This window comes from Ochotona curzoniae, unplaced genomic scaffold (genome assembly GCF_017591425.1).
Source record: "Ochotona curzoniae isolate NIBS_2020 unplaced genomic scaffold, NIBS_Ocur_1.0 scaffold_3208, whole genome shotgun sequence".
NCBI classification, from domain to species: Eukaryota; Metazoa; Chordata; class Mammalia; order Lagomorpha; family Ochotonidae; genus Ochotona; species Ochotona curzoniae.
Window position 1 is genome coordinate 32177772 of NW_024467106.1, and position 65608 is coordinate 32243379.

A 65608-nucleotide genomic window follows, 5' to 3' on the forward strand; every position below is an offset into this window, starting at 1 on the left:
ATAGACAGTTCCAGTAAAGTCAGAAAGAGAATACACTTACCCAACCCAGACGGCAAGTGGGATAGAGGAGAATGGGGATTCTAAACCTTCTTTTAAAAAAAAAAAAAAAGGATTTATCTGGGATATGGTATTTTTTAAAGGTTTATGTTATTTTTATTTTTATCACAAAGTCAAATATACAGAGAGGAGGAGAGATAGAGAGGAAGATCTTCCATCCAATAATTCATTGACCGGTGCTGGGCCGATTCGAAGCCAGGAGCCAGGAACTTCCTCCAGATCTCCCACATGGGTGCAGGATCCCAAAGCATCCTCAACTGCTTTCCCAGGCCACAAGCAGGGAGCTGGATGGGAAGTGGAGCTGCCGGGATTAGAACTGGCGCCTATATGGTATTCCAGTGTATTCAAGGGGAGGACTTTAGCCACTAGGCCATGCCACTGGGCCCAATTCTGGACCTTCTTATGAATCAGAATAGCAGCCCAAGCTGACAGATGACATTTGAGGCAGAAGGCAAACATCAGAAAAACCAGAAATAATGCCAGGCTTTAGGCCTGGGCAACCAGGGGGAATGACATTCCCTCTGCTGGATGACTGGGGTGGAGATGAGCTGGAAGGGAGGAGGTATTGGGAATCCAGGGTTTGATTTGGTGATAATGTGCCTGGGAAAGCCAAAAGGAAATCCACAAAAAGCAGTTGGTACTGCAGCTGGCAACCCAAAAGTATATCCGTCCATCATGCCTGGCACTTCCCTCTGCTCCGTCGTCTCCAGCTGGCTGCCCTGTAACGGGATTTCTACCCCTTTAATGTCTCTATTTCTTGTGCCGCTCTTGACTGCACTGCTGCTGCCGGCCCTGGCTGCAGCTGCCTGCCCTGCTCAGGGCCAAGGCCAGTGTAGCAGCTGAGCTAGCCATCCCTACAGCTCCATTCTTGGAATCTTTCTCCAGGTAGATCAGAACAGAAATTACTTCCCTGGCCTGTCACCCCCAAACCCCCTACATACACACAGTCTTCCTTCATCACTACCCCTGTCCCCTGGGCTCACCTACATTGGAAGTCATCACAGACCCTTTGGGCTGGGACACGGAGTAGCATCCCATTATCAGAACGCTGGTTCAAGATGAAGCTCCTGGCTTCAGCCTGGCCCAAGGCTGAATGCGGTGGCCATATGGAGAGCGAACCATGGCTAGAAGATCTCTGTCTCTCTCTCTTCCTCATCCTGTCACTTCACCTTTGAAATAAATAAATCTTGTAAAAAAAAAAAAATCACAAACCTTTGCATTTCTCCTAAACCTTTATGCTCATTGCTCATTCTCCCTTCTTTCCCACTGTCGCAATTGTCTACAAAAGTCCCCCTTCATGCAGCCACTCTTGCCTCCCTCTGTCAGCCCAGAACACCCTTTCTCCAGCCTCACAGGTCATCTATTGCTTTGGACCAAGGCACTGCTGATCCCTGAGCTTCTTCCAGTCAAGCTTAGCCCGGGCCCAGGAATCCTGGGGCCCTAACTACAGGAAGCAAAGGAGAGAGATTCAAGCCCCTGTGGGTGGGAGGCCAGGAAGTGGGGGCACACTGTTGCTCAACATACTGCTCCCTCCTGAAGTCCGAAAGTTCTGTGTGAATACCTCAGGAAGTTCTGTGTGACGTTCCACCCACGCTCAGAAACTGCGGAACCAAGCTCTGCCCCTCTGGCTGGGAAGGGACCCTCTGGACGTGGACAGAGTTTAGGGAAGGACACAAAGTGAAACAGACCCCTTCCCAGGATCAGGGACTTTTAGAGGCTGAGTCATTTGGTTTCTTGCTCATTTCCAGCCCGTTTCTGGAACAAGTCAATCCTGTCTCTCATGCCAGAGCTCCCTCGGCCCCCACCCTCATCCTTCTGCAGGCCGGGAGTCCCACATCAATTTTGCCTGGATGCCAGATGCCCTCTGCAGGCCCCAGGAAATGGAGAACCCGGACCAAGAGGCCCAGGTCCTCTTTTCCTCGGGCACTGGACGCCCCCTGCAGGTTCTGCGAGGTTAAGAGCCACAGAAGATGGCTCCAAAAAGCTGCCAGATAATCAAAGCCATGCGCAATTTCCAATACTTCCACTCAAATATATGTGTCCCAGTCCACACACACACATAATCAATCACACCGTCCATCAGTCACATACAGCAAGAACACAACACAGACCTTTAAGCATATAATCACAATACAGATACAGACTCATGTAACATGTAGCATCACATGCAGTTATAAACATCCACACATGCCAAGAACAAATCGCTTCTCCTAGAGAGGGTTTTTAGAAAAAATAGGTTAAGGGCCCGGCGGCGTGGTCTAACAGCTAAAGTCCTCGCTTGAACACGCCAGGATCTCATATGGGTGCCGGTTCTAATCCTGGCAGCTCTACTTCCCAACTAGCTCCCTGCTTGCGGCCTGGGAAAGCAATTGAGGACGGCCCAAAGCTTTGGGACCCTGCACCTATGTGGGAGACCCGGAAGAAGTTCCTGGATCCTGGCTTTGGATCGGCATAGCATCGGCCATTGCGCTCACTTGGGGAATGAATCATCAGACAGAAGATCTTCCTCTCTGTCTCTCCTCCTCTCTGTATATCTGACTTTCCAACAAATAAATAAATCTTAAAAAAAAAAGAAAGAAAAGAAATGGGGCACCCCCACCACAGAATAAACGTTAAAGCCATTGGGAGGTTTAAAGAAAAAAAAGAAAAAGAAAAAATAGGTTAAGAAGGCACTTGTGTATCAGGGTACATACTGAGTTCATCAGAGAGGGTGGCTTGGGAAGGGGTTAAAATGCTGGTTTAGAGGTCCATGTCCAGAGCTGACACTGTGGAGCATAAGATTAAGCTGCCCCGTGCAACATCAGCATCTTATATGAGCACTGGTTCAAGACCCAGCTGCTCTACTTCCAATCCAGCTCTGTGAATGCACCTGGGGAAACAGCAGAAGATCCAAGTATCGGGCCTCTGCTATACACGAAGAGATTTGGATGGAGGTCTAGGCTCCTAGCTTCTGCCCAATCCAGATATATCACTTGTGGCGCTTGGGGAGTAAATAAACAAATAAAAATGCCTTCTCTCTCTCTCTCTCTCTCTCTCTCTCTTTCCTCTCTCTCACTCTCTGATTTTGAAATAAATAAAATAGACACTTGGGCCTGGCACGATGTCGTAGCAGTTAAGGTCCTTGTCTTGAACGCACCAGGATCCCATATGGCCGCCAGTTCTAATCCCGGCAGTTCCACTTCCCATCCAGCTCCCTGCCTGTGGCCTGGGAAAGCAGTCGAGGATGGCCCAGAGCACTGGGACACTGCACCCGTGTGGGAGACCCGGAAAGAAGTTCCTGGATCCTGGATGCTGGCTCCTGGCTTCGGATTGGCACAGCACCAGCCGTTGTGGTCACTTGGGTAGTGAATCATCAGACTGAAGATCTTCTTCTCTGTCTTTCCTCCTCTCTGTACATCTGCCTGTCCAATGAAAATAAATAAATCTTTTTTTAAAAAATGAAATAGATACTAAAAAAATACTCAGGTCCCATAATGGTGTACTTGGGTTTGATGTCTTCCTCCAATTCATGCAGATCGTGGAAGACATGGTTCAAATGACTGAGTTCCTATTACCCATATAGGAGGGTTGGGATTCAGATCAAATTCTCAGTTCCTGGCTTTGGCTTTGGCTTTGGCCCAGTCCTGGCTATCATAGGCACTTGGGGAATGATCTAGTGGATAAGAACTCGCTTTCAAATTGATTAATTAATTTAAAAATGAGGATGGCCATGAGCAGGCATTTAGTGGTTAAAACATCCACATCTCGTATCAGAGTACCTGGGTTTAATATCCGTGGAAGGCTCCTAATTCCAGCTTTCTGACAAAGCAGATTCTAGGAGGCAGCAATGATGGCTCAAGTAGTCAGTCCCTGCCACCACTGGAGACCCAGATTGAGTTCCAGGCTTCTGACTTCATCAGGCATTTAGGAGTTATCGCATTGAGGAGTGAATCAGCGAACAGAAGATCTTTCTGTATCTCCTTCTCTGTGTGTATCTGCCTGTCCAATAAAAATAAATAAATCTTTACAAAGAAAAAGAAATCTTCTCCTATTGTCTCTTAGGTCAAGTCTCTGGAAATTCTTCAGCTAGCTTTTGGGCAACCTAGTATTTCCCCTCTCAAAAGTTAACTGGAATATGTTTGGAATGTGACATCTGGAGATAAGGGAGAACTGGCTGGAGAGACCAGTTCTCTCCCAATATTCCCCTAGAAACAGGATGTCTTTGGATGACATCACATCACCCTGGAGCATAAAGCCAGAACACACTACCTTCGGGAGTGCGTCAGCTGCTGTATAAGCAGAGAGGGACAGACAAGATTTTATCTGTCCTTGGCAAACTTCCTGAGCTGGGGAAACCGTTCTCACTGAATCCTAGGCATCTGCTGCCCTGACGTGTGGCCCTGCTTTGTAACAGTTCTGCTTCCTGTAACTTGGGGCTTGGGGCGGGGAGATGTACTGTCCCTCTGGACTTAGGACAAATTGGTAACCCATGTGCGGCACACACATGACACTCCAAAGGTGTCCTTCCTCGCTAGTTTCCCTGTCTGAGAGCTGACTAATCCTCTCCTCAGAAATCCCACTCAGGTTCCAGAAGGGATGTTCTAAGCCAGGGGTTCCCCTCCAGCTACTCTTCGGATCCAGTCTTGGGCAACAGCAAACAGAAAATGGATCCAAGCAGTAAGACGGACAATACTGGCTGGGCCAGGAGTACAAGGTTCCAGAGTCCAGGGGTGTGATAGAGGGGTAGATCTTCCCTTTGTGGGTTTGATTGTTGTTTTTCTTTTTAAGATAATCTTACATTTTTATTTTGTTATATTAATTTTTATTTGAAAAGCATAATTTTTACAGAGAGAGGAAAGAGCAAAGTGGGTCTTCCATCTACCGGTTCACTCCCCCAAATGGTGGCAATGGCCAGAATTAAGCTGATCCAAAGCTGGGAGCCCAGACCTCTGGTTTCCCACTTGGGTTCAGGGTCCATAGTCTTGAGCCATCCTCTGTTGATTTCCTAAGACTTCAGCAAAGAGTTGGATCAGAAGTGGAGTGGCTAAGATACAAACCAGCACCCACAAGAGATGTTGGCACTAGCGAGTAGAGGATTAGCCTATATGCCACCATGCCAACACCTTCCCTCTAGCTTTGTCCAGGAAAAAAGTAGGTCTCAAGTGGTGGATGTGTAGACACTGTGATAGGCCTAAGGATATCTAGATAATCTGGGAGGAGACCATCTCCAGCCTTACCCTGCTCCTGTGATTGTCTGCAGAGAATCTGGGGTGTTGATGTTGTTTCACCTTTCCCACTGCTACCCTATCCCTAGTGTCTTAAGACCACAGAGATTTGGGGATGGAGAGAAACCTAGAAGGAGGAGACGACTCCTTACTGTGATCTCCAATCCGGCGTCCAATCCAAACTCTGCTCTTCAGCCTTGAGATCAATGGCTCACAAGGCTCACAAGGGTGGTTGCCTTGTGAACCATCCCCATGAATACACTGCAGTCCCCTCTCCTTAGCCCCACTGCTGGTGGCTGAGATTCTCACAGGTGAGGTTCAACAGTGAGAAGTGGGTGCAGGCAGTCTGCTGAGGAGAGTTACTAAGTGTAAAAAAAAAGATGGCATTGTGTAAGCGGTAGGTTACTATGAAGTACCAGCTGGGAATCCCAAGTGCTCCACCTCTGATCCAGTTCCCTGCTAATACACCTAGGAAAAAAGTGAGAACATGGACCCAAGTACTTGGACCCCTGCCATCCATATTGCAATAGCCAGACAGAACCCCTGACTTGGCTTCAGCCTGACCCAGCCCTGGCCATTGCAGCCATTTGGGGAGTGAGCCAATAAATGCAAGGTCTCTGTCTCTGTCTTACAAACAAATAAATAAACCATACACACACACATAAACTGCATTCATTAAGAAACTGAAGAATACATATAGAGAGGGAGGCAGAAGGAATATCTTTCTGTCTCTTTTCTCCATAAATCTGATCTGCCTTTCCAATTAAAAAAAAAAAATTTAAAGGTATAGCCCCCAGAACAACTAACTATAAGTTGAGAAAGTTTGGATAACGTGAAGTGAATCATAAACTTCAGTAAAATGCCATGCTTACATTCTTAAAAAATTTTTATTTATTTATTTGACAGAGTTACAGAGACAGAGACCTTCTGTTTGCCGGTTTGCTCAGTTGGACCAGGCAAACCAGCAAACAGAAGGTCTCCCACATGGGTAGCAAGGGCCCAAATACTTGGACCATCTTTTGTTGCCTTCCCAGCCCCATTAGCAGGAAACTGGATTTGAAATGGAGCATCCTGGACTCAAACTGGTGCTCTCACACATGATACCGGTGTCTCAGGTGATACTTAATCTGCTAAACAACAATGCTGCCACTCTTAACAATTTTTAATAAACACTATGTCTCATAAACAGCCAAATGAAGAGACCTGTAATAAGTTTGGAAAAGTCTCAAATTCAGAACTTCTGTTCTCTCTCCCTCGCTGGGGAGCCAGATTATGTCACCTTCTCAGCTCATCAATGTGTTTATCAACCAGGAGTTTCTATGAGCTTTGATCTCTAAGGTTTTTATTGAAATTTCATTATCTAGCCATGACTAAATTGTTGACCACATTTGAATATAATCTCCAGCCCCTCTAAGTCCTAACCTTCTAAATACATGGGTGGCATTTAGGTAACCAGCTCCCATCCTGAGTCATATCTCTCAGACTAAACCAAGATTAGATCCAAGGAACTCGACAACATTCCCATTAGTGATGCTCCATGACCTATAATGGTGCTGTATTTGGATAAATCCATCGTAAACTGAAAATACTTAACCTATCAAACATTATGGCTTATCTGCAAGTACACTGTAGAGCATCAATTGTTCATCCTCATGAGACTACCAGACTGATAGCTGGGAAAACATACTTCTAACTTGAAGTATGGTTTCCACTGAACCTGTGATTTTTTTTAAAGATTGTTTGATTGACTGGCTTGAAAGGCAAGTTACAGAGAGACCTTCCATCTGCTGGTTCACTCCCTAAATGGCCACAAAAGCCAGGGCTAAACAAGGTTGAAGCCAGGAGCCTGAACTTCATCTAGGTCTCCCACATGGGTGGCAAAAACACATTTAAGTCATCTTCCACTTCCTGCCCAGGTGTATTAACAGGGAACTGGATTGGAAGTAGAATAGCAAAGGCTTAAATCAGTGCTCATATGGAATGTTACAACTTAGGTGGTAGCTTAACCTACTGTGCCACATGTATTGCTTTCACATCATCATAAAGTCAACTTTGAGTCATTGTGAATGAGATGCCCTCAAAGGTCAGGAACCACCTATACTTGGAAATTTCCAAACATTTAAAAAGGCTTTTTCAGAAACCAACAACAACAAAAAGTTGAATTCTTTATTATACACCAGAAGGGATGGAAAATACCCAAATGTCTATTATATATCAGAAGGGAGGAAATTGTTAACACACAGAAAATGGGAGACAGGCACAGAGTCATACACACACATTCACAGGACTCCCACCACCACTGCCAAATTTTACAAGGACCACCACCCCCACAGAAAAGCTCCAACTCACTCTTCCCCATTCACCTCACACAGGCTCCCTCTTTCACACACACATCTCATGCAGGTCTCCTGAACACCCACATACACCTGCTGTTCCCAGGAATTCTGCCCCTTTGTTCATCTCTGTCTGACCTCTGTGCTACCCCTTTCCCCACCTGTCCCCTTTTTAGTGCACTGATTCAGTTGCTGAGAGAGGTAGATAAAAGCAGTTTAATGGTAAGGAAACCAGCACATAGGTCTCAGGAAGTAACTGGGAAGTGAACACTCGAGTGTGAATGTGTACCTGACACTGTCCATGTGCCCAGCGGCTGTGCCCCTGTAGAGACTGTAAGCCCCTGTGTGCTGTCAGTGCACCTGCAGATTGTGTGCATCCCCAGGCAGTCTGTGCACGTGTGCCTGGGTACCGTTCACAGCCCCAAGTCCTGTGTGAATGTCCTGAGTATCTGGGTGTGCAGATGAGCCTGGGCCCCAGGTATTCCTCTAGGACAGTGCTTGACTGGGCCAGAGCCTTTGGCTGCTCTAATTTTTTCTTTCCTTTTTTTTTTTTTTTAAGATTTATTTATTTTTATTGGGAAGTCAGGTTTATAGAGAGGAGAGACAGAGAAAGATATTCCATCCACTGCTTCACTCCTCAAGTGGCTGCAATGGCTGGAGCTGAGACCATCTGAAGCTAGGAGCCAGAAACTTCTTCAGGTCTCTGATGCAGGTGCAGGATCCCAAGACTTTGGCCCATCCTTGACTGCTTTCCTAGGCCAGAAGCAGGCAGCTGGAAGGGAAATAGAGCATCTAGGACATGAACCAGCACCCATATGGATTTCAGCACATGCAAGGTGAGGGTTTAGCCATTAGGCTATTGCACTGGGCCCCTGGTTGCTCTGTCTACAGTCTGGCCTGGCTTTCCAGGGGAAGACGGTGTGTGTGTGTGACAGAACAACACTACAGCTAAGGCCTTGGACACAAACAGCCTGAATCCCACTCAAGGCTGTGGCCTTTCCTCCCATCCCCATCATCTGGTCCCCCAGCTCTGAGAGACGTCAACTACTCTGAGGATTATTGCTTTCCTGAGGAAATGTCTGGTGCCTTTTGCTATCTCCTCCTCAGACAGTTGCAGGGCTTTTTTTTTTTTTTAAGATTTATTTATTGGAAAGTCAGAAATACAGAGAGGAGGAGAGACAGAGAGGAAGATCTTCTGTCCAATGATTCACTCCCCAAGTAAGCGCAATGGCCGATGCTATGCCGATCCGAAGCCAGGATCCAGGAACTTCTTCCAGATCTCCCACATGGGTGCAGGGTCCCAAAGCTTTGGGCCGTCCTCAACTGCTTTCCCAGGCCACAAGCAGGGAGCTGAATGGGAAGTGGAGCTGCCAGGATTAGAACCGGCACCCATATGGGATCCTGGCGCGTTCAAGCGAGGACTTTAGCTGTTAGGCCATGCTATCGGGCCCAGTTGCAGGGCTCTTAATCCTCCAGGTGGGCGGTGGGGAATGTCTAGGTTCCTCCCTTCCCCAATCACTTCCCCCGCCATCCAGGCTTATAACCCTCATGCTTGCCCAGCCATAACAAGTTACCACACATTACCTTTTTTTTTTTTTTTTTACGATCTATTTTATTCTTATTAGAAAGAGAGATTCACAGAGAGAAGGAGAGACAAGGATCTCTCATCTATTGGTTCACTCCCCAAGTGGCCACAACGGCCAGAGCTTAGCCAAACCACAGCCAGGAGCCAGGACCTTCTTCCAGGTCTCCCACGTGGATGCAGAATCCCAAGGCTTTGGATCATCCTCAACTGTTTTCCCAGGCCACAAAGTAGGGAGCTAGATAGGAAGTGTAGCAGCCAGTACACAAACTAGCACCCATATGGGATGCTGGTGCTTGTGAGGGGATTAGCCAATTGAGCCATCGCACTGTCTTCCGCCACACACACACATATAACTTCCCACTTGGCCTGCGAGGGAGTTGGGTTCTAGAGCTCCCTTCTCTCCAACTCCAGATTCACCCCCACAAAAGCCTAAAGACCCTGTGCGCCCCCTAGACTAGCCCTTAAAAAAACTGCAAAAATCCAAAGTCTGAAGAGGATCTCCACCAAGGCAGGCCTGCCTGGGCCTTTCCAACCCTGCTTCTAACCCTCAGTTCAGACCAATAATCCAATCCAGGGTCCGGCCTTTCTGTCCTCCCCCAGGGCAAGCACCAGAGCTGAGCCAGAGGGAGCCATGTGTGAGTGAAGGATGTGAATCACCCAGCCCTCAGGCACTGAGGACCAGCAGGGAGGAGCAGGTTCCCAGTTCCTCTGTGCCTAGAGCCATCCAGGACAGTTCCTGAAGTGTCCACGTGAGTGTGAGCCAGAGAATGAGTGTGGTGATGGCACGGCTGGTCCTTACCAAGAATGCAATGCTTCCAACACCACCACTTGGCACTTACAGATCTGTCAGCTGCCTGTCGGTGGCTCAAGCAGAGGAAGACTGACAAGAGAGGGAGAAAGAGTGGGCTGGGGGAGAAGGGAGGGACAGCTATCCCTCACATTCCAACATGAGGAAACTCAGCTCATTCATTTCTGGTTACTCCTCAGCAGTCAGCCCAGCTACATGGGTTTTTTCCTCCCATCCCAGACCAACTCGGGCTCAGCACTGAGCCTTGCCTGGGATGGCAGATCTGGGCAGCCATTTCCCACCTCCCACCCCAGTCCATGTCTCCTTGTTAACACTCCTGCAGCTCCTTCCTCTACCCCAAGCAGCCTGCAGACATTCGACTATGCGGTGGTTCTCTGCTGACAAACACCATCTCTGACCCACATACTGAGTTCTCCAGGGGTGGGCACTATGCCTGCCTGTTGCTACACACTCATGCCCAGCTCAGTACCCTGGCTAGCAGACACGTAAACACTTGTTGACTACACGTAGAAAATTACAGAAAGACGGAGGTCAGCTCCAAACTGGAATGGTTATGGCCCTCTGGCCACTCAGTGACTTGGCCAAGGTCTCTCGGCCAACTTCCACAGCCTGGCCTGCTCCATGACTGGGTTCTCTCTGGAATTCTGTGCCGCCTCAGGCCAAGCCTCTGCAAGGGGAGTGAGGCAGGCAAGAACAGCAGCTGGCAGGGCACAGAAGGCAGGAAGGGGCAGGCAAGGATGGGGACTGGGAAAACGCCCCTGGACAAGCCGCCAGGGCTGCAGCCGCGGCCTCGCGCCGGGGAGCTCCAAGGCTGACCCCAGGCCAATGCCCCACGCTGGACCGAGCCCGCCGCTGCCCCTTGGGCGCCGACAGGACAGGTTTGCTCCGCCCCTTCCGGTGATAAGCACATCCCATCCCTAGTGCGCGCCGGGGTCCCTGTGACGCACTGGTAACGGTCCGTTTCCGGGGTGGAGCCAGGGAGGGTGGGAGTTTAGGCTACTCCGACCCCCTCAGCCCCCCTCCAGGTGACCCCAGCCCCTGAAAATCCTCACCCGGGGCCCCAGATTTCCCAGACCCATGACTGCCAAACTTGTCGCCCGGACCTACTAAAATCCCTCAGGGCCCGGAGACGAACAACCTCCTAACTCCTTAACTTCCAATGCTTCCCCCTTATACCCCGTCGAATGTTCCATCTTCCCCTTGTCCGACTGTGGTAACTGAGCAGGCTTCCCGGGGTGGGGCTCCTGCCTCAGGTTACCTGAGAGCTAGTCAGAACTCGTCCTGAAAATGACGGAAAAGGGGGCCTGGGGTTGTGGGGGTGCTCCTTGATCCAATGATGCCGCTCCCCAGGAGACGTTCGGAGCCCAGGACATGTCGGGATTGAGGAGATACGAGGTGGCGCTGGAGGCGGAAGAGGAGTGAGTGGAGGCGGGGCTCTGCGGAGGAGGCAGCAAGAGGCTGCGGGGGAGGGGGCGGGGCGGGGAGAGGGGCGGGGCCTAGCTACCAGGGGCGGGACCTTGCCTGAGGGGTGGGACCGAGCCGCCGGGGGAGGGGCCTTGCCCGAGGGGCGTGACCGAGCCGCTGGGGGCGGGGCCGAGCCGCCGGGGGAGGGACCTTGCCTGAGGGGCGTGATCAAGCCGCCGAGGGCGGGGCCGAGCCTTGCCCGAGGGGCGGGGCCTTCGGGGTCAGCCCCGCCCGTCCGGCCCTGCTTGGTCCTTTCTCTGCAGGATCTACTGGGGCTGTTTCTACTTTTTCCCTTGGCTGCGAATGTGGCGGAGAGAACGAAGGTGAGAGGAGTCCGGGGGGCTGCGGACCCCTCCGCAGGTGTGGCCCAGGCTCAAGTCTCAAAGGAAGGATCGTTGGGGTTGGAGAGGGGGAGGGCGGGAGGCTGGAATCTGGGAGCCCTCGCCTGCCTCATGCCCGCTGTCGGGGTCGCCTCCACAGCTCTGCTCACCCCCGGGAACAGAAACTGGAGCCTCTACGGGGCCTGATGAGTTGTCTGTCGAGTGGCCTGGGTCCTGCTCCCTCGCGTTCCGGTCGTGGCCTCCATTGCCGCACCCCTGCCGCCGCTCCCCAACCAGCAGGTGCATTAAAGATTTAAAGCGAAGCCCACCGTGCTGCCCTCCTGACTCTGCCGTTGGGGCTGTCCGTGTTCCTTATTCCCGAGGCCTCCCTCGCCGATAGGTCTCCTTCCATGGCAGAGCTCAGGGCCCCTGGTGAGGGTCAGGCCTGTTGTTACTGTCAGCTCCTCCTCACCAAAAAAAAACCAACCAACCAACCAAACAAGTGAAACAAAACAACCACCGTCTGTTGCTGCGACATGCCCGTGTGGAAAGAGCCAAGGCAGCCCTAGTCCAGTCTTCCTCTCAGCCTTATCCCCCCCAACGACTGTAACCACTCAGGTGTCTTCCTGGCCAGGACTTGGCCATGTGTCTGAAGAAGCTATTGAGAAATGGACCTAAAACATTTCAAACCAGAACTGTAGGAAAGTAGGTTTGGGGATGGGGAGGAGCTGGAGATTCCTAGAAGCTGCCTCCCTCAGCCAGCCACCAGGGGAGATCGCTGCTTCAGTTAATTCTCCAACTCCTGTCTCCTCCTGTTTGATCTTCAGTTTAGAGATCCTTGGCATACATCCACTTGGAGGTTCTTCCTGCTTCTAGTTCCCAGTCTGTCCTCTGCGGTTAATTAGGAACTAACCCTGCCACCAGAGGACTAAGAGAGAAAATGCCCAGTTTCTGACCAGGCCCAGTCCTAACTTTTTTGCTGTCCCCTGCATGCCTCTACCCCACCCCCAACCCCACGCCTTCCTGCAGCAGGCTGGTCTGGGAAGAGACTCAGCCCTTATTTTTTGGAGAAGCCAAAGGAAAGAGACACACACGTGGAAGAATTGATTTCTCACCAAGTGTGTGGGAGGCACCTGGCTTGGCCTGATGGAAGTCTACGGGGACAACCTGGGGGATTGCCTCCAGATTTCCTTGCTTCTCTACCCAGGCTATGGGGCATAAGTCAATATTTGAGAGTGAGAGAAGGAGGCCCAAAGGCCTCTGGTAATAGAAGTTCAATATGAATGACCTCAAGCAAAGCTGCTAGTGGAGTTCTGTATCCCGTGACATCTTTTATTATAATTTATTGTAATTTTTCTGAATAAATATGTATTGCGTGGGAAAAAAAATAAGATGAGTGACTTTCCTGGTTGTGATCACCTTCAAAAATGTGCCTCAACTCTTGAGCCATTATCTAAAAATCCTTCCATTGGGAAGCTCCAGTCCAGCCCCCAGGGCCCCTGACCTCACCAGATCATTGTCAGGGGACAGATTCCAAAAGGAGAGGCCATCAGGCCAGGAACAAGAAGTCCAGGTCTTGAGCCCAGAGGGGGACTAGTCCTTCTCCTGGGAGCCCAAGTCCCATGTGATTTTTTAAATCAACCCCATAATAGGAAGGACTACCCAGAGAAGGGGTGAGTCCTATCCCAAAAGAAGACCTGCCCCCTCAAAGGCAGAAGGCACCCTACAACAGCCACAGGAGGGCTGCATCACTAGGTGATGGCTCAGTTAATGTCTCAGGGCACAGCAGGCCATAAGGGTTGAAATCCCCAGGCCAAGAGTAGAACATTCTTCAAGGATCCAGGGGTAGTAAACTCAATTTTAAGCCCCCACCCTAAGCATGTCCCAGCTTCCTAGCAAGGACTAGATTCTGGAGGGTAGTATTTTTACATGGGCCGGGAGGGGAGTGGGAAGAAGGGAGTGGGGCTGTGAAAGATAACATGCAAAAGGCATAGGAGATTGGAGACTTGAGTGTTACTCAACTCTGGTGGAGAGCAGGGATGTTCCTCCAGGCCCACCATGGAGAACAGGCTGGAATTGGAGAACAAAATAGAGGTCACTGAATTCTGCAGTCTGAAACTTCAACAAGCCAGGAGCTGAGTCTAGAAACTCCAGGTAGCTGCTGACAAAAACCCCATTCACAGAACAGGACTAGGCAACAATAGATATCTTGGACTTTTTACCTGTTTTATTCTTTTCTTTTTTGGAAAGGCATAATGAACAAGAAGGAAGATCCTCCATGGACTGGTTCACTCCCCAAAGTGAAACCAGGAGCCAAAACTCCACCCAGGTCTCGCAGGTGTAATCACTTGGGCCATTCTCTACTACCCTCCCAGGCACATATCAGCAGGAAGGTAGATTGGAAATGGTGCAGCCAGGACTCAAGCTGGTGCTCCAATATGGGATGCTAGGGACACAAATGGCAGCTCAACCCTCTGCACACAGCAGCGGCCTCATTCACCAGTTTGGACAGCAACAACCTGACACCTAAGAACTTTGATCTTCCCATCCACCTCACCTTCGCACCTCCACCCCAGCCCAGTCTCATCTTCCTTGGGAAAGAAGCCCCCTCAGCATCCCCAAAGCTTCCTCAACATTCCCAAAAAGGGATTCCTTACGATGGTACCGTGGGTTAAGTCATGACTTGGAATGTCCACATTCCCATATCAGAGCGCCTGTTTGAGTCCTGACCACTCCTCGCTTCCAATTCAGTTGCTTGTTAGTGCAGCCTGGGAAGCAGCAGGTGATTAGCCCAAGCACCTGGGTCCATGCCACCCATGCGGGAGACAAATGAAAATCGCAGGCTCCTGGGATCAACTTGGCAAGCCTGCAGCTGCTGTGGGTATTTGTAGAGTGAATAGAGGCTTAAAATAGCTTTAATTTATATCTTTATATATATATTTGAAAGGCACAGTGATATTTTGTATATTATATGCAGTATATTGTATAGCAGGGAAGTGACTTCTGGGAAGTGTATGGTTTCCCAGAATATGACTACCATTAGCTAAAACCTTTCCTGAGCCAGAAAGTCCTGCCTTAGGAACCAATTTCCACTGGTGCTTCTGATAAGGCAGGCCAGGACAGGAAATGGGGAGGGGAAAACGAAGGCAAGTTGGTACTGGCCTGCTCCCTTGTCCCACCCCACTCACAGCTGCCCCCTCAGTCTGTACACTGGTAGGGTTGTGTGTTTGGATGACGATGAAAACACAGCTGGATGGGAGTGAGACTTTGTAATCAGAGTAGTAGGATTTTGTCTGGTCCTCTGATTATGGGCGTGCCTTGGTGAGGCTGAGTGATCAAGGTGTGACTGTGATTGTTTGGCTGTAGACACAAGTGTGAATGTCTATGGCTGGGTGCCACAGTGGCTCCTGGGCTGCCCTTAGTCCCCGCACCATCGGTGCCCCGTACCCTGTACCACCTTGTTCCCCAGCTTCTCTGTTCAGGGATTTGGCACCCATGAGCAATGGCAGTCATGGAAGAGGAAGGGGGTCTGTCACAACAGGCTAAGAATGAGGAGCCAGGAGTGTCACAGGATAAGCAGTACATCTCCACCTGCGTGTGACTCACCTGGCGCCTCAGGTAAAAGACACCTATATAAAAAGTGCGGGAGCAGGAGGGAGTGTGAAGTATCAAGGCTGAGCAGCATGAAGGGGTGTCCACCTAACAGCAGGCTCCTCCTGCTGCTCCTGCTCCTGAGCCTGGACCCTGGAGCAGGTGAGTGCTTGGGGTATGGGAAGTCTGGGGATATGGGTGAACACCATGAGGGGAAAGGGGCACAGGAAGACCAGCTCCTGTTGGGTGACAGCAAAGTTATAGGCCTAGCTTTTTCTGAACGTGTGCTCTGGTGTGCCCCAGCACTAATACTGCCGCCCAGCTCTACCTGCTGTACTCAGCTCTACCGACAGCCACTCTCAAACAAGCTACTGAGGAAGGTCATCCGGGTGGAACTGCAAGAGGTCGATGGGGACTGTCACCTGCAGGCATTCGTGTGAGCTCTAACCCCACCCAGATACTTCTGACCTCATCGCAATCCCAACCCCAGACCCTAATACTTACCCTGACACTGACTCAGGTTTTCACCTGACCCTTGCTCCTAAATCAGTACCTAACCACATCCCTAGGCTGTGATCTCAGCTTTGGAACTTTCCCTTCCCAGGCTTCATTTGGCTCGACGCAGCGTCTGCATTCATCCCCAGAACCGCAGCCTGGCTAGGTGGTTTGAGCGCCAAGGGAAGAGGTTCCAGGGGACTCTGCCTAACACAATTTTGGGGCCTCTACGGAAGATGAATAAAAGCCCTCAATAGCCCCAATAAAGCAACATTAAACAAGAATCTGTGTGATTTCCAAGAACTTGTTTACCCTTTATTTACACCTTCACAACCCTTGTAAGACGCACAGCCAAGAGGGAAGGAGCTGCACACATTCCCCAAGTACCTACACACATACATCCATGCATACATAGAGAGGACATATGTTCCCTGCCTCACACATGCTTAGTCACACATGAACACACACATCCACACCTATACATGTCGCTCAGGTGGACCTTCAACCCTGGAATGCAGTCCATGGTCCAGGCACTTTTAGCTAGCAAGTTTGGAATATAGGATCTCTCAGAAATGGGTCCCCAAGCTCAGCTTTCAGCAAAGACCTCCATCCACAGAGGCCCACTGTCCTGCTTTGGTTTTTGTCCACACCAGCAAGACAGTCATAGGTGGAATCAGCTAAAGCTCTCCTGGGTCCTCTACAGGTTTGGAGCTCCTAGAAGAAGCAGAGGCAAATCATGAGACAGCAGGAGACTTAGATCTGGGCCTAGATAGGCTAAAAACTAAGGCAAAGACCCAGCTTTGACCCAAAATACACCAAGAAAAAGGATGGATATCCAGTTCTGATACTAACAAAATGATGAGGGGGGTTCCTAGGTAGGTATCGTTGGAAAAAGGGTACTTTCATTGCTGAGCCTAGGCACTCAGAATGAAAGTGGGTGCTGGCACTTTGAACTATCTGGTTAGGCCACCACCTCCTACACCAGCATAGTTCCCAGCTGCTCCAGTTCCCTGCTAAGGTCCCTGGGAGATCAGCAGGAGAAGATCCAAATGCTTGGGCCTCAGCCACTCAATTTGGGCCATTATGGTCAACTGGGGAGTGAACCAGCAAATGGAAGATCTATCTCTTTCTCTCCCTCTCCATCCCTCCTTCTCACTCTTTATGTCTGCCTTTGAAATAAATCTTGGAAGAATAAAATGAAAGGCCCAGGCCCGGCACAGTGGCCTAACAGCTGAAGTTCTCGCCTTGTATGTGCCCCAGGATCCCATATGGGCATCGGTTCTAATCCCGGCAGCTCCACTTCCCATTCAGCTCCCTGCTTGTGGCCTGAGAAAGCAGTCGAGGATGGCCCAAAGTCTTGGGACCTGGAGGAAGCTCCTGGCTCTGGATCAGCACAGCACCAGCCACTGCACTCACTTGGGAAATGAGTCATCAGATGGAAGATCTTCCTCTCTAGCTTTCCTCCTCTCTGTATATCTGACTTTGTAATAAAAATAAATCTAAAAAAAAAATGAAAGGCCCAAGCTCCAACCTAAACATAACAATGAAGGCAACAAACTCAGATTCCTAACACCCTTAAATGACTAAGGTACACGGCTCTTATCCCAGACCCTCTGAAAACAGGGGACTTATCTCCAAGTCCAAACCTCCTAACCTGGAAGCTTGTCCACTGGAATCATCGGGGCCAAGAAGCCAGGCTTTGGGGGTCCATCCTTCCCGCTCCGTCTTGGCCTCAGCCTGGAGTGTGAAGGACAGCTGTCTCAATGTAGGACATCCCAGTCACCTCCCACAGGGTTTTTTAGTAAAGATTCAAAGGGAATAGTGAGAATGATGAAGTGGAATGAGGAGGGGTCAGCTGAGGGGAGGTAGCTCCAGAATCTAATAGTTTCAGATGCATGAGGGATGGTTCATGAGGGGTGAGGATGGATGTGGCCCGAGCCCGAGGGACCAGCAGAAGTCACTTACCACAAAGCTAGGGCCAGAGCCCCTACTGCCAGGCCCAGCAGGGAGAAGATTCCCAAAGACACCAGCACAGCCACACGTTCCAGAGGGTCCCTGTGATCTGAAGAGGACCATGGGCCACTAATGAGCCCAATCGAGCTGGGTGCCCCTTCTCCCTTGGGGTTTCCCATCCTGTACGACCTTTGCCCACCCACACAAGCTCACCAAGTGGCCGAGGATCTTGCTTCAGGGGGGACCTCGAGGGAGCTGGGCTGTCCACCTGAGGCTCCCCCTCTGCCTTCGTGTGCAGCTGAGTTCCAGATGGTATCTCTTTTGTCAAGGGCCCTAAAGGAAGGAAAGACCTGCGATGGGGCCATACTAGTGGTAGGTCAGAAGCCAGGGGTGGAGCAAGGAACCTGGCTGGACACAGGGGTGCCAAGGAGGTGGAGTCTGAAAGGCTGCTGTGGCCAATTTTAGGGGTCTTTGCTTGGAGTGGAGGCTTCAGTTGCAGGAGTGGGGGCCAGGAGCAGGGCTTAAATTGGGGGTGAAGCCTAAGATGGCAACTGAAGTGCCTTTGTGGGTACAGCATGTAACAAAGCCACCTTCCTTCTGAGAACTCTACTAGCTCACGAATGCTTTGGGGCAGTGCTTCTGCCCTTTCCTCCTAACTCTCACTTCTCACCAGTGCTCGGAGTTCCCCAGACCTCAGGGCTCCAGGCGCTCCAGGTGCCAGCATCCAGAAAGTCCCTGGCACTGACACGCACAGCGTGGGGCAGCCCAGCTACAGCATCAGTGATCACCTCTTCCAATCCGGTCGGCTCCACCTGTGGGTAAAGAGAGCTCTTCTGAATGCTCCCTGGGCCCTGAGTGCAGAGCCCACCTGCTCAGGTCTCAGCTGCAAAGAGCTCCCATGCTTCCCAGTCCTGTGTCTCCAGCCTGGTGGAGCCACCTTGGGAGCTGGTGGGTTCAGGTCTCCTCTTGGTGCTTGACCTCAGAGCTCCTGCTAAACCAACTTCCTGGTGACCTCTGGGCCTCCCGGTGTCCCACTTTTCTTCATTTGTAAAATACATAAATACCTAAGGAATAATCCTAAACCAGACAAAGTATGTAAAATATGTACTAAGGCACCTGGCAGGCAGACAGTGCTAAGTAAATATTGCTTATCATCTGATGCTGCTGCTCCCCAAATCCCCAGACCTGATGCCAACCAATCTTATCTCCAGAGGGAGGAATTTGCTATCAGCTGAGTTAATGACTGTTTATGTAAAGATGTGCCTCTGGGTAGAAGGCACGCCCTTTCTTCTAGAAGTTGTTTTTCAAAAGGCGCTGCCCATAATGGGTTCACTTCATAGTAATAGCCGCCAGGGCAGAGGCACTAGGTGTCTGTCCCCCTTGCAACACCAGCATCCTGCACAAAGCCTGGTCCATAGGAGCACTGTGGGGGGGGGGGAGGCAGGGTGAGTGTGAGTGAGTGTGTGTGTGTTTGGGGGCATGGGCCATATAACAGGACTTCAATGACCTGCTCACAAGGGAAGCTACCCAAGACACCTGGGATGATGCTGTCACAGAACCCAGAGGGCCTAAGTTGTAACATGTGGCAGGCCTCACCGTGGACCAGGTTGCATGCTGTACTGGACGGTACTGCAGCCGGAACTTGAGCAGGAAATGGGGCTGGCGGGGCCAGGAGGCAGGGTATGTCCAGCTGGCATGCAGGCGTCTGGGGTAGCCTGGTACTGACTCCACTCGCAGCCCCTGGGGTGGGTCAGGGCGCACTGTGGGTGGCAAAGCATAGTCAGGGAAGGTGGGGTGATGGGTGCCAATCATTCCCCCACCATTTCCCAAGGTGTGTGCTTGGCCAGGTGTTTCCAAGAGATCTCAAACTTAATCATTCATTAGGCTCAGGATCTGTCACACTTTCAAAACAAGCAGAGATCTGCAGGTGGGGTTTTGTAATCTTGGAGTGAATAGTAAAGCAACTCTTCGTGTCCTCCAAGGAAGATGGATTGGCCCAGACTGGCCAGGCAGTGAGGCCCCTCTTCCCACACACAGATCAAAAGGCAGGGGGCCAACAGGGGCCCTGAGAGTTCAGGTGTGCTAGCAAGGCCCCACCCCAACTCTGAGGAGGGCACTTCCTCACCTCCAGGGGCCACCTGGGTTGAAATGGAGGCTGTGAGTAGAGGGATCTCTTTGGAAGCTAGGGGTTGGATGGTGGTGCATGTCTAAATCTGAGATGGGGCTCTAGGGAGTTCCTGAGGGGAGTGGGTACTCACAGATGGTCTGCAGGCTCACATCCAGCAGGCGTGTGCTGGCCCCCAGAGGGTTCACCTCAGTCACATTAATCCGGTACTGGCTCCAGAACTCGGCCCCGTGAACCACACAGCGGGCAGCCCCCAGGGGATCCTGTGGGCATGGCCAGGGCCCTGAGGATGAACTCATCCTAAGAGCAAGGATGGTGGTTTTAGCCTTTGAAAAAACCCATTGTGGGACTCAGCTGCAGCCCCTAGTCTCCACCATGTGTCCTACCTCTGGTCATCCACTCCTGATATGGTCTTCTTCCTGGTGGGAAGTTGGGGGAGGGCATTTAAGGACAGGAAGGACACCAGGGTCCCCTGCCCTGTCGGAGGCTCTCCCCGGACCACCCCTCCCCCACCTTTTGTACCCACATGATGCCAGCATACCCCAGCATGGGCCTGGTCCTGCACACACCTGTATGAAGTGAGGTAGCGGGTGGGCAAACCGCTGACCTGGCTGGGACTCCAAGTGCAGGAGAAGTTTTCGTAGTCAGTTGCTTGGCAGGAAACAACAGGACGGGCTGGGGGATCTAGAGGCAGAGGGTACGGCTGGAAACTAGGGTTCACTCAGGTCCTGGCTTCCCTCAGGAGCCCTATGTCCTGTCACTGCCATCCTCCCTCTCCAACTTACAGCCCAGCTGCAGGGTCACCATGCCCCCAAGTGCCCCAGCGGGGGTCCGGCAGATGTAGGTGCCCTCATCGGCGCTGTCTACCTGGGTTAGGAGCAATTCATGCCCCAAGCCAGAATCAGGTCCCTGGAGCAGCCTTGGCTCCCCGTCCCGAAACCAGGACACAGGGGTTCTAGAGGAGAGACAAGGCAAAGACAGAGGGGTTAAAGCTTAAATTAGAGGAGGTCATAGATCCACGAGCCTCTAACTACATTTGCAATAAAACCCAACAGCTGTCACAGGCTATCTCCTTTCCTCGTACCTTGCTCTATGCCTTCCTGCCTCCCCTGACCTTCACAAATCCATTTCAATATCACATCCTCAGAACCTTCCTTGGTGACCAATAAAAAGTAACCACTCGGGCCAGTGTGATAGTGTAGTGATTAAAGTTCTTGCCTTGCACACCCGGGATCCCATATGGGCGCTGGTTCTAATCCTGGCAGCCCTGCTTCCCATGCAGCTCCCTGCTTGTGGTCTGGGAAAGCAGTCAAGGATGGCTCAAAGCCTTGGGCCTCTGCACCTGTGTAGGAGACCTAGAGGAGGCTCCAGCCTCCTGTCTTCACATAGGTGCAGCTCCAGCCATTGTGGCCGCTTGGGGAGTGAGTCATCAGACAGAAGATATTTCTCTTTGTCTCTCCTCCTCTCTATATATATCTGACTTTGCAATAAAATTAAATAAATCTTAAAAAAAAAAAAGTAATCGCTCAAGGGAGGATGTCAGGCCTAACAAAGACAGATATCACATTCCGGGCAACATGACAGTGCAGCAGGTTAAGCTATTCTGCCAGCATCCCACTGGAGCTCCAGTTTGAGTCCCTGCTGCTTCTCTTGCCCAACCCAGCTCCCCGCTAGTACACCAGGGGAAACAGTAGAAGATGGTCCCTTCCATTTACAAGGTAGACCTGGAGAGAGTTCTGACATTCCTAGTTCTTCTTTAAAAAAAAAAAAAAAAGAAATTTTTATTGGAAAGGCAGATTTACAGAATGAAAGAGAGACAGAAGATCTTCCATCTGCTGATTCACTCCCCAAGTATCCGCAATGGTTAGAGCTGAGCCGAACCAAAGCCAGGAGCCAGGAGCTTCTTCTGGGTCTTTTAAGAAGACGCAGGATCCCAAAGCTTTTGGGTCATCCTTTACTGCTCTCCCAGACCAAGCTAGAAGGGAAATGGAGAGGCCAGGATACGAACTGGCACCCATATGGCATCCCATTCATGCAAGGCAAGGACTTTATCCCCTAGGCTACCACGCTGGGCTGGTTCCTGGTTCTTGGCTTCAACCTGGCCTAGTCCAAACTGTTGCAACCACTTAGGAAGTGAAACAGAGAATGAAAGATCTCTCTTTCTCTCTCTCTGCCTTGTCAGTAAATAAACATATATTTTTAAATACCATATCCCAGGGCCTGGCATGATGGCCTAGCAGCTAAAATCCTCACCTTGAACATCCCGGGATCCCATATGGGCGCCAGTTCTAATCCCAGCAGCTCCACTTCCCATCCAGCTCCCTGCTTGTGGCCTGAGAAAGCAGTTGAGGACAGCCCAAAGCTTTGGGACCCTGCACCCGTGTGGGAGACCTGGAGGAAGTTCCTGGCTCTGGATCGGCACAGCACCGGCTGTTGCAGTCACTTGGAGAGTGAATCATCGGACAGAAGATCTTCCTCTCTATCTTTCCTCCTCTCTGTATATCTGACTTTGTGATAAAAATAAAATAAACCTTTTTAAAAAAAATACCATATCCCAAATAAGAGTGACTGTGTTTGATACCTGCTTCTAGCTCCTGACTCCAGCTACCAGCTAATGGAAGGCAGTGGTGAGGTCCAAGTGGGAGATCTGGATTGATCTGCGTTGACCTCCCACCATCAGCCCAGTTGTGGGCATTTGGGGAATGAACCAACAAACAGAAGCAATCTCTTTCTCTCTACAAATTTTCTTTTTACAATTTAATTATTTATTTATTTATTGCAAAGGCAGGTATACCAAGAGGAGGAGAGACAGAGAAGAAAATTTTCTGTCCACTGATTCACTCCCCAAGTGACTGCAATGGCTGGAACTAAGCCTGGAGCCTGTTCTGGTTCTCCCACGCAGGTGCAGGGTCCAAAGGTTTTGCGCTGTCCTCCACTGCTTTCCCAGGCCACAAGCAGGGAGCTAGATAGGAAGTGGGGTGGTTGAGGTTAGAATCAGCACCTATTTGGGATCCCAGCACGTTGAAGGTGAGGACTTTAGCTGCTAGGCTACTGTGCCGGACCCTAAATATTAATTTTCAGTCAATCGTCTTGGGTTTTACTAGGCAGGATCCTGGTTTGTTTACTGCTTGCTCTCCCCCATAAAAAGTGGGCTCACTGAGGGCTAGCAACTTGCTTGGACTGTTCACTGCTATATCCCAGATCCAGGAATAGAACATGCACTTAGCATTTACTGGGTATACAATACAGATTGCTTCAATTCTCTACTGAATAGAGACAGCTCGAGGCTTAGGACAAAGCGGTGAGGCTTACAGACAGGAGACAAGGATGGAAGGGGATATGAGGACTAGGCAGGGTCAAGAAAGGTTCATGAGTGTCAGACAGGTGGGGCACTTACCCAGCAGTCACTCCAGGGCAACACAGTGTCACAGGCTTGCCGGGCTGCCCATACTGGACCCCTGTGGAGGACACTTCTGAGGTGAGGCTCTACAAGCCCAAGCCCGCCCCCCACAACCACCCTACCAACACCTTGTGCGAATCATAGAATAAAGAATAGACTGTCAAATTCTGAGCGGATCACTGGGTCCAAGCATCCTGGAATAATCTAGAGACAGAGCTCAGAGAATAGGTTATGCGGGAGACCCAGGTTCATGGTTAGAGTTGGGAGTCATGGGACTTGGGAAGTGGCCACAGCAAGGACAGTGAGTGATTCAGGAGTCAAAGCTGGTAGGAAGAGGTGTCACAGAACAGGGCTCTCCTCACCTGGGGGGCCCCAGGCCTGGGGGCAGGGTGAAGAAGCAGACAACAGGGTTGTAACCACAGCCACCAAGACCCTGCTCAGCCCTGAGCAGCTGCTGCTCATCTGGAGAGAAGAGGGAGAGGTAGAATCAGGGACCCCCAGCCCCACAAGGAGAAGCAACACCCTCGTTTTTCCTCCCCCAAAACAAAGGGAGGGTGTCAGAAATCAAGAGGGGATCTGACTTGAGGTCCCCCTTCCCACCACACACACAGAGCTGTGCATGTGCCTGCATGCGTGCTCTCTCTCTCTCTCTCTCTCTCTCTCTCTCTCTCTCTCTCTCTCTCTCACCCCCTCCATCTCAGTCCTGGGCTTAGGGCCCAGAACAAAAGCCGGAGGCGACAGACTGTGCCAGCAACCACCCCCCACACCTCCCTTGGCGCCCACTCCTGGCACCAAGCACTGGCCCAGACTCAGCCACTCCCATTAACCCCTCCAAGGCAGCTGTCAGGAACCACTACATTACCTGCCCTGGGGCTAACAAAACCTCTAACCTACTCAGGAGCAGCTTTCATCCCCGGTATAAACCCACCCTGTAGGCCACATCAAGCTTAGCCCTGCTCCAGCTGCCAAGTCTCTGGCCTGGGTCTGGCTCCTTACTCTGGCTCCTTGGGCCACTTGAACGGGCCTGGCTTGAAACCCGGGCTCAAGCCTGCGCAGCTGGATGGGGCTAGGGCGCGGGCTGGGACTGCCGAGTTAAGCGGATCCAGATGCCCTAGCTGCTGCCAGAGGCTGGGAGCAGGCACGGAGCCAGCAGATGGAGATGGAGACGGAGTGGCGGGAAGAGGAGAGAGGAAGGCGGAGAGGAAGACAGAGAGTCTGCAGGGGACAGGGGGCCTGGCGTCGGGGCCACAGCGCTCAGAGATCCTCAGCTCCAGGACAGGAGCACCACAAGTCCCTAAGGAAGTGATAAGGGAAGCGGTGCAGGGTTGGAGGGGGCCTAGAAGGCTGGGATCCTGGAGCTTGGGGAGAGGACAGGAGAAGTAACAGGGTAGGCAGGGAAGGGGCCCAGCACCAGCAAGCAGAGGAAGAGCAGGAGCCTCCCTGTGTCTGTGTGTGAGAGAGAGTGTGCCTGGGTGGCTCACCCCTTGTGTCCCAGGCACAAGGACCTGCCCCAGCCCCGCCCTACCTTGGTGACTGCAGTGGCTGAATATTCATGGCCTCCAGGACCTCCTCCCACCAGCCAGAGCTCGGGGTTTGTGCGTTATAGCATTCTGGAGACCCCAGAACCTCGCCTGCCTTCCCCTTCTGTGCCCCGCCCCCTCTGGGTCCCAGAGCTCAGCCGCCCCTAGCCAGGCCCCCGCCCCCTCCCCTTTTCCTGCTGCGCTCCTACCCCAAGCCCTGGGAAGGGAAAGGGGCCTCCCTCCTGCCCCCCAACCGAATCTAGAGAGAAAGCACAGCGGCCAAGGTCAGCAAGAGGGAGGGGAGGGCTACTCGATGACCCTGTCAAGGGAGAAACTGCCAGGGTTTTCACATAGCCAAGGTCCTGCATGGACTCACCAGGCCCACGCAGAGAAAATCAAACAAACAAAACAATCCATCACAAACCCGGGCTCCTTTCTTTGGGGCACAGCTGGCCGTGTTTTGAAGGGAAGGGAGGCCCAGGTTGGAGGGGGGAGATACAAGGAGAGGCCTAAGAATGTACTTCTCCCTCCCTCCCCTGGAAGTTCTAGCCATTTCTTCCCCACCTCCTTTCCTGCCACTCTTTGGGCCTCAGCACCAGGAAATGCCTTTGGTCCCCTGGTGCCAGATACACAAGACCCATACTTACCCTCAGACTCTCAGAAAGTCCCAGTCACAGGAACCCTGAGACAGGCTCACACACACACACACACACACACACACACACACACACACACTCATTCCATTCCCAAACAGGGGCCCACACCACCACCTAGGAGCAGCTCCTGGCAATGGCAGATGGGCATCTAAGCACTATTATGGGTGCCCCAGTGGTCAAAGAGACAAAGGTAAAAAGTGCAGGAGCAAGAGGGGCAGAATTAGAGACCAAGAGAGACATATCTGGGGAGACAAAACTGTGAAGGGACACACAGAGAAATCTCCAGGAAGACAGTCAATGGGAGAGAAAAAGAGCCAGGTGAGCCAGGCAGGGACCCTAGGACTACTAGGAGGGGAGCACGGGACAGCTTGGAGCTGGGAGTTCCTAAGGCGAACCGACACGGCAGGTCGGTCTGATAAGAGTTCCAGCAGGTTCCCCAGGTGGGAACACTGTTAGACTCACCCATTCCACCTCGGGACACAAACACACACAGTCCCAAGTCTCCTTGTTGCTCCGCTACTGCTGAAGTCACACATTAGCACACAGGGACCCCGCCACCCACTCGAGGCTGGCACACAGCCTTAAATTACCACGGAGCCCTTTCCCAAACACAAACCCCGATGTGGTCTGCCCTCTCACACACAAACACCACACCAAACACTGCGCACCCGCGCAGCCACAGCGATGCACACGCCGACACACGCAGTCACATTAGCTGACAGCTGCGTGCGCCAAGTGCCACCCGGGCCAGAGTCCCCCCACACTGACCCCGGCACACGCAGACAGTCCATCGGTCACTCGCGGCCCCTTCAGTTCCTATAGCGCCCTGCCCCGCCCCCTCCGGGCCAGACCTCCCGTCTACACTCTCCCGCCCCAGCAGGCCTCACCTTCCGCGGCCGCCGCCGCCAGCGCCCTCCGCCCCGGCCCCGACTCCCTCCCACCCAGGGCCCCCGCAGGGGGGTGCGGCTCCGCCCAGGCGCCAATGGAAGGAGAGGGGTGAAATGGGGAGGGGGGGATCCCGGCCCATTGGAGCCTCCGACTGCCAATCACCTCCACCCCCACCTCTGCCGGACACTTCCTGTCCCGTCCCAGACTGCCGAGGACCGAGTCTGGAGCTGGATTCCTGGGTTCTGGCCCAAGACTGCACCACTGAAAAAGTGTCCCCTCCCTCTCCCTGCTGAGCACAAAGCCTCAGGTTAAACAACAGTACAGGGAACTGGAGAAGCTGAAGGTGCCCCCGGGCGCCGGATAAGATAAGGAGTAGTGCAAGCTGTGGGTCTCTAACTTGCTGGATACTGTGCTTCCCAACCTGCCCTGCCACACCCTTTTCCAGTTCAATTAGAAGCTCTGGAGGTTGGACCTGGGCATCTGAAGTGTGTAAAACGCCAGGACACAGCCAAGCAGAGGTAGAAGGTTAGAATGTGTGTGTGTGTGTCTGAAACCAGCACTGTACTCAGCCACACCCCACAGCCACTGAAGCTGCAAGGCAATCCTCTCTGGTCCCAAGGTAAGAAACACTCTGGACTGAAGGGCAAGCAGCCAAGGTCCTGGGCCAGGCTCACCTCCTGGTCCAGCCTTGGTGCGATTTCCCCACTCAGCGGCCTCAAGAACAAGAATGGAGACTAGGAGCTGGTACTGTGGCATAGCTCATAAAGCCACCATCTGTGGTACTGGCATCCCATATGGGGCACAGGTTCGAGTCCTGGCTAATCCATGTCTGACCCAAATCCAGCTCCCTGCTAATGCACCTGGGAAAACAGCAGAGGATGGCCCTCGTGCTTGAGCCTCTGTACCCACATGGGAGACACTGAAGAAGCTTCTGACTGGCTCTTTGTAGTCATTTGGAGAGTGAATCTGCAGATGAAAGATTCTCTCTTGTCTCTGTAACTCTACCTTTCAAAAAACTGAAATCTTACTAAGTGGAGAGAAAAAAGCATTCTGGCCACCTCTACCTTGCCCAAAGCCCCTTATGGGTGGGACAATGTGGTAGATACCAGGTGGTACTCAGGTCCCCATTGGTGGGACAACCTGTTGTCTCCAGGCTGTTACTCAGCCTCGCAGAGGGTATCACTGAGCGCCTCCTCCCACACCCTGGTTCCCCTAACATGGGCAGCTGTTTCCCTAGCCCTAGCTGTTTTCTGTCCAGTGCAATGACAGGGCCACCAGGGAGCAGAGAGAGCATGTCCAGGCTCTGGACAGACTGTGTAGGGTGGTCTGGAGAAGCCAAGGACACAAAACCATGTGCACGCTCCCCACCCACGCCTTTAGCCCCTGTGGGCTGGAGGAGAGCCAAGCTATAGCCACTCACAAAGCCAGGGCTCTGACCACTGACACTGGCAGCAGGTTCCTGTTCAACCATTCTCCACCAAAACCCACAGGCCCTGGCTTGGTGAGCTGACCCCTTAAGGTGGTGGGGTGGTGGTGGTGATGAGGGGTGCTTAGGCCTCCCCCAAAGCTCAACCACAGCTCAGAACACAAGATTTTTAAAATGTGCTAAATTGGAATACCATTTACACCAAAGACAGAGAATCTATCTGCTAGATGTACTACTGAATAGCAATTTTGTTCAGAGCTTTGGGGTGGTGGATGTTTGCATTCAGTTTTTGTATACCAGTAGGCAGAGAGACGTGTGGCTGGAGCTGTGCCTTTAGCCTCCAACCCCCAGATCCCTAGAGGTTAGATTTCATACCCGTTTGGTGTTAACAATATGTGATTAAAGTTGGAAAGGCCCAATTTTATTGATGTTACATGCATCCAAACCCCAGGCTCCAGATTCCCCAGGCAGAAGGACTCAAGGCCCTGTGGTCAGTGTGGTCAGGCGGTCTCCCCATCCTTTTGCCTCAGGCGGTAATGAACTTCAGGAAGTGCCCTTAGTCTCTCTGCAGCCTGGGAGGAGGACAAAAAGCAATCAGGGAGGGCTAAGGGGTGCAGTGTTCCGGTGTGGTGGTAGGGAGTTCTGGAGATGGGGAGACACAGAGGGAAGGGCTACAGGATTGGGAGAGACGGGGTAAGGGCAGCTTGGAGCCATCACAGCATGGAGGGATTCAGGAGTCCTGAATCTTCAGGAATGCCTCCCTGTGTAAGTGTGAGGAAAAAGGGGGATGTGGAGAACTCAGAGTGCTCCAAGCCCTGACCTGCTCAGGGGTGAGGTCCCTCTGAGCCTGTGCAAGCATTTCGTAGCCAACCATGAATTTCCGGACAGTGGCAGAACGGAGCAGTGGAGGGTAGTAATGAGCGTGCAGCTGCCAGTGGTCCCAGCCGGCTCCAGCCTCAGATCCTGTGGGAGCCCCTGACAGGAAGAAAAAGGAAAGATGATGCAAAGGACTCCCCGGTTCCTCAGCCTAGTACTTACTCCCCACATCCTCTAGGTCAGGAACCTAAAACTTCATCTCCCAGCATTCCCTGCCAGACATTAGAAAGCACACCAGTGACATGGCTGCACCAAATTTGGTACTCCTCTGACCCTCCTAGCATCCCTGAACTGGACACCTCCCCCAGCAGGTGTCTCAAGGCCCATGAGGGATTACAGCACATGGGCTGGACCCTAGGAACCTAGCAATGGAATTCTGGGGTTAGTAATAAATACTCAAAGAGCCTCACCATGCCAGCCCATGGAGTAGGGAAAGGATGTCTCAAATAGGTTGTCATACTTGATTAAGAGTTTCTTCATGATGGAGGCCAGATCTGGAATCAGAGGCAGACCCTCAGTGTGAGGTCCAGCTGCTGGCCTGAGCAGAGCCACCTGAGCCACCACCTGGCCCCAGGGTCCTCATGAGGAGACTCACCATCACGCTCAGCAGGCGTCAGCTCAGGTAGCCGTCGCACATGGCGCCGGGGCAGCAGCAGCGTCTGGAAGGGCCACACTGCCCAGAAGGGGACCAGCACCAGCCAATGTTCACTGGTCAGGACCAGACGTTCCTGGACAGACAATATAGTCATTACAAAGTGTGTGCATGTGTTGCGTGTGTATGTGTGTTATGTGTTGGGGGTAGACAGGGACCAGCAAATAGGCAGAGAAAGCAGACAGAGAGGAGGTACCCACATGTGATGGACTCTCACCACCTCCACCATTAACCACTCTCGCTTCAGCTGTCAGCATCTCCCTGAGATGGTTGCTGCAGCCTCCTAGCAAGTCTCTCTCATGTGGGGTTAAAAGGCTAGGGGCCATTTGGGGAACAGGGCCTGGCCACCCCCTCCCATCCCACCTTCCGTAGTAATTCTTGGCGGCCGTACTCCAGCAGCAGAGGCTGTCCATGCTGACTCTGATAGGCCTTCTGAGATCGCTCCTCGCGCTGCGCCATGTCTGGTAGGAAGCTGCTGGCCCACACCTGTCAGCGGGCAAGGGCAGGGAAGAACAGATGGGTCCTTTGCCTCCAAATCTTTGTACAATGTCTTAATCCTGCTCCTCTGCCCACTATGCTGGTTTGAATCCAGCGCCCCCCCCCCCCCAAAAAAAAGCCAAGTCATGGGAGCCAGCTGAAACCACTCACCTGGCAGTGGGGATGGGGATTAGAACAGCCCATCATGGCTCCTTTGTTTTCGAAGATCTATAAGATAGGGAGAGGGAGCTTTAAGAGCAAAAAAGAGAGTAAGTGTACTTGTCCCTCCTTACAACACCTGGTGAAATAGAAAAGCTCCTCCCCAGGACCAAAGCTGCACCACCCCACAGGGGTGCCCTCACAGACCTGCACCCAAGGGTACTGAGCACCCAGCTCCTCTGTGACTGAGGCCCATGCATCGATGACAGCCCGGATCTCAGGGACCGACATGAGTGGCAGCGTCACATCCGACCAGGGGTGGAAGCACATGACCTTACTAGGTGGTGAGGGGAGGGATGACAGAGGGACAGGGCTTGGCTGTCTCAAGACCAACCCTGGTGCTCAACCCCAGGCAGAGGGTGGTGAGAAGGGAAAGTCATCATTACCAAACTCCTCGAGCAGCCTGTGCTTGGAAAAGGGGATGATCGCTGGGTCCTGAAATAAAGGGGTACCGCTCTTTGCAGCACACGTTTCCCTGGAAAGGGTTCAGCACCCACTCCCCAACAGTGGCTGGAGCCAGTTACCTGGACTAGGCGCATCAGGCTGCAGAGCTGGGAAGTCGTTGTCAAACAGGAAGGTGCTGTCATAGTCAGGATTCACCTACTGACAGGATGGGCTCCAGACATTCACGGTCCCTTACCACAAGTCATGTGGTGGGGCTGGAGGACTGGACAGGCTGGGGTGGGGTGAGGGAAAGGTCCACAGAAGGGAACAGAAAGGCTTGGTGGGATATGACCCAGGAGGCCCACTGCGCCTGTGAGTGAAGGGCAGCTCTGGGGGGATTGGGGACCAATGTCCCCAGCCCAGCCTGCGAATCCAGGCATCACAGGCTTACCTCTCCGTTGGCCCGGGTGGCCCCAGGACACAGAGGGTTGAGGGGGTCATGGCGTGGCACCGTCTGCAGAGGCTCGGGCTCCACCTGGCCCTGCCAGGGCCGCTTCATGCGGTGAGCAGACACTAGCACCCACTCATCCTGCAGCGGGTTGTAGCGGATATGCTGATGTTCTGAGGACAGGGCAGTCAGGGTCAATGAGCGAGGATGCCCTCTTGCAGTCACTCCCCAGCAAGGCCGAGCCCGGGGCGTGGGCACCCCGTTCCCCCCCGGAAGGAACTCAGGTCCGGCATCAGCCCTCCGCAGGGGGAGCTGGGCCACAGCGCCTACACCGGGCGTCTCTCTCGGCCCCGCCGGCCCAGCACAGGGTGTGCGCCCCGGTCTTGAAGTGGGGACGAGTACTTCCTAGGGAAAGGAAGGGATCGCCTCGGCGTCCCCGAGAGGCCCCGCCGCCCTGCAGTTACCGCTTGCCCGGAAGGCTGTGACCGCGGCGGCGTCTGCCTCTGCCGCCTGCTGGCGCTGATCGGGGTCGGTCTCGCGGCGCGACATAAGTCTCCCCTCAAGATCTTCTGGAATGGGAGAAGGGCTGCGTCTTGACCTTCTATCTCTTGGCCGGCCCTGCCCAGCCCCCCGGTGATTGGCCAGTCGCCAGCACGTGACTGCCAGAGGGCCACATAGGGGCGGGGTTCAGGAGCGCTGCACTGCACCAGGAGGTCTTCAGGATCCCCATTTTATTCCGGGCAGGAGCCTTTACTGTCAAAGAATCTTCTACCCCGGGACACTTACAAGACTTCCTTTCCACATCCATCATCTCGTCGATTCTTTATTCAGCAAACACTGACCGAGTACCTACCATGTGCCAAGCACAGGGACTCTAGATGGGACGTGATGATGGCCCCTTGTGCACAAACTCAGGCGTGGCTTCTGCCTTCCCTGAACTAACATTCCACGTCATCGACTAAGAGGATGACCTTGGAGCCCCGGTCACCTTGGGTCCCCGCTGTGTGGCTGCAATCTTGGGATGAACCCTGATCTGCTGTTGCTGAACTCTGACCACAGTCATCATAGTCATACCTCGGCCACCAGCAGAGATTTAGGGGGAAAGGACCAGTAACCAGCCCCTCACACACCCCAACATACACAGTGCACAGTGTGGGTAAGGGGAGGGCTGTAAGATATCTAAAAATATGGGGAAAACAAGACTATCAGTAACTTCCACCCATTATGCAGGTGTAGTTGTTATTTGAATGTTTATCTCTTTGGAAGACACAGCAATAAACAGAGAAAGGGACAAAGATCTTTCATCCACTGGCTTGCCACTCAAATTCCCAAAACAGCCAGTGCTGGGCTAGGCTGAAGCTAGGAGTCTAGCGTCTCCTGTGGGGGTCCCTCACATGGGTGCAAGGGCCCAACTGCTTGATCCATACTTGCTGTTGTTCAGGGTAGCCACAGGCAGGAAGTGTATCAAAGGTGAAGCAGAGACTCAAACCCAGACACCCAGATAAGGGAGGTGGTATCTTAAAGGTTGGAGCCAAACACTTGCCCCAGGTGTGTTATCTTTATACAACCAATCTTTCCTCCTCTCCAAACTGGCCTTGAATCAGATAAATAACAGTAGACTAGAATTCAATTAGTTTCACCACTAGCACTTTTATTTTTACTTTTTTGTTTTGTTTTTATGATTTATGTACCCAGGACAGGCACTGTGGCATAGTGGGTAAAGCTGCTAACTGCAGTACTGGCATCCATATGGATACTGGTTTAAGTCCTGGCTGCTCCACTTCTAATCCAGCTCCCTGCTTATGGGCCTAGGAAAAGTAATGGATGATGGTCCAAGTGTTTGAGCCCCTGCCACCCAACTGGGAGACCTGGATGAGGCTCCTTGATCCTGGCTTTGGTCTAGTCCAGCACTGGCCATTGCAGCTATCTGGGGAATGATCCAGCTGATGGAAGATCTCTCTCTCCCCCCTCTCTCTCCTCAGTCTCTCGCTATATATATAACTCTGCCATTCAAACATTAATAAATCTCTTTTCTTTATCATTGAAAGGTAGAATTACACAGAGAGAGAAGCAGGGATCTTCCATCCACTGCTTCACTCCCCAAATGGTTATGAAGCTGGAGCTGGGCCAGTCTAAATATAGGAGCCAAGAGCTTCATCTGGGTCTCCTACATGGGTGCAGGGGCCCAAAGACTCGAGACATTCTTTGCTGCTTTCCTGGGCCATAAGCAAAGAGCTGGATCAGAAATGGATCAGCTGAGACATGAAATGGCATACATATGGTATATCCATGTCACAGGCAGCAGCCTTATCCACTCTGCCACAATGTTGGTCTATCCCCTTACCCTCTCCCCCTTTTAAAGTTTTATTTGAAACTTAGAGCTACAGAGAGAGAAAGAGAGAGAAATACAGAAAGATCTGTTGATTCACTCCCTAGATGGCCACAATGGCCAGGGCTAAGCCAGGTCAAGGATAGGAGCCAGCAGCTACTTCTGAGTCTCCCATATGGCTGGCATGAACCCGAATACTCGGGCCATCTTCTGCTGCTTTTTTTAGGCAATCAGCAGGGAGCTGGATCACAAGCGGAGGTGTTGGGGCATGGGATGTGACAACACATATGGGATTCCAACATCATAGGCAGCAGATCTCTTGATATATTTGAAAGGCATAGTCAAAGAGAGAGAGAGAGACATACACAGAGATTTTCTATCTACTGCAACAGTCAGAGCCGAGGCCATTTAAAATCAGGAGCTAGGAGGGTTTTTTGGGGGGGATGGGGGGTTCCACATGACTGGCAAGAGCACAAACACTTGGGCCATATTCTGGTGCTTTCCCAGACCATTAGCAGGGAGCTAGATTGGAGTGGAACAGCCAGGACTTGAACTGGTACTCTTATGGGATGCAGGCAGTGGTTTTACATACTACACATAATACAGATCTCTTGGCACTTTTCAAGAGTCATCTAAGGATTGTCTAAACCTCTTCCCCATTTCATAATGGGGACAGAGGCCTCGGGGTCACCCCAGAATGGATTAGCTTAGATCTGAATGCAAGTGTCCACAGCTATCCCCAATGCTGTGAAATGTCTCTCAAACATTAGTAGGCTTCAGAATCTGGGGAGCTAAGAGCTCCCACATACCAGGCCAATACAAACCTAGTATTTTGCAAGAAAAGAACTGGGTCACTGGTCATTTACCTGATCTCTGGCCCAGGGTTGTCAGGCTGGAATCTAAAGAGGCCACCAGGTAGGGGGCAAAGATCAGGGGACTGAGAAGTGGAGACTGTCTGTCCCGCCACTACCTCTGGAACAGAAGGGAGAGAGGGCAGAGACAGCAAACATGCCTTTCTGCTGTCTCAGCTACTTTTGTTGGAGAACCTGGATTTTAGAGGCTTATGGCTTCCATGCTGCTTCTTGGATCATGCCAACTGACTCAAGAGCCCCTTCCAGAACCTCTCTTCTCTCCCCGGGGTCACTTTTTGGATGATGAGGAGAATGGCTAAGATGGGACCTACTCAATCCTGTTCCTCCCAGATTACAGAGGTGTAATCTCTGCTACGACCTCCCAAACGCTCAGTCTCCACTGAGATCACTCAAGGCCATGGACACTCCCTTGTTGTGCTTGTCAATGTGTGCTGGAGATGCTCCGGAAAGACCAGGTGGGGGCGCCATGAGACTGTGCCTGCTGCTCACACTCAGAAAATGGTCAACACTCAAAGCCTTAACCAACACTAAATAACTTATTCCCTCAATACTGCTTCCTTTTTTTAAAAAAGTTTATTTTGGGGCCCAGCGCGGTGGCGCAAGTGGTTAAAGGTCCTCGCCTTGCACGCCCGGGATCCCATATGGGCGCCGGTTCTAATCCCGGCAGCCCCGCTTCCCTTCCAGCTCCCTGCCTGTGGCCTGGGAAAGCAGTCGAGGACAGCCCAAACCTGCACCCGCGTGGGAGACCCGGAAGAGGCTCCTGGCTTTGGATCGGCATAGTATCGGCCCGTTGCGCTCACTTGGGGAGTGAATCATCGGACGGAAGATTTTCCTCTCTGTCTCTCCTCTCTGTATATCCGCCTTTCCAATGAAAAATAATAAAAATAAATCTTTAAAAAAAAAGTTTATTTATTTGAAACACAGAGAATGAGAGACAGAAAGATTATCCACTCACTGGTTTACTCCCCAAATGGGCCAGGCTGAAGGCATCTGCTGCCTCCTGGGCACTGGGACAGAAACAGAGTAGCTGGTATTCAACCAGCACTAGGATGTGGGGTGCAGGTGGTTTAACAAATGATGGTTTAGCCTGCTGGGACACAGTACCGCTCATCTTCATTGCTTTAATGAACAACCTCTCGCAGGCCAGTGGTTCCATACCAGAATCCACTTTGCAGAGAAGGGACTCTGTTCCATCTAACAAGGACCAGGCTTCATCCATCTAGTGGCTCTGTCATTCCCTAGGGCTTCAGAATGCTCCACTAGATCCTCTGGAACAATAGTAGATAACAGATGAAGGAAGAAAAAGAATGCAAAGAATTTCATAAGAGATTTTAGAAGTCAGAGACCTAGAAGTGACAGCCATTTCTGCTTACATTTCATTAGCCAGAACGCAATCACATGGCTGAATTTAAATACACGGTAGACTGTGAAACTTTTAAAAAGATTATTAATTTTTATTAGAAAGGAAATTTTACAGAAAGAGAGAGAAAAACAGAAAGAGAAGTTTTCCATGCACTGGTTCACTCCCCCAAATGGCCACAATAGCCAGAGCTAAGCTGATGTAAAGCCAGGAGCCAGGAGCTTCCTCCTGATCTTACATGCAGGGGCTCAAGGATTTGGGCCATTCTCTACTGCCTTCCCAGGCCATAAGCAGGGAGCTGGATCAGAAGTGGAGCAGCTGGCACATGAACTGGAGCCGATAAAGGACACTGGAGCCCACGGGCTAAGGATTGGCTTGCCATACCACTGCTACAGCAGAGACCCCAAGACTGTGGAATGTTAATGTGGCTGCCCAAGAGCAAAAGGAAACAGATTATGAATGGGGCATTGTCTCTGTCACATGTCCCTAAAGAGAACTCCGGCCATTTCCCATCAGCTTACTGAGTCTCTCAATTATATTCAATTGTGACCCTACAGTCCATCATCCCTATGTGTTAGGCTACTCACTTTGTTTTCATATTTTATTTATATTATAATATATATAATGGTCATCACGCACCAGGCACCAATTTCTTTATAAATAATACATAAATCTCAACTCAATGAAAGTATTTACTAGGAGGTAGTTACTTTTATTTAATCCACTGTATCATTTTACAGATAAGAAAAACTGATACAGTTTAAGTAACTTTCCCAAGATCATACAAAACAGGAACCAGGTTATGAACCAGCTTAGTTCCTTTCTTTTCAAAGATTTTTAAAATTTATTTAAAAGGCAGAGTTACAGAAGCAGAGACAACTAGAACTTCTGTCCGTGATTTATTCCTCAAATAACCATAAAAGCTAGGGCTGGGGCAGGCTGAAACCGGGTGTCAGAAGTTTCATCTGCGTCTCCCACGTGGATGCAGGAGCCCAAACTCTTGGGTTGCTGGGGCCCGTGCAGTGGGTGTGCGGGACACGAAGGCTACAAAGAATTTCCCGCAGTATGGCAGGGCCCAGCGGATCTCTACAGCCACCTGAATGCAGCTCCACCTTCCTTTGCATGGACACCGGACTGCCCTACAGAAGAATTCTAATCCATTCAGGCATTGTTTGCTACTGTGGAGTTGGCTTTTTTAAAAAATATTTATACATTTTCATCAGAAGGACAAATATACAAACAGGAGGAGAGACAGAGAGGAAGATCTTCCGTCCGATGATTCACTCCCCAAGCCAGGACTCAGGAACCTCTTTCTGGGTCTCCCATGTGGGTGTAGGATCCCAAAGCTTTGGGCTGTCCTCGACTGCTTTCCTAGGGCACAAACAGGGAGCTGAATGGGAAAAGGGCTGCCGGGATTAGAACTGGTGCCCACATAGGATCCCAGTGCATACAAGGCAACGACTTTAACCATCACGCTATCGCGCCAGGCCCAACTTGCTTTTTTTGAGACTTAACACTTAAAACTAACCAATCATGACAGTATAATTGCATGGAATTCCTGAAATGTATAAGAACCCTGTGCTGTTTAACCTCATCCCTTTTTTTGCTCTCTTTTCCACCCTGCGGTTCCTGCTGCAGCAGAGGCTGCAGCTGCCCTCCCTCCCCCCACCAACCCCCCCAGTCCTCACCTGCTCTGCCCAGCGGGGGTGGCTGGGAGACCTAAGTCAACCTGAATAAACTACTTTATGCCTTAGCACCTACTTCAGCCTTTCTGGGGATTTTCAGATTTTCTGGGGATCTCAAAAATGCAGCACAACAGCCTGCTGACTGCATCTGAGCTCAAGACCTGGACGCTCTGCTGCCACGAGCTAAGAACAGGATGTCCGCCAAAGGAGAAGGGGTGAGGGAGCAGGAGGTGGGAAGGAGCCCAGGAAGCAGCGTTCAAGCCCCACCAGCTCTCTTCCAAGTCCTCCGGTGCTCACAGCGCCTCTTACCTGGACCACAGTCCTAGTCCCCCTGGCTCTCATCTCGCTCCCGCTGGTTGCCCTGTGCCACTCTTGCCACTCTTGCCAAATCGACCTACCATAGCTTTCCAGCTGATTATCCTCCTTCCTGTGCCAATCAGATGCCCTACTCTCACTGACCTTCATGGCTTAGCAGCTGGAGCGAGTCCAGCTGAAAAGGCATGTCCTACAACTCTTTAAAAAGGGGGGGGGGGGGGAGGGGCGGTGCCATGTCCTAGCGGGTAAAGCCCTCACCTTAAACGCGCTGGGGTCCCATATGGGCGCCGGGTCTAATCCGGGCAGCCCCGCTTCCCATCCAGCTCCCTGCTTGTGGCCTGAGAAAGCAGTCCAAAGGACAGCCCAAAGCCTTGGGACCCTGCACCCACATGGGAGACCCGGCTTTGGATCGGCGCAGCACCGGCCATTGCGGTCACTTGGGAAGTAAATCATCAGACGGAAGATTTTTCTGTCTCTCCTCCTCTCTCTATATATCTGACTTTGCAATAAAAATAAATAAATCTTAAAAAAAAAAAAAAAGGCAGGGGACACAGGCCTTTGGCAAAAAGGTTACAATGCTGCTGGAAGCACCGCATCCCTTATCAGAGTTCCTTGTACCAGATTTCAACTTCCAGCTAGTGAGTACCCTGGGAGGCAGTGGATGCTGGCTTACGTCCTTGGGTCCCTGCCGTGCACGTGAGAGCCCCCCACGGAGCACCCGGGTGCTGTCTCTGACTTGGCTCCAGCCCTGGTCGTTGTGGGCATTGAGGGAGTGAATCAGTGGATGGAAGATCTCTCTCCTCTCGCCTCTTTTCCCCCGTTTCAGGCGGTAGCACCTCTCTGGCAACCCTTCTCCCACATTTCCCGACAGAACTGCCCCTTACCGACCTCAACAACCTGGGCTCTCATAATGGCCTACTTCCGGGCTCGTCCACTGCAACAGCCCGCGAGCCCAGGCCGGCCTGTCCACTGCGGGTGTCACCTGCCGGCTGAGATCAGGCCAGCGAGGACCCTGCTGCCGCTTCCGGAGTCCCCGCCCCTCCGCCCCGGCGCGCACCCCACGCGGAAATGGTTCCGCCGAAGGGGCGGAGCTGGGACGGCCCGGCCCTTGCGATTGGCCAGGGCGAGCAGGACCACTCGGTGGCGGCGGGGCGGCCGGCGGACGGCTGGAAGCGGTGTCCGGGTCTCGGGCTCCAGGCTCGGTGCTGTGCTGCCGCTGTGCCAGGCTGCCCGGCGGGATGCGGTGGGCCGCGGGCCGGCGGTGGGCGTGGGCCGCGCTGCTTCTGGGCGCCGCGGCGGTGCTGACCCAGGTGCTCTGGCTGGGGACGCAGAACTTCGTCTTCGAGCGCGAAGAGATCGCGCTGCTGGCGCGGAAGTACGCGGGTAAGAGGGCACTGGGCGGGAGACGGGGGCAGGCGGCCCAGGATCGGAGCCAGGGATTCCCAAGGACGCTGTCTCCCAAACCCGGGACCCTAACTGCCCCTGACTCGGCCGCCGCTCCTCTGCTTTCCTCCAGGGCTGGATCATGAGCTGGCCTTCTCTCGGCTGATTGTGGAGCTGCGGCGGCTGCACCCAGGCCACGTGCTGCCCGACGAGGAGCTGCAGTGGGTGTTCGTGAACGCGGGCGGCTGGATGGGTGCCATGTGCCTTCTGCACGCCTCGCTGTCCGAGTACGTGCTGCTGTTCGGCACCGCCCTGGGCTCCCGCGGCCACTCGGGTCAGTGCTGGCGGCGGGCCGGACTGGGAGGCTGGGGCAGGGTGGGGGTGTGCTGTGTTCCCCAGGCCAGTGTCCTCGTTCCTGCTGTTGTTTGGCTGAGCAACGCCTGCGTGTGATGGTGGGGAAACTCTGATCCTCCGTGTCCACTTGCTTGTCCCTCAGGGCGCTATTGGGCTGAAATTTCTGATACCATCATCTCTGGCACCTTCCACCAGTGGAGAGAGGGCACCACCAAAAGTGAGGTCTTCTACCCAGGTAAGGAGGAGAGGCAGGTCCCTTCACAAGGAGGGAGCCCTACCCAAGATCCCCTTCCTTCCAGCCCACACAACTACAGGTGGGTGATTGACCAGAGCTAAGGAGCCCTGTTGCTTTCTTGTGTTAGAGGGAAACAAGATGTAACTACTTCCTGTCTGATGTATCTGGTTCAAGTTTGTCTGCCCTGGACACTATTGGATCCAGCCAGTCTTTCAGCCAACCTTGGGGGGACAGCTGAATAATTAGAAAAGCACACATACTCCAAAATACAAAACAGACCACCATGTCCCTCTACTATTTTTTTTTAAGATTGTAACAATTGACATTAACAAAGCTTTGAATTTCCAAGCTGACTTGAAGTTGAGTGTGCGCATGGCAGGTGCTCTGACTACACAGCTCAGAAAGCCTTCCAAGTCATGCAGGAACCCTCTCCCTGTCTAACAAGTCCCACGCAGAGTTAGCTACATTTCTGCTTGAATTGAGTGTGACTTGGAATTGTAGAATTGTGTGACTGGTGCTCTGTGGCCCATGGCCAGGTGAGCTAGCAATAGGCGACTTCTCCGAGGAGAGCCCTTGGGCCAGATAATGCCACAGAACATTTAGGAATGGCCATCTGGGTCCCTTGTCCCTCTGCATGGGAGGCCAGGTCAGTGAGGTAGAGCTTTTCCTCTTTTCCTTTTCCTCCTTTTTAAAATTTTACATTTTTAAAAGACTTATCTTTATTTGAAAGGCAGGTTTACAGAGAGAAGGAGAGATAGATCTTCCATCCACTGGTTCACTCCCCAAATGGGTGCAGGGGCCAGAGCTGATCAGTAGCTGGGAGCCAGGAGCTTCTTCCTGACCTCCCATGTGGGTCGGGGGCCCAAGGACTTGGGTCATCCTCGCATTTCCCCGAGGCCATTCGCAGGGAACTGGATTGAAAGTAGAGCAGCTAGAACACAAAGAAGCACACATATGGGATCCTGGCGTTTGCAGGTAGAGGATTAGTGTGCTGTGACACTGCCAGCCCTTCTTTTTAAAGATTGATTGATGTATTTAAAATCCGAGTTACACAGCAAGAGGAAGACACATATGCACAGAAACAGAAATCTTCTACCAGCTGGTTCACTTCTCAGATGGCTGCAGTGGTCAGGGCTAGGCCAGCCTCAGAGCTTTATCCAAGTCTCCCACATGGGTACAGAGGTCCTAGGACTTAGACCATCTTCCATTGCTTTCCCAGACCATTAGCAGGGAGCTGGGTCAGAAGTGGAGCAGCTGGGACTCAAACAGGCACCCAGCTGGCATTGCACGTGGTGGCTTTTGTGCTATACTACAGCATTGGCCCCTCTTTTCCCCTTCTTGAAACAGTCTCCATTTACACCTCTAGCTGGCCTATGGGCCAGGGAAAGTACAGCCAAGGAAGGGCAGGGCAGAGCTGTGTTCCTCACGTGGGTGCTCTTTGTCTTCTAGGAGAGACGGTGGTGCATGGGCCTGGAGAAGCGACAGCTGTGGAGTGGGGACCCAACACGTGGATGGTGGAGTATGGCCGGGGTGTCATCCCGTCTACCCTGGCATTCGCACTGGCCGACACCGTTTTCAGCACCCAGGACTTCCTCACTCTCTTCTACACCCTTCGTGCATATGCCCGGGGCCTCCGACTTGAACTTACCACCTACCTCTTTGGCCAGGACCCTTGAGCAGTCGTGCCAGAAGGAAGACCTGTGGATGGACAGGAACAGGCTGGCCCTACATGCATTCACTAACTGGAGCCCACGTGCAGATAGGGACGTGTTGACACCATGCAGCACTGTGTTCCTGCTGTTCAGATAGGGCCCTCCATGCTTCTATAGCCAAATGCCCATGGGAACAAATGGAACCTCCATAGAGAGACCAAGTCCTGTGTGTGCTACAGGATCATGCACTCACCCACATTCGGAGAGGAAGCCCCACCTGTACCCCGTGGGCTGGTCATGTTCAGACACACATGTTACAAGCTTGACTCATGAACTCAGGCCTTCACCCCAGGCTCCCATCACCAGACAGGGATGTGGGGTTGAGGATGGGGTGGATATTAACACTCTGCCTCAGTCTGACTCCTCAACCCAGCAGCAGCTTGGGGAGAAGAGGAGCTGCCCTTTCGAGGCCCCCTTCACCTGCAGTGATGATGCCCTTCACTCCTCACCATATGCCTTATCCGTGTTCCACTTCCCTGCTATGCAAAAAGCCCTGAGGCTCAGCCTCTCCCCCTCAGTGAACAAGTCAGCAGATTGCTGAGGACAGGGTCCTCCATCCCAGAGAGACACTGCCCACCCTGCCTGTCCTTCCCTTGTAGGTGTAAAGGATCCTCGGTGGAGGGCCCCTTCAGCCCCAGGGAGAGGACCTGGAGGGCTGGGCCTGGTGCAAGCAGCCAGCCCGGGCCAGGAGAAGGCCTTTCCTGCACATGCATACACATACCCCCTCATGCCAGCGTGCAGACACTGTCCCTGCTGTGTCCTCTGTTCATCTGTCAATAAAGACTTGTCGGAGAGCTGCGTGTCTTTCTGTGTCTAAACAGATGGAAAAGCCACTAGCTGCTGGGATGCAGTAGGGGAGGAGTTGTGGAACTGAGTAACTTCTCACTTGCTGTGCCATGCTGTTGGTGAACTGAAGTGGGCTGTGTATGTGCTTGTGTGTGATAAGAATCACCCTTAGGTGGTTGGTCTATAAATGACTGTATTCCATTCCCAGACATCAGGGTTTTGTTTTTTTTTTTTTTTTGTGGAGTAGCGGGGATGAGACATTGAGTTCAGCATCCCTTCCAACAGAGGTGGGAATGCCATGACTTGGGAAATCCAGGACTGGATGACTGTGTGACCCATACATCTGCTTGCGGGGAAAGTGGGCACAGTCCTGAGAAGCCACCCTTCGATGGTCCCGGCTGGCCACAGGGTGGCAGTGTGTACCCACTTTGCAGCTCAAATAGGGCCTCTTCCCCCCTGCTTTTTTTTTCTGAGTTCCCCAGGGCATTGTTGCCTACCATCCATAGCACTTCCTCCACCTTATATTCTGCCTTCTCCAGGATGGACCACTTCTACTGGGGGATCCTAGGATGGGAAATAGGCTCACTAGTTGGTAGTAGGTGAGGTAAGGAGGACCAAGACTAGGGGGAGGCAGGAAGGGTCTAAGTTGTATTCACTCCCCAAAATCCTGCTCTTGCCAGCTGAATTTCTTAGTCCAACATAGCAGGTTTTCCTCATCTCATCTCCCCACCCCCACCCACATTTTTTAATGTACTTACTTTTTTTAAAAGATTTATTTTTATTGCAAAGTCAGATATACAGAGAGGAGGAGAGACAGAGAGGAAGATCTTCTGTACAATGATTCACTCCCCAAGTGAGCACAACAGCTGATGCTGTGCCAATCCGAAGCCAGGAGCCAGGAGTTTTTCCGGGACTCCCACATGGGTACAGGGTCCCACGGCTTTTGGCCGTCCTCGACTGCTTTCCCAGGCCACAAGCAGGGAGGTGGATGGGAAGCAGAGCTGCCAGGATTAGAGCCGGCACCCATATGGAATCCCAGCATGTTCAAGGCGAGGACTTTAGCCACTAGGCCACTGCACCGGGCCCAAATGTTTATTTTTTTTAAGGTTTTTTTTTTTTTTTATTGGAAAGTCAGATATACAGAGAGGAGGAGAAACAGAGAGGAAGATCTTCGGTCTGATTATTTACTCCCCAAGTGGCCACAATGGCCAGAGCTGCACTGATCTGAAGCCAGGAGCCTGGAGCCTCCTCCAGGTCTCCCACACAGGTGCAGCATCCCATGGCTTTGGGCTGTCCTTGACTGCTTTCCAAAGCCACAAGCAGGGAGCTGGATGGGAAGCAGGGCTGCTGGGATTAGAACCAGAACCCATATGGGATCCCGGCACATGCAAAGTGAGGGCTTTAGCCACTAAGCTATTGCACTGGGCCCCAGGTTTTGCTTTTAATTAATTAATTTGTATGTGTGTGTGTGTGTGAGAGAGAGAGATCTTCTATTTACTGGTCCACAACCACGTTTGAACCAGGTTGAAGCCAGGATGCAAGAACTCCCTCTGGGCTTCCCACACAAGTGACAGGGCCCCAGATAGTTGGGCCATTGTCTGCTACACACGCATATTAGCAGGAAGCTGGATCAGAAGTGAAGTAGCTGGAATCTGGGACATTAGTATGGGAAATGGCAGCTTGACTGGCTGTTCCACAATGCTATTCCTAGCCAGGTTTTGGGTTTTCTAAAAACCGTTATTTGAGAGACAGAGAGGGACGCAGAAAGAGATCCCCCCCCACCACCACTGCTTTACTCTCCAAATGTCCTCAATACTTGGGGCTGGACTAGATAGAAACTGAGAACCCAAATACTTGAGTAGTGCTTTCCAAGGGTGTCCGTGAGGAGGAAGCTGGAATTGGCAATGGGGCCAGGACTTAAAACCCAGGTCGTCCAACATAAGATGTGGGTGCCCCCAGCAGGATTTTAACCTCTGCACCAAATGTCCTCTTGGGCACGGAAAGAACTGGGGAAGTACAAGGTAAGTACTTGGTCACTAGCAGTATAAACTCTAACTCATCACTCAAGATTCCCAAATAAAGAACCGCATCTAATAGCGGGGGAGGGCAGGGCTCAGGGTAGACCCAAAGCAATTGGCTGAGGACATCTGGAAATACAGATGTGGCCATCAAGAGTGGAGAGTGTGGGGCCCGGCGCGGTGGCGCAAGTGGTTAAGTCCTCGCCTTGCACGCCCGGGATCCCATATGGGCGCCGGTTCTAATCCCGGCAGCCCCGCTTCCCTTCCAGCTCCCTGCCTGTGGCCTGGGAAAGCAGTTGAGGACGGCCCAAAGCTTTGGGACCCTGCACCCACGTGGGAGACCCAGAAGAGGCTCCTGGCTTCGGATCGGCATAGTATCGGCCCGTTGCGGCTCACTTGGGGAGTGAATCATCGGATGGAAGATCTTCCTCTCTGTCTCTCCTCTCTGTATATCCGCCTTTCCAATAAAAAATAATAAAAATAAATCTTAAAAAAAAAAAAAAGAGTGGAGAGTGTGTATGAAGAGGGACCAAAACAGATCCCTGTTGGGGGCAGTGATGATGAGTATCAGACAAGTCAAATTTCTTGAGTATATGTTTAAAAATTTCCAGAAAGGGCGTTACCCAGACGGAAAAAAAAAATTGTGTGTGGTTGTTTAGCCACACAAGGTGTCTGCGTGCCCTGTTGTGGATGTGCAGTCAACCGAGGTCTCTAACAGTGTGAAAAGGTGGATGTGAGCCCATGGCCGTGAGCATACATGTGTGTAAACAGTCGAGGACAGCACGTGGGCTGTGTGTGTGTGTGACACGCGGCAGTTGTGCACCTGCTCTCGTGCAGGTGTGCCTGTGTGTAACAGTGGCTGCTGGTGTGAGAGCGCCTGGTACTGAGTATGAGTGTAAAGGCACACGACTTGGGAGGTGGGGCGGTGTCCAGCCGCCTAGGACGCGGTTTCCCTAAGCCCTCCAGCGCCCGGCCCCCGGACCGGGCTGCAGGGGAGGTGGGAGACACCTGTTGGGGTTGCTGAGAGTGACGGAGCCTGCAGGGACCTCTCCAGGTTCCCCTCCCTACCTCCACCAGGCGCCCCGCCCGTCCTGCCGTGTCGTGGGTCCCGCCCCCGCGGCCGCAGCCAGCAGAGCGGCCAGTGAGCGCACAGCGGTCAGAGAAGCGCCAGGCGGCGGGAGCGCACGGTGGGGACCCCCCGCTCTGGGAATCGAGCCGAGGGCTGCAGCCGCCGGGGAGGCGGACGAAGAGGAGCGCCGTGGAGACGCCGGGGGCAGCGGGCCGCGCCAGGCAGGTGAGCGCTGCTTCGAATCCCGCCACTCCCTGCCCGTCCGGTGCCGTCCGTCCGTGTCCCAGGCTGTCTTCGTCGTCCTGCGTCTCTGCGTCTCCCTGGTTCTTGGCCTCTTTCTGTTCTGATCTTCTGCGTCCTTGTCTGTCTGTCCCCCAACACTGTCTCTTTCTGTCTCTGACTCCAGCTGCCTCAGTCTCTCCGTCTCTCTCGACCGGAGGCTCTTTATTTGTCTCTCAGTCCCTGTCTCCGTGACTTCTCTAGGCGGCCTGTCACTTAGGTTTTGATCCTTTGCTCCCCTCTCCTCCCCTTCTTGTCTGTCAACCTCATCTGCCCCATCGCTGTCCCTCCATCCTTGCCTCTTGCTGGTGCTGCTCACTCTCTCCATCTTGGTTCTTGGTCTCTGTCTGTCTCTCCATGTCACTCTGCCTCTGATCTATCATTGTCTATCATGTACCTTGTCTCTCACTGTTTCTCTCCCTGCCCTTCCCTCCCCTACCCCATCTCCCTCTGTCTCTTGGTCCCTGTCACCCTCTCTGATCTGCTCAGTCTCTTCCTGTCTTTCAGCAGTAGCCTTCCCTTCTCTCGTACTCTTACCTCTGTGTGTGTGTGTCTCTCTGCCCAGCTCTGGAAAAAGCTATCTTTCTGTCTGTTTTCCTCCTTGGGTTGGGGATTGTGGAGGCAGCCATGGGACCATGGCACCCATGGTTCCCTCCCCGACAGGTGGCCCTCTCCTTGGGGCCCCGTCTGGTACCAGGACCTCCCCAGGCAGGGGGACTGCGCCTGGAAGCTGTCATGGAGACCCTGCAGAGACAGCAGGCAGCTCGTCTAGCCCAGGGGGTGGGGCTGCCGACCCCTCCACGCCTGCCCCTGCTACCACAGCCTCCCCTGCCTGGCCCCCGCACCCTGCAGGCTCCTGAGGGGGCCTTAGGGGAGGTTGGGGCTGAGGAAGAGGATGACGAAGAGGGAGAGGAAGCTGGGGCAGAAGAGGAGGCAGCTGAGGAGAACCGTCCAGGAAGCCGGGGTCCTGGTTCACCTTGCAGCCAACCACCTGCACCCCATGCCCATGAATGGACCTATGAGGAACAGTTCAAGCAGGTAGGACCCCCTTGACATTAGAGTCTCCTCCCTCCATCCTCAGGAAACAGGCAGAGCTGGGTGATGGGCAGGCCACCCACCCAGACCACCTGCTACAGGCTGGCATGACAGGGCAGCACCGAGACCTGCAGAAGATAGTGGGAAGATTGGAGGCTACGTAGTGACAGGAAGAGAGATAGGGAGGTAGCACACGCCCAGAAATATGGAGACAGACAGACGAGAGGCCATTTGTGAGAGGGGCACCAGGACCTTGAGGGAAGAGAGACCTGGTGGGATTCCAGAATGATCCCCTACAGAGGCTGCCACTCCCTGGGTAGGCTGGTATCCTCCTCTTCCCAGCTGCATGGCTCCTCCCTGGCCCAGTGGGTTGAGCCTGGCCTGGGATGGGCACTGCGGCCCCATTGTGACTATAGGATCCATGTGTAACTGGGTGCGATGGTCCCTCATTTGCAGGGCCTTTGTTGGAAGCCCTCGCTGGGGAGCCCTTTGCAGTGTTACACTGAGGACCTAAGTCGAGGCTGTCACTATGAAGGTGTCACTTTGGGCTGTGGCTCTGCCATCTGCAATTCTGGGGATTGCTGCCTAGTGAATGGGTGTGGCTCTCGCAGGTCTAGGGTGCAGCTCATAGTGTTTTATACTCTGACACTGAAGGATGGAGTGTTACCTGTGGGCATTTTCCTGGACCAATAGCTCCATTCCTCCAGGATTGCTCCTCTTGGGTTAGCTGTTTGGGAGGGGGCATTGGAGATGAAATTGCAGGTGATTAGAAAGGCTTAGATGGGTGACCTGCAGGTCCTTCAAGCCCCAACCCTACATTCAAATCCTGCATGACAGGGCCAGTGCCTTTGCGGCAGTTTCTACCTCTGGGAGGGGATTAGACTAGAAGGTTGGGCTCAGTCCAGGAGCCTCTGCACATCTTCCCCTGCCCAAGGGATGGGCTCAAGGCACCTTTGCCCCTCACCCGCCAGGCCTGGAACACAGCAAGAAGCTTTTATGTGAATCAGTGAGAGTGAGTGAAACAAGTGCTTAGGGAATCCACCAGTCTCCTCCTCATGGCTTCCTTCCTGGGGTTCTGAATATTCCCCTCCCCCCAATATCATGGAGCGAGGAAAAACTGGCTGAGCCTCCCCAGCTTCTTCCCACCTCTTCTTCCCCTGCTCCCCAGATGGGTGGCTTGAGCTGCCCAGTGCCTAGCCAGAACAGGTCTCTGTGTCTATCAGAAAAAGGCACTCGTGCCTGCCTCCAGAGGGAGCGAGCCTGATGTCAGGAGTCCAGGTGCAGAGCCTACTGACCCCTTCAGCCAGGCACGCTTGTTCAGGCTGCAGCCTCAACGGGGGTCCCAGGGTGAGGGAATGCAGACTGACCCCCAGGCCTTCCACAGCTGTATGAGCTCGATGCAGACCCCAAAAGAAAAGAGTTTCTGGATGACCTGTTCACCTTCATGCAGAAGAGAGGTGAGTTGATGTCGGGAAAGGTCCCTGGCATCACCCCTGATGGGCCAGATCTAAGGAGGGGGATACCCCAAGTTTAATTCCCAGGGCAGATCCTTCTTGTGCAGGCCTGCGCTTGGTGGCACCTGTCCTTTGGACCTTCAATAGCATCTTTAACCTCTAACCTTGCCCCCCCCCCTTCTGCCCGGGGATTAATTAGTGGCCAGCCCATTTGGTAAGTTAATGTGTGTGGGATCAATTGGGAGGAAGGGAGGGAGAACTGGGTGGGGAGCTGGCCTGGGGTGGGCGGGTCTCAGGGCAAGCGGGCTGGGTATTCCTTGGTTCCCTTATTGTAAGGCCGTTTCTCCAACCTTGTCTCTCCCTATTTCCTTTTGATTCAAGGAGGGAGGGGCCTTCCCTGGTACTCAGCAGCTGGAAGGATGGGGATTAGGCTGAAGGGAGGACTTCCCAAGGAGTAGGCCGGGGCAATGTCTGACTGGGAGAAAGCGAGAAGGACTTCCTCTCCAGCAGTTTCAGAGATTGCAAGGGTCCAGGAGGGGGTTGGAGTGGGCGGCATTCCATCACTTCAGCTCCTCCCCAGATTCATGGGACTGAACACTGACTCATTATCTCTCTCTACAAAGCTAATTAACTCACTCAGAGTGCAGCCTGATAAGCTGCTAATTAACTAGCTGCACTGCTGTGCCCACCCCCACCCCCACTTTAGTGCAGTCACTGGCCCAAGTATCCTGGTCCCCACACCAGACCTGACGTTTCTTCTTGGTCTCCTCCCCAAGGACCCTTAGTGGGATCCTGGATCCTCTTGCTCCCCAGGGAGGGTCCAGTCATTTGAGTCCCAGTATCCCCTCTTTGCCTCATCTTCCAGGCATCCCTTCTACTGGGAGAGGTGTGGGGTGGCATGAACACATCCAGGCACTGCCCACACCCCCAGCTCAGCCTCTCTCCACTCCTGCTGCAGGGGGAGGGGGTCCCGCGAGGCCGATAATTTCCCCCCATTAATCAGGCCACAGCTAATTGTTCGGGTCCAAAGGCGGTGGCGGAAGGGGACAGGATCGGTAAGGAATTAACTGGGTCCCATCGCTCAGCGCAGACAGGCCCCTTTGTCAGGACTGGTCGGCGGGGGTGGTGCGGGTTAGCGAGCTGCAGACCTTGGGCTGATTCTTCCTGCCCGCGATCCCCAGGATCTGGGCGGCCATCCAGGGTTTGCTGCTAGGAGAGTTCTGGCTCACCAGCACCCTCTGACAGTCTTTCCTGCAGTCTAACCCCAGCAAACTAAAGTGGGCTGAATCCAGATACTCGAGGCAGGAAAAATGACCTCCATATTTTTAAATAGTAGTGTGAGACAGATTTCAGACCTGTGACGTTAGCATGTCAGAAAGTGTGGATAAAGTTTGATTGAAATACAGTCATGCTGTTCCTTTATGCTCTAGCTGATTTGAGGCTACAGTGGCAGGAATGAAGAGTTTTGACAGAGGTCCTTTGGCCCTGTAAACCCTAAAATATTTACCCTCAGGCTCTTCAGGATAATTTGCTGATCCTGGGTCTAGTTCCCTGGCTTTTCCGGAAACCAGGAATGCCTGGACCCAGGTCCAGGGGCAAGTGTCCAGCTCCTTCAGTTGGTTGCTAGAGATGTCTGCAGACAGAATTTCTCTCATCTTAGTGTTCTGACCCTACCCACTTCCCACCAGGGACACCGGTGAACCGAGTGCCCATCATGGCCAAGCAGGTGCTGGATCTGTATGCGCTGTTTCGTCTGGTGACAGCCAAGGGTGGACTGGTGGAGGTCATCAACCGAAAGGTGTGGCGTGAGGTCACGCGTGGCCTCAGTCTACCCACTACCATCACCTCGGCCGCCTTCACTCTGCGCACTCAGTGAGGCCAGGGGCGTGAGAGGAAGGGAAGGGGCATGTGGGGAGAGGAGGGTGGGTGGGACTGCGTGGGGGAGCCAACAGCCCAGTTGGTGTCTTGGTGTGGGACTGGATCAGCTGGGCCCAACCTCCCACTCAATCCCACATCAACTTCCACCCCTTAGATACATGAAGTACCTGTACCCGTATGAATGTGAGACGCGGGCACTCAGTTCTCCCGGTGAGCTCCAGGCTGCCATAGACAGCAACCGGCGCGAGGGCCGTCGTCAGGCATACCCCACTACCCAACTCTTCAGCCTGGCAGGTCCACCTGCCCGCGGTGTTCCGGGTTCAGTACCAGGTCCTGGCCCTGCTGCTCCAGTGCCCCCACCAGGCTCAGCCCCCATCCAGGGCTCCGCCTCCGGTCTGCCTGCGCACGCATGTGCTCACCTGAGCCCCAGCCCTATTAAAAAAGGTGTGAGGGGAGAGGGGGCAAAGGTTTTGGGTTTCTGACACCTATTGAAGCAATGAGATATAGGAAACGTTAATCTCAGAGGGACTCTGAGATTGGAGAGGCATTGAGATATGGGAGCGGTAGGGCCTGGGGCTGCTGTAAGGCTTGGGGGTCACTAAGACCTGGGAACCCTGGGGTTTGAGATTAAGACATCCTTAAGAACTTGGGAGAAGGGTTACTTGTGATGCAAGCTGAAGCTCTGGAAAAGGACTTTTATCAATGGCTGCTCCACTCAATACCTTTCTGCCCAGGGTATCTGTACTTCCCACCACCTGTACTGTGCAGCAACCAAGAACTTACAAATTCTCTAAGACCAACCTTGGCACAGGTTTCTGCAGCTTCAGAGCTTGCGGACTGAGGCTCTGCAAGGGGAGAGAGACAGAACTTGTGTGAGCTTGGGTGGCAGCTCTTGAACCCTGAGCCTGAGGGAGAACCCAGGCTGATCGGGTCAGGGCAGTTAAATCACCTATGCTTCCAGAGGAGAGCGGAATTCCCACCCCTCAACTGGCACTTCCTGGGGGCCTGGCGTTGGGACCTATACGGGAGAAGTTGGCACCAGAGGAGCCTCCAGAGAAGAGGGCTGTGCTGATGGGACCTGCAGACCCACCTCTGCCTGGAGCAACCCCCAATTTTCTGCCCCGGGGCAAGGTTCCACTGAGGGGTGAGGAGAGGCTTGTTGGTGAAGGGGCTTGGGACCTGTGCAGTAGGAAGCATCACCCGATCATTGCTGGAGATGAGGCAGACATCTGTGGACAGCTGTAATTAGGGGTGGGGCTGAAATGGAATGGGGGTTCTCTACAGGGAGGGAGGGGGTTTTCTAAGTCTGATTTCCTCCCCACAAATGACACCCCTACCCCTTCCTGGACAGAAGAGCGGCTGGATGGGCCTCTCAACCTGGCAGGCAGTGGCATCAGCAGTATCAACATGGCCCTAGAGATCAACGGGGTGGTCTACACTGGTATGGGTACTACATGCTATCTACACTAGCATGGAGTCAGTGGTACTTAGACTGGCATGGGGACTTTAGACTTTCCCAGTTAGCATGAGGGTCAGGGAACTTGCATGGATGATTGCATGGATGATTTGGGACTCATCTACGTGGCATGGGTCCCAGGCATGCCCTCTCTGGCATGGGGACCATGGGATGTGTGCCTTGTCAGGGGCCTGTGAGCCTTGTCAGGGGCCTGTGAAATGGTATAAAAATTTCTTGGTCACCTGTTTGAAGGTGGCTACTTTGGCATGGAGTCTTGTGCAAAGGGGCTTGTCCTCACTGGTGTGTAGAAGGGGCACATGTGTGGGGTTCTAACCATCAGGCACTTACTTCTGTTCCTCTCTTCTGTTTCTGTGCTCCATCCCCTCCTGCTTGCCTTTCCCTGGTAACATTGTCTTACTCCTTTGCCAGGGGTCCTCTTTGCCCGGCGCCAGTCTGTGCCAGCTCCCCAAGGCCCAGCCAACTCTGCATCCCCATCCTCTGCAGGGCCTCCTTCAGGATCCTTGCCCTGAACACTTCTCACACCTAACAGTCCTAGCCCTAGGGCTGAAAGGGGATGACGCCCCCCTCTCCTTTTTGGATTCCTCCATTTGGATGCCTGCTCTGGAACCCAGCTCTGGGAGGTGATCATACCCGCCTCCATGCCAAAAAGGGTTTTCTTTTGATGTTGTATCTACCTCATTGTAAAAGGAAGGTGCCTCCTCCTTGACCACTTCCGGCAGCACGTACCAAAGAAGTTTTCCCCCAGTGTACCCTCTATCATCTCCTCGTGTGCCCCCTGTACCTGTGTCATCTCTAGCACATCACTCCCCTGTGACTCAGTCCTGCTTCTGTTCAGGAAGCAGATGAAAGACTGCATTAGGATGTTATGAAGAAGACATCCCTTCGGAAAATAAAGCCGTGGTCCATCCCTCTGTGGTGCCTGGTCTTGTTTACGTCTGGGAGGTGGAGAGGAATGATGTATGTGGACAGCATTAAGTGGAGGGATGCTCCAAGGAAAGGCAGAAGATAGAGGAGCTTGGTTTCTTGAATCAATTATTTATTTTTTGAATTGGAAAGTCAGATATACAAAGAGGAGGAGAGATAGAGAGGAAGATCTTCCATCTATTGATTCATTCTCCAAGTGGCCCCAAAGGCCGGAGCTGAGCTGATCTGAAGCCAGGAGCCTGGAGCTTCTTCTGGGTTTCCCATGGTGGAGCAGGAACCCAAGGCGTTGGCTCATCCTCGACTGCTTTCTCAGGCCACAAGCAGGGAGCTGGATGGGAAGTGAGGCTGCCAGGATTTGAACTAGTGCCCAGAGGAGATCTCAATGCTTACAAGGAGAACACTTTAGCCACTAGGCTATCACACCAGACCCTACTTTTTTTTAAAGATTTATTTATTTTGGGCATGGCGGTATGGCCTAGCGGCTAAAGTCCTCTCCTTTAACGTGCCTAGGATCCCATATGGGTGCCGGTTCTAATCCTGGCAGCTCTGCTTCCCATCCAGCTCCTTGCTTGTGGCCTGGGAAAGCAGTCGATGACGGCCCAAAGCTTTGGGACCCTGTATCTGTGTGGGAGACTCGGAGGAGGTTCCTCGTTCCCGGCTTCGGATCAGTGCAGTACCAGCCATTGTGCTCACTTGGGGAGTGAGTCATCGGATGGAAGATCCTCCTCTCTATCTCTCCTCCTCTCTATATATCTGACTTTGTAATAAAAATAAATAAATCTTTAAAAAAATGTATTTATTTTGGGACCTGGCATGATAGCTCAATGGCTAAATCCTCACCTTGCAAGCACTGAGATCCCTTATGGGCATCAATTTGTATCTTGGTTTCTCCACTTCGCATCCAACTCCCTTCTTGTGGCCTGGGAAAGCAGTGGAAGATGGTCCAATGCCTTGGGACCCTTCGCCCACATGGGAGACCAGGAAGAAGCCCCTGGTTCCTGACTTTGGATCAGCTCAGCTCCCGCCATGTGGCCACTTAGGGATTGAACCAGTGGATGGGAGATCTTTCTGTCTCTCTCTGTAAATCTGTTTGAGAGGGAGAGACACAGAGAGAAAAATCTCTTTTTGAAAGTGGAGGATTAGTTGTTGAGCCACAGTACCAGCCCCTCAAATTCCAAATCTTTCACTATAGTGCTGGGTGGCCTCAGGCCCATTACTTAGTCTCAACTTTAGTGGGCTTCAGAAGTTCATAGTGAGATGAATGTTGCAGTACAGAATAGGGGGGGACCTATGCCTCCCATTTGGGAGGCCTGTGTCCCATATCAGGGTGCCTGAGATGGAGACCTACCTCTACTTCTGGTCCAGGTTTTTGCTAATGCATCTAGGAGCGGTGTGTGTGTGTGTGTGTGTGTGTGTATGTGTGTGTGTGTGTGTGTGTGTGTGTGTGTGTAGAGGACTGCTCAAGTATTTGGGTCCCTGCCATTCACATGGAAGACCCTGATGAAGTTCCTGGCTCCTGGTTTTGACCTGGCCTCATCCCTGCTGTTGTGGACAATTAGGGGAGTGAACCAGGGGATGAAAAATCTCTCACTCTGAGTTTTTTAAAAAGTTTATAGTCTCGTGGAGAGCTTCCTTCAGATCTATCAGAATGGACCTATGCTGGCACATCGGGGGCATTTACACGTGTAACCTCCGGGTAATGGGCTGGGGAAACCTTTTTAGTATCTTGGAACTAGAAGAATGGCAAGTCGTCTTGACAACAGGACGCCAGAAGCCGGGGGGGGGGGGGGGGGGGGGACAGGTTGCCGTTGCCTAGGTAACCCCGCAGCGTTTGACAACTCTTACCCGGTCTAGTCATTTCCTCGTCGTAGAGCTCGAATCGTGATGTCATTTCCGATCTCGGAGCGACGCCCGTGCACTCGGATTGGCCGAACTCCCTGTTAGGACGGACGTCCCACCCTCTGGCTGTGGCTCAGGTGAGGCGCGGCCCCGGCGGAGATGGCGGCTCTGACGGATGTTCAGCGGCTGCAGGCCCGAGTGGAGGAGCTGGAGCGCTGGGTGTACGGGCCAGGCGGGGCGCGCGGCTCGCGGAAGGTGAGGGATGCGGTCCGTTTCTGGGAAGGAGCAAGGCAGTCGGTCCATCGCTGCCCCCGTTGCAACCCCGTGGTCCACAGCCCAGCTTTGAAGTAACACCGGAGCCCGAGGGACCCTCAGAGGCCTTCTTTTACGGTGGTCTTTGCGGATGCTGAGCGCTGAGACCAAGCTCCTCTCCTGCCCGCACGGGCTCGTTGGGGAGAATCCACCTCCTTGGAGAAGCCGACTAATGGGTGCTTTAGAAAGAGCTGAAGCCCAGCAAGTGGCGGTGTGGAGCCTCGAGTAATTCGTTGTCCAGGGAGAGGGCCACGAGGCCCTAGAGAGGGCAGAGCAGGGTGGACAAGAAGACTGCAAGGCAGGGGAGAGGAGGTCAGCGCGAGCGGCAGAAACAGGAGAGAGTGTTGAGGTGTGGGATTTTTGCCCCTGTGAGGCTCTGTGCCCCTTGGTCCCTTCCCTGCCACCAGCTGAGCTCTGACAGAAGAGCTTCTGGTGGAGCTAAGTTCACCAGAGGTAATGGTGGCTGTTGTTATGCTTCCATAGGATGAGTTGTCCCCTAGCAGGTTGCTTCCCCATTTGAAAATCAATCTGTCAGAATACTCTTTCCCCTTCGATATCCATGACACTAACTCCCAGCCATCTCTCTGCCCCTCTGGCTGCCTGCTTCGCTGTCTTATCTGCCTCCAGAGTATTCGATCCTGGAACATTGGCATTCCTCATCCTTAGCCTGAAACTTGGGTGAGCTCATTCACTTCCATATTTGACCTGTATTTGGCCCTTTAATATTGAAATTACTCATCATCTACACCTCAATCTTATATAGGCTTACTGCTTATTTAAATTTCATTCATTCATTCATTCATTTTAAAAGCAGAGAGAGAGATCTCCCATCTAATGGGAAACTCCCTAGATACCGGCAGGAGTTGGTACTGAGCCAGGCTGAAATAGGATCTAGAGATTCCAGCCCAGGCAGCAGGGATACACATGTGGGGAGCCATCACTGTTGCCTCCTGGGTCCACGTTGGCAGGAAGCTGGGATAAGGACCAGAACCTGGACATACAGCCTAGTGTTCCAGTGACCACCAAAGCACCAAGCTGAAGGCCACCCTCAGCCTCATCCATTTCTTAGTGTCAGTTGCAGTTCTTTGCATCTTGAATGTGTGTCTCTGATCCAGATTTCTATTCTGAGGCAGATTTGTACATCCGGTTGTATTCTGGACTTTTCTGCTTGGATATTCAGCAGGCATTTCAAGCTCAATCTATATACTCTTTACTTTTTTTTCTCCCCCAACCTGATTCTTATTGTGTAATACAGGGATTGCACTGTCATTAGGAGCCTAGAGGTCGGCTTGTTCTCTTCACCTCCCACACTGGAGTTGATGTGGATGGGTTGGGGCTTTAGGCAGGCCAGCCAACCTGGCAGCTGGAACAGTCATTAGGTCATGAGGGCCTGGATAAATGTGCCTGCATTTCTCATGCTCAAACCAAGAAGCATGTTATATATGCTAGTGTTCCATACACTGCAAAAATAGTTTATTATCTCCTTAATCAGACTTGAAATTCCAAGGAGGACATGATTTTCTCTTCACATTAATGATCCCCTGAAGGTGGACTGCATCTTTCTCATGACAAGAGAATAGGACCAACCTAGATGACAGGAACTCAGGGCTTGGAGGGTCTGGGGGAATGAGGGTTCTTCACTTCTCCCAAGCCTTGAGCCAGGTGGTTTATCTCAGAGTTAAACTGTACTCCTCTTACAGGTGGCTGATGGCCTTGTCAAGGTGCAAGTGGCCTTAGGGAACATCGCCAGTAAACGGGAGAGGGTGAAGATCCTGTACAAAAAGAGTAAGTGCTTCAAGGGATCTGACCCTGGACTGTCAGTCCAGGAGGTCAGTGGAGTAAGCCCTCTGACAATACAAGATATTTCCCTTTTCAAAGTGGTGAATTGGGATGTGCTTTTCAGCCTTGTAGCTAAGCCCCAAGCCAAAGTTACAGGATAAGAGCTTGGTCTGGAGGCTGCCCTTGGGAAAGGATATGGGATTTCTGGAGGCAAGATTAGAGGAGGGAAAGAAGTTAGACACTGAGAATGTCTACCTTGGCTCAGCCAAACCTCCTTGCTTATTTGAGAGCCAGTAACACGTACCATAACTAGAAGCTAGATAAAGCTCTGCCTTTTCTGGGTAGCATTGAAGAGGGAATGAGGCCTTCTGTGGGGGAGCTTCTGTCACCTTCCGCAGTGAGGATGGATCATTGGGAATGCTGAGGATTCCAGAGGGGTGGTGGCGATGATATGCTTACCACCAACGTTGGAGACTTGCTAGCAAGTTGTGAGATTAGAGAGAAAGGGAAGAATGGGTAGCGAGGGAGGGCTGAGGTGCAGCTGATAATGTCAGCTCCTCATTCAAACCTCTCTCTAAGATGGACTGCTTCCCAAACAGCCTTCATGAAACAGAGCTGCACTCTTCAATCCTAGCAGTTCCATTTTCCCTCTTGCTACTTTTCTAGTTGAAGACCTGATCAAATACCTGGACCCTGAGTACATTGACCGCATTGCCGTACCCGATGCCTCCAAGCTGCAGTTCATCTTAGCAGGTAATGTGGGACTGCGTGCACACCTACAGATGAGGATCTGGGCTGTGGAAGACGAGGAGCACAGAGCTGGCCTCCACAGGTGGTTTGTTCATCATGGACAAGCCAATGCCTAGTTCGGGCCTGATTCTAGGCTGAGGGCTGAGTTGATCCTCTAGGTCCTCCAGTAGGCTTTGAGTGCAGGATGCCTTTCAGTGAGCTGCAGTTCCAGCTGCCAGCCACAAGGGGAACGACTGTAATGTTCTTATCTATGGCCTGTCCTAGGATTGTCCTTTAGAGCCTTGTTTATGTTGCTCACTGGACAGAGGGGCTTCCAGCAAAGAGGAGGCAGAGAGCGTTATCATTTGGGAGGATGGAGAGTATTGGCATGAGTTTCTAGATCTTTCATGTGAGAAATCTCTGGGCTTTCAGAGTTCTCAGTAGGAAATGTTACTGCCTTGGAATGCAGGAATGTTACTGCCAGTGCTAAACCACTGGTCAGCCACACCACAGGCTAGGATTTTCTCAGCACTTTGTAATTTGTTCATCTATCCAAAAGATACTCAGAGATTAGCTACCAGGTTGTAGACTCTGTCCTAGGTGTGAACCAGAAAGCCCTTGCCCCACTGGGCACAACAGGAACTGGAGGAATCAGAATCCCTGCCTCCAGGCCGGGATTCTAACCTGGCTGAAAGGTCAGTCCCCTGGGAGACTGGTCAATACAGTGTGACACTGAGGTACGGGTTAGGATGAACAGTGCCTGCTGAAAGGGGCTGTCAGCTCCCAAAGGGGTCCTAACTAAGTGATGTGGTTTCCAGGCCAGCATGACAGTATAGTGGACTGCGGCACCGCTTGTGACATGGCATCCCATATCGGAGTGCAAGTTTAAGTCAATGTACCTTAGAAGGTAGTTCATGATGGCCCAGCTGGTTAGGGCCCTGCCACCCGGATGGAGTTCTCAGCTCCTGATTTTGCTTTGGGCCAGCCCTGGCTTTTAAGTGCATTTGGGAAGTGAACTAACAGATGAAATCTCTCTCTTTCTCTCTGTCTCTCCCTCTATTATTCTGCCTTTCAAATAAATAAATACATCTTAAAAGAAAAAAAGGCAGAGTAACAAGGAAATAGAGTAACGTCTTCCACCTGCTGGTTCACTCCCCAAATAAATAACTGCAACAGCCAGGACTGGACCAGGCTAAATCCAGGAGCTTCATCCAGGTCTCACAGGAGTGTAGGGGTCCAAGGATTTGGGTCATCTGCTGCTGCTTTCTCAGGCACATTAATAGGGAGCTGGATGGGAAGTGGAAAGACTCAAATAGGTGTCTATAAAGGATGCTTACATTACAACACCAGTCCCAAATAATTAAATCCTTAAAACAAAATTGACAGGCCCAGCGCGGTGGCCTAGTAGCTAAAGTCCTCGCCTTGAACTCGCTGGGATCCCATATGGGCGTTGGTTCTAATTGTAGCAGCTCCACTTCCCATCCAGCTCCTTGCTTAAGGCCTGGGAAAGCAGTTGAGGACGGCCCAAAGCCTTGGGACCCTGCACCCATGTGGGAGTCCCGGAAAAAGCTCCTGGCTCCTGGCTTCGGATTGGCACAGCATCAGCTGTTGTGCTCACTTGGGGAGTGAATCATCGGACAGAAGATCTTCCTCTCTGTCTCTCCTCCTCTCTGTATATATCTGACTTTGCAATAAAAATAAATAAATCTTAAAAAAAAAAAGGAAAGAAATTGTCACAGCTTCCCCAGCAGGTACGGGAAACCTTGCCCTGTCCTGACGCTGCAGTCTTGCCATGTCTCCCAGTGCACAGCCTTATTGCCTGTACTCCCAAATGACCAGTTTCATCACTGCTTAAGTCGTCTTCTTAACCTTAGCCTTTTCCTTTCTGCTTGTGGTCCAGTCTCATCTTCACAAAACATTTCTAACTTACCATTTTGCCTACATTGGAATCCCAGTGTCTCCTTTCCTTGCTAGAAGAAAATCCTAATTATTTAAAAATATATATTTATATTTGTATTATATATATATAATATGTGTATATGTATAAATTTGAAAGGCAAATTTTACAGAGAGGAGAGACAGAGAAAGATCTTCTATCTGCTTGTTCACTCCCCAAATGGCTGCAGTGACTGTAGCTGGGCCAGTCTGAAGTCAGGAGCCTGGAGCTTTTAGATCTCCCACTTGGGTACAAGGACTCAAAAGGACTTTGGCTATTCTCTGCTGTTTTCCCAGGTGCCTTAGCATGGAGCTGGATGGGAAGTGGAGCAGTTGAGGCTTAAACTGGTGCCCACATGGGATGCTGGTACTGCAGGTAGAGGCTTAACCTACTAAGCCATGGTACCAGACCCATGATGGTGATGATTATTATTTCCATTATTATTATTTAAGACTTATTTATTTTTATTTGAAAGGCAGATTCACAGAGAGAGAAGGGGAGACAGAGCTGTTCCATCTGGTGGTTCACTCCCCAAATGGCTACAACAGTTGAAACTAGGCAAGTCTGAAACCAAGAGCCTAGAGCTGCTTCCAGGTCTCCCACATGGGTGTAAAGGCCCAAGGACTTGGGCCATCTTTTGCTGCTTTATCAGGCACATTAACAGGGAAACTAAGATTTGGGGTGTGCTTAGTCTCCTGGTTCACAAATGCAGCATCCAGGTCTCAAACTGGTATCCATAAGTGGATACCACAGGTAGAGGCTTCAGGTACTATGCCATGGCACCAGCTCCCTAATTCTTTAACCAGCCATTCAGAGCTTTCCAGTCTGCTGGGCCTACCCTATCCTGTACTCTCCTGCTAAAATTCAGCCAGTTGATTTTTTTCTCTGTTGACAGACATTCCTGCCTTCAAACATTTGCACACAACAGTCCTCACTTGAAATGCATTTCTCTTTATGGATTCCCGTGCATTAAAGCACACCCCAAATCTTAGTCTCCTCTTGGGAGTCTCGCATCACTGTCCCAACTCTCCTCCAGCTGGCAGGTGTCTACGCCTCAGAGAGCCACTGAACAGAACCTGCCTGGGACAGTCTGCAGCATCTCCCCTCTCAGACCTTCCTGGTGACCCATGGTTAGGGGAACCCAAGTCTGAAGAACAGTGTACCTTGTCACCTCAGAGGCACTCATTGTGTTTGTTGATAAGAAGTTAGAAGAGACCTTGTTGTTCAAACTTAGGGAAAAGGTAGTACTTGAAGAAGTGAAGAGGCTCTTTGGACTCAGGATGGTTCAGACTAGAGATAGCCAGAAGTTGGGGCAGGATGGGGATTGTGCACTTAGGGAAGGGGGCATGGCCACTGGCCATGCTGGGTCCTCAGCCCCTCGCGTGGGAGGCAGAATGTCCACACAGGCTCACTTCACCATCACTGTCTTGTCTCTTCATGCCGCAGAGGAGCAGTTTATTCTCTCCCAGGTGGCGCTCCTGGAGCAGGTGGACGCCTTGGTTCCCATGCTGGACAGTGCGCACATCAAAGGTACCGTATGCCACTGCAGCCCTACCACACCACTGGGGACACGCGCACACAGGCAGGATGCCCCCAGGCCTCTGGTTCCCAGAGTTGCTTCTTGTCTTTCTCTCGCCGTGGGTGGGGGATAACCTGCTCCTTTCCTGGGATTAAAATCACTAGGTGGAGAGACCAGATTCAGGACTAAGCAAACCTGGGGGGGGGGGGGGAACTCCTGAAAGTGCTAGCCACAACCCAACTGTTGGGGTTCCTTCTGTCTTCACCCCAACCCCTCAGCATCTCCCCTTCAGGGTGTCGCTGAGCCTGGGGCTTGCTGTCGGAGTTCCTGCCAGGTACATTAATGTGTGTGAATTCTGCTGCACTGCTGAGAGCAGGCCCCAGGCCTGGACTTGACAAGCAGACACTGACTTTAATTGAATCCAGATATCCATCTTGTCTGTCTGGAGCTATTTTGTCCAGCTCCCCCTCCTTGCCCCAATCTGATACTCGCTGAATATCTGGAGCTTTAAGCTGCCGCCACCATGGGCCGAGATGCTGGGTGTTGGTTTCCAGGTGGTTAGCTTAAGGACTCAGCGTTCCTCCTCAGCCCACCTGCAGGCTTCCTGTTCCTTAGGCCTGGCAGATCTTGCCCCTTAGGGCTAAGAGCAAAGGGAGAGGTCCCATGGGAAGCAGAGCTGTATATGTGGCGTTGTGTACAGCACTGGGGTCAGGTAGGCGCAAAACTGGAGATTCACAGGTTTTGTCTTCTCTGGAGATCGCGTCACCCTCTCTCCCTTCTTCCCCTCCCACGTGTCCTAGAGTAAGACTGGGGTGGGCAGAGAGCCCCACCACCACCACCACCTCCTGCTGCAGTGGTCGATGAAGGCTGGCGTTTGTTTAGCTTCTCCACTCAATACTCTAATCCTGCCGAAGACCTAATAGACTATTGAGCAGTCCCGGGGGAGGGCCCAGGCATCATCGGGCCGTGTGCGTTGTGTTTTACAGCCGTTCCCGAGCACGCCGCCCGCCTGCAGCGCCTGGCCCAGATCCACATCCAGCAGCAGGTACGAGAAAAGAGAGGAACGGAAGGGAAGGCAGAGGTGGTGAGACACCACCTCTGTCTGAGGAGGCAGCCTTGGGCTTTTCTGACGCCAGCCTGGAGGAAATGTGAGGGTTGATGCTTTGCCTTCCATGTATGTGCCCTGGAGAGGGGAAGGGACTTGCTAGGACCACTCCTCCCCGAGGTGAGCCAGGGAGACACCAGGAGGTGCCCAAGAGCTGGGCACGGTACGTCCTGATCCAGGCTGTGGCCTGAAGTTCAAGAAGGATTCAGAATTGGGGACAGAGGAAGAGGAGGTGTGCACAAGGGGGGATGATGCACTCAGTGGGGGCCCGCTGCCACTCCCATCAATCTTGATTTACGTCAGGCAGCCATTCTGGAGTCTGAATGCATCCCCTTAGCAATCTGTCCCTTTGGCTTTGGGATTAAGTGTCACCTTTTAGGGTTCTGTGTGGAAAGAGTGTTTCTGATGAGACAGAATGTTCAGTGGAAGGTGGGGGCTTCACCCGGCTGACTTTCCTGCCATCCGATTGGTTCTCTAGGACCAGTGCATGGAGATCACTGAGGAGTCCAAAGCTCTCCTCGAAGAATACAACAAGACTGTATCCTTTCTGCTTGCTTAGGACGCTCATGGCTGCTCTCCCCAAGCCCTATCTGTTTCCCTCCTTCCTCGGTCTCACCCCTTGTAGCAGATGTAAGAGCGGTCTGCTCCCTCTTTCAGACTCTAGTTCTTTACCTTGACCAGTGACCAGACAATGCTTCTCTCCAAGCAGTTCGTGCAATGGGATGAGCTGCTCTGCCAGCTGGAGGCTGCCAAGCAGGTGAAGCCAGCGGAGGACTGACTGTGGCCTCACATCCCCTCCCTGGTGGCCTGAGGAACCCAGGCTCCCGGCCCGAGCTGACCCGTCTTTGTAACAAGACAGAGGCAGCTGTGTATTTATTGGCGCCTAAGGCCATTTGTCTAGAGTTGGAGGTCAAGTTCCCTGAGATCAGTTCTCTGTACAGTTAACAATAAAGTGTAAAGATCAGTGGGGGAGTGGATGCTGGTCTAGGATGGGGCGCTAGAGGGAAGAGCTGCCACGCTGCCGAGCAGGTGGACTGGGAACTAGCCGCCTCGCAGGTTGGCCTGCTGGGAGGAGTAGAGTGCTTCCTGCGATGCCCCTCAGTTGATTGGTGTGAATGAGACATTTGTTCATGCTTTTCTGTGCCCCATGCTTACGAAGCACCCTGGTGGGCCCCACAAAACCCCTGCACTGCAGACCACCGTGGGGGTGAAGGGGGAGTCAGAGCAAGGGGAAGTCTCACCAGGTGAGCATGTGGTCCTTTCTCAGGCACAGAAGCCTAAGGCAACAAAGGCAACCCTTGTTGGACGTGACAGGGCAGGGATTTTCAGAACCAGGGGAGGCACCTGTCTCGTGCCGCTGGTTGAGAAAGGGAATCCAAGCGGTTTGGACGTTCTGGGTCCTGGGAGGGGAAGTTGGCAAGGACGGGTAGGGCGAACCAGATGAGAACCGGAGGCAGAAACTGGCACCTTGCTCCACCAAGTGTTTGCTGCCCCCTTGTGGCCCCACGGAGTGCGCGGGCTCCTGACCCCTTCCAGCTGCCCGCTGGTCAGCCCGTCCAGTACCATGTCATTCCAAGTTAGGCACGTTCCAGCCGACATGCAAAGCTGAGAGTCCTCCCACTCCTCTGTCCAAACAGCCGCCAGGTCCTCCCTGAAGCTATCTACTAAGAGCTCCCAATTTCACCTCCTCTCCTATGGTCCCACTGCCCTTTCTCTGGTCCATCAATCCAAACAACGTCACACATACTTGAGCACCTGTCACACGCCGGGCACAGCCACCAGGCACCGAGACTGGGACTCTGCGGCGACTGAGGCTCCATGCCTTCCCCCGCGGCCCGAGCTGCTGCTTCACCTCTCCTCGCCCCTCTCATGCCCTGGGCTCCTCCTGCCACACCAGGGACGCCCAGCAGCTGAGGCAGGCGCGTTTGTCGCCCCGAAGTCCGCTCACTCCAGCACCGACTCAGCCCGCCGGGGTAACACCGCGGGGGCGGGGCACGTCCATCAGGCTCCGCCCCGCCCGGCGTGCGCGGCCCCGGCACCGCACGCACGCGCGCGCGCCATCTTGGCTTCCGACCCTGAGCGAGGCGGCTACGGCGGGGGTCGGTGAGAGCCGGAGCCTGGCGGGAGCGGGGCGCTGGGAGGTCGGGGAGGCAGGACGGACCCTGGAAGCCGCCGGTGGGGATGGACACGGCCGAGGCCGGCCAGGAGGCCCCCAGGCAGCCGTCTGCGTGGGGCTCTGCCGGTTGACTTTAACTTGGTGGATGCTAGTCCGATCCTGGAAGTGTCGGCGCGAGGAGCGCTCGGCCTTGTCTTCTGGATCCCGGCGCGCGAGAGCCGGAGGCGGTGGGGTGGTTCTGTCTTCCCGGAGCACCGAGTCCGGGTTCTTGGCAGGGTCCCCAGGGGCCTAGGGCGTGCGGCTCGTCCCTGGCCACAGGGAGCACGGAGCAAGGGGCCTTGGGGGAGAGGGGTGCAGGATGCGCGGGGCTCCCCAGGCGTGTGCAGGTTCTGATCCATGGACACCTGGGCTGAGGGTGGAGGAAGGCCTGGGTCGCCCTGCCTCTCAGTCACCTGGTACTTCCCTGCAGCAGCAAGATGGAGCACTACCGGAAGGCCGGCTCTGTGGAGCTTCCCGCCCCTTCTCCGATACCTCAACTACCTCCGGATACCCTGGAAATGCGGGTCCGAGATGGCAGCAAAATCCGCAACCTGCTGGGGTTGGCGCTTGGGCGCTTGGAGGGCGGCGGCGCCAGGCACGTGGTGTTCTCCGGCTCCGGCCGGGCAGCCGGCAAGGCGGTCAGCTGTGCTGAGATTGTGAAGCGCCGGGTCCCAGGCCTGCACCAGCTCACCAAGCTGCGTTTCCTGCTGACTGAGGACAGCTGGGTCCCCACCTCCCCTGACACAGGCCTCGACCCACTCACCGTGCGCCGCCACGTGCCTGCAGTGTGGGTGCTACTCAGCCGGGATCCCCTGGACCCTAATGAGTGTGGCTACCAGCCTCCAGGGGCACCTCCTGGTCTGGGCTCCTTACCCAGCTCCAACTGTGGCCCTCGACCCCGAAGAAGAGCTCGGGACATGCGGCCCTGAACGTCTCCTGAGAGGGATTGTTCTCTAGCCCCGGAAAGGCTGGGATGGGATGGCCGTGCCTTCTCTGAGAAGCCCCTGGGACTGCCCAGCGTTCCCGCCAAGGCTGTGGTGGCTGCCAATTCTGCTGACATGCAGGAAGGGACTACTAGAAAAGGGACACCTTGGCTTCAGGATTGTTCTGCTGCTAGCTTTGTAACAGAGGTCCAAGGAGGAAGTTAGGAAATAAAGGTTCTGCCCAGTTGCCTAATGAGCCTCTGTGAGAAGGATTAGGACAGTGGGACTTGCAGAACTTACCCCCTGGGAGCTCATGGGTTGGAGGCAAGCAGGATAGGCTCGAGCTGGCACGGAGCCCATCTATGTCAAGAATCCTCAAGCAGGAAGCTAAATGCTTCGGCTCCTGGGTGGCCCCTTGCTTTGCTTGTGTTATGGGCTCAGCCAGGTCACTCATCTTCTCCACTTGTGGCAAGTGTTCTAGTGGTCATGGTCACAGACTACCAGCCTGCCTGGGTCCGGATCCTGCCTCTACAGCTTGCTAGCAAGCTACTGCTCTGTGCTTAGTGCCTGTACTCTTTTTTTTTTTTTTTAAGATTTATTTATGTGTTGGAAAGTCAGATATACAGAGAGGAAGATCTTCCATCCGATGATTCATTCCCCAAGTGAGTGCAACAGCCAATGCTATGCCAATCCGAAACCAGGATCCAGGAACTTCTTCCAGGTATCCCACATGGGTGCAGGGTCCCAAGGCTTTGGGCTGTCCTCTACTGCTTTCCCAGGCCACAAGCAGGGAGCTGGATGGGAAGTGGAGCTGCCAGGATTAGAACCGGCACCCATATGGGATCCTGGCGCGTTCAAGGCGTGGACTTTAGCCGCTAGGCCATGCCGCCCTGCACTCTGAAGACAGGGATATCGTGGAACTCACTTCATGGCACTGTTAGGAAGTTTAAAGAAGCATGTTTAGATGCTACTTGGGCACATAATGCTATATAAATGCTAATTGCTATTGTTAGTGTCTCAGTTTATAAACATGCCATTTTTGATCTTAAAAATACCTCAGGGGCCTGCAACACTGGCATCCCATATAGGCACCAGTTTTTGTCGTGGCTGCCCCACTTCCAATCCAGCTCCTCCGGTAATGGTCTGGAAAAGCAGCAGAAAATGACCAAGTGTTCAGACCCCTGCCACCCACATGGGAGATGCAGAAGAAGCTCCTGGCTTTGGCTTGACCTAGTCCTGGCCATTGAAGCTATCTTCTTGGGGAA

At 52.8% G+C, this 65608-nt stretch overlaps 8 protein-coding genes across 22 annotated transcripts; 6 read left to right on the forward strand and 2 right to left on the reverse strand.

Moving 5' to 3' along the window:
• The first annotated feature begins 11297 nt into the window (after positions 1–11297).
• On the forward strand, positions 11298–13153 carry LOC121144750. Its single transcript, XM_040963235.1, has 3 exons — positions 11298–11405; positions 11715–11774; positions 11932–13153. The coding sequence occupies exons 1-3, from the start codon at positions 11359–11361 to the stop codon at positions 12086–12088; spliced, it is 264 nt and encodes an 87-aa protein (XP_040819169.1). The 5' UTR covers positions 11298–11358; the 3' UTR covers positions 12089–13153.
• A 2286-nt stretch (positions 13154–15439) lies between these two features.
• CCL27 (C-C motif chemokine ligand 27) lies at positions 15440–16135 on the forward strand. Its single transcript, XM_040963233.1, has 3 exons — positions 15440–15524; positions 15666–15798; positions 15967–16135. The coding sequence occupies exons 1-3, from the start codon at positions 15455–15457 to the stop codon at positions 16112–16114; spliced, it is 351 nt and encodes a 116-aa protein (XP_040819167.1). The 5' UTR covers positions 15440–15454; the 3' UTR covers positions 16115–16135.
• Positions 16136–16145: 10 nt separating this feature from the next.
• IL11RA (interleukin 11 receptor subunit alpha) lies at positions 16146–23797 on the reverse strand. The gene is made up of 12 exons (XM_040963232.1): positions 23698–23797; positions 23333–23393; positions 20721–20890; positions 20505–20619; positions 20322–20354; positions 20069–20235; positions 19407–19570; positions 18481–18622; positions 18024–18143; positions 17823–17919; positions 17512–17594; positions 16146–16571 (listed from the first exon to the last, which is right to left on the reverse strand). Exons 1-12 carry the CDS (start codon positions 23795–23797, stop codon positions 16555–16557), a joined length of 1269 nt encoding a protein of 422 aa, XP_040819166.1. The 3' UTR covers positions 16146–16554.
• Positions 23798–28230: 4433 nt separating this feature from the next.
• On the reverse strand, positions 28231–38403 carry GALT (galactose-1-phosphate uridylyltransferase). 4 transcript variants are annotated; one of them, XM_040963004.1, is made up of 12 exons: positions 38331–38403; positions 31346–31450; positions 30885–31054; positions 30574–30649; positions 30436–30484; positions 30197–30326; positions 30002–30058; positions 29717–29839; positions 29297–29429; positions 29112–29195; positions 28646–28800; positions 28231–28397 (listed from the first exon to the last, which is right to left on the reverse strand). In XM_040963004.1, exons 2-12 carry the CDS (start codon positions 31428–31430, stop codon positions 28326–28328), a joined length of 1134 nt encoding a protein of 377 aa, XP_040818938.1. In that variant the 5' UTR covers positions 31431–31450; positions 38331–38403; the 3' UTR covers positions 28231–28325. The 4 variants fall into 4 exon arrangements, with proteins under 4 accessions (XP_040818938.1, XP_040818941.1, XP_040818940.1 ...); XM_040963007.1 differs by lacking the exons at positions 31346–31450; positions 38331–38403 and having other exon boundaries at positions 30574–30652; positions 30885–30976; XM_040963006.1 differs by lacking the exons at positions 31346–31450; positions 38331–38403 and having other exon boundaries at positions 30574–30725; positions 30885–30973.
• A 262-nt stretch (positions 38404–38665) lies between these two features.
• Positions 38666–41516, forward strand: SIGMAR1 (sigma non-opioid intracellular receptor 1). Of its 8 annotated transcripts, none has more exons than XM_040963008.1 (4): positions 38666–38825; positions 38959–39159; positions 39322–39414; positions 40864–41516. In XM_040963008.1, the coding sequence occupies exons 1-4, from the start codon at positions 38681–38683 to the stop codon at positions 41088–41090; spliced, it is 666 nt and encodes a 221-aa protein (XP_040818942.1). In that variant the 5' UTR covers positions 38666–38680; the 3' UTR covers positions 41091–41516. The 8 variants fall into 8 exon arrangements, with proteins under 8 accessions (XP_040818942.1, XP_040818943.1, XP_040818947.1 ...); XM_040963009.1 differs by having other exon boundaries at positions 40994–41516; XM_040963013.1 differs by having other exon boundaries at positions 41082–41516.
• Positions 41517–46013: 4497 nt separating this feature from the next.
• Positions 46014–51631, forward strand: ARID3C (AT-rich interaction domain 3C). 2 transcript variants are annotated; one of them, XM_040963679.1, is made up of 7 exons: positions 46014–46316; positions 47698–47770; positions 49456–49639; positions 49800–50089; positions 50607–50789; positions 50997–51086; positions 51531–51631. In XM_040963679.1, exons 1-7 carry the CDS (start codon positions 46014–46016, stop codon positions 51629–51631), a joined length of 1224 nt encoding a protein of 407 aa, XP_040819613.1. The 2 variants fall into 2 exon arrangements, with proteins under 2 accessions (XP_040819613.1, XP_040819614.1); XM_040963680.1 differs by lacking the exon at positions 50607–50789.
• Positions 51632–54026: 2395 nt separating this feature from the next.
• On the forward strand, positions 54027–62229 carry DCTN3 (dynactin subunit 3). Of its 4 annotated transcripts, XM_040963451.1 has the most exons (7): positions 54027–54140; positions 55898–55982; positions 56643–56729; positions 60088–60171; positions 61147–61205; positions 61744–61803; positions 61954–62229. In XM_040963451.1, the coding sequence occupies exons 1-7, from the start codon at positions 54045–54047 to the stop codon at positions 62041–62043; spliced, it is 561 nt and encodes a 186-aa protein (XP_040819385.1). In that variant the 5' UTR covers positions 54027–54044; the 3' UTR covers positions 62044–62229. The 4 variants fall into 4 exon arrangements, with proteins under 4 accessions (XP_040819385.1, XP_040819386.1, XP_040819388.1 ...); XM_040963452.1 differs by lacking the exon at positions 61744–61803 and having other exon boundaries at positions 61930–62229; XM_040963454.1 differs by lacking the exon at positions 61744–61803 and having other exon boundaries at positions 61975–62229.
• Positions 62230–63310: 1081 nt separating this feature from the next.
• RPP25L (ribonuclease P/MRP subunit p25 like) lies at positions 63311–64591 on the forward strand. Its single transcript, XM_041004454.1, has 2 exons — positions 63311–63368; positions 63851–64591. The coding sequence occupies exon 2, from the start codon at positions 63858–63860 to the stop codon at positions 64347–64349; it is 492 nt and encodes a 163-aa protein (XP_040860388.1). The 5' UTR covers positions 63311–63368; positions 63851–63857; the 3' UTR covers positions 64350–64591.
• Positions 64592–65608: the final 1017 nt, after the last annotated feature.

What these genes read in the sequence shown, in the direction of transcription:
- GALT (XM_040963004.1), bottom strand. Translation starts at nt 31,430, where the DNA reads ATGTCGCGCCGCGAGACCGACCCCGATCAGCGCCAGCAGGCGGCAGAG. An exon ending in GACGCCTGCTGAGCGTGATG is followed by an intron (nt 29,196 to 29,296) that starts GTGAGTCTCCTC and finishes CTCTGATTCCAG; the next exon opens with ATCTGGCCTCCATCATGAAG. An exon ending in CTACTCCATGGGCTGGCATG is followed by an intron (nt 28,801 to 29,111) that starts GTGAGGCTCTTT and finishes TCTTCCTGTCAG; the next exon opens with GGGCTCCCACAGGATCTGAG.
- DCTN3 (XM_040963451.1), top strand. Translation starts at nt 54,045, where the DNA reads ATGGCGGCTCTGACGGATGTTCAGCGGCTGCAGGCCCGAGTGGAGGAG. An exon ending in GGGCGCGCGGCTCGCGGAAG is followed by an intron (nt 54,141 to 55,897) that starts GTGAGGGATGCG and finishes CTCCTCTTACAG; the next exon opens with GTGGCTGATGGCCTTGTCAA. An exon ending in TCGAAGAATACAACAAGACT is followed by an intron (nt 61,804 to 61,953) that starts GTATCCTTTCTG and finishes ACCAGTGACCAG; the next exon opens with ACAATGCTTCTCTCCAAGCA.
- RPP25L (XM_041004454.1), top strand. Translation starts at nt 63,858, where the DNA reads ATGGAGCACTACCGGAAGGCCGGCTCTGTGGAGCTTCCCGCCCCTTCT.
- LOC121144750 (XM_040963235.1), top strand. Translation starts at nt 11,359, where the DNA reads ATGTCGGGATTGAGGAGATACGAGGTGGCGCTGGAGGCGGAAGAGGA. An exon ending in GCGCTGGAGGCGGAAGAGGA is followed by an intron (nt 11,406 to 11,714) that starts GTGAGTGGAGGC and finishes CTTTCTCTGCAG; the next exon opens with GATCTACTGGGGCTGTTTCT. An exon ending in ATGTGGCGGAGAGAACGAAG is followed by an intron (nt 11,775 to 11,931) that starts GTGAGAGGAGTC and finishes TCGCCTCCACAG; the next exon opens with CTCTGCTCACCCCCGGGAAC.
- ARID3C (XM_040963679.1), top strand. Translation starts at nt 46,014, where the DNA reads ATGGAGACCCTGCAGAGACAGCAGGCAGCTCGTCTAGCCCAGGGGGTG. An exon ending in CCCCAGCCCTATTAAAAAAG is followed by an intron (nt 50,090 to 50,606) that starts GTGTGAGGGGAG and finishes CTATGCTTCCAG; the next exon opens with AGGAGAGCGGAATTCCCACC. An exon ending in GGGCAAGGTTCCACTGAGGG is followed by an intron (nt 50,790 to 50,996) that starts GTGAGGAGAGGC and finishes CTTCCTGGACAG; the next exon opens with AAGAGCGGCTGGATGGGCCT.
- IL11RA (XM_040963232.1), bottom strand. Translation starts at nt 23,797, where the DNA reads ATGAGCAGCAGCTGCTCAGGGCTGAGCAGGGTCTTGGTGGCTGTGGTT. An exon ending in AGCATGCAACCTGGTCCACG is followed by an intron (nt 18,623 to 19,406) that starts GTGAGGCCTGCC and finishes CTTTACCCACAG; the next exon opens with GTGGAGCCGACCGGATTGGA. An exon ending in GCTCTGGCCCTAGCTTTGTG is followed by an intron (nt 17,595 to 17,822) that starts GTAAGTGACTTC and finishes TTCACACTCCAG; the next exon opens with GCTGAGGCCAAGACGGAGCG.
- SIGMAR1 (XM_040963009.1), top strand. Translation starts at nt 38,681, where the DNA reads ATGCGGTGGGCCGCGGGCCGGCGGTGGGCGTGGGCCGCGCTGCTTCTG. An exon ending in GCTGGCGCGGAAGTACGCGG is followed by an intron (nt 38,826 to 38,958) that starts GTAAGAGGGCAC and finishes GCTTTCCTCCAG; the next exon opens with GGCTGGATCATGAGCTGGCC. An exon ending in AAGTGAGGTCTTCTACCCAG is followed by an intron (nt 39,415 to 40,993) that starts GTAAGGAGGAGA and finishes CACCGTTTTCAG; the next exon opens with CACCCAGGACTTCCTCACTC.
- CCL27 (XM_040963233.1), top strand. Translation starts at nt 15,455, where the DNA reads ATGAAGGGGTGTCCACCTAACAGCAGGCTCCTCCTGCTGCTCCTGCTC. An exon ending in GAGCCTGGACCCTGGAGCAG is followed by an intron (nt 15,525 to 15,665) that starts GTGAGTGCTTGG and finishes GGTGTGCCCCAG; the next exon opens with CACTAATACTGCCGCCCAGC. An exon ending in TGTCACCTGCAGGCATTCGT is followed by an intron (nt 15,799 to 15,966) that starts GTGAGCTCTAAC and finishes TTCCCTTCCCAG; the next exon opens with GCTTCATTTGGCTCGACGCA.